Source organism: Helianthus annuus, chromosome 10 (assembly GCF_002127325.2).
Source record: "Helianthus annuus cultivar XRQ/B chromosome 10, HanXRQr2.0-SUNRISE, whole genome shotgun sequence".
Lineage (NCBI taxonomy): Eukaryota > Viridiplantae > Streptophyta > Magnoliopsida > Asterales > Asteraceae > Helianthus > Helianthus annuus.
In genome coordinates, this window is record NC_035442.2 from 180,558,718 (window position 1) to 180,629,917 (window position 71,200).

Here is a 71,200-nt window from a genome sequence, read left to right on the forward strand (position 1 = left end):
GGTACTTCCTATATATAAGTGCTTGTATGATATTACATATCGTAGCGTTATTTGAATCATTTCAATTTAGACATAAAATATTTTTCACAAATAACATATTTTTTCACAAGACTTTGTTTTACAAAACAATTTTATACAACTCATTTTACTTGGTTATTTTATTAACCATACACATTTCTTTTATATAATCTGATTTCTTATCACATTTTCATATGATTTATAAAAGAAAACACTTAACAAGATTCATGACAAATTTTCATTAAAACTTTTCTTTAAACCTAAGTCATGAATCCTATTTTCATAAAACATATGTATCTCACAGCATTTTTATGCTGACGTATCTATTTTCACATGTGTTTTCAGGAGCTGTTGCATAGGATGTTCGTGACACACTAGGGCGGACCTGTGCCTTAGTGACTTAAAAATGAAGATAGAACTAGTTTAATTTTGTTATGTACTCTTGTTTCTTTTCGTTTAAGACAATGTAACTCTCATGTTTGATAAATAAAACGTAACTTTGAATGCCATGGTTGTAAAACAATAATTCTGTTACAACACTCCCCGACGTTTCCGCCACGATTTGATGTTTTACGTGGTCGGGGTGTGACACTTGATCCGGAACATGTCTATCAGGATCTTTTTAACCGTTGATTAGTATCATGATCGTAGTGCTCACGTTTTATCGTATAAGTTGAACCTTTAGCAGCTAATACCCTAAAACCTAATACCGCTTCTCTTTCCCTCAACACCAGCATTTCACCCATTCTTCCCCCCAAAAACATGATCGACGCTCCACCTTGCACGGTCCAAGGGGGAAAATGATTATTTGTTTAAAATTTGAGGGTTTCAATACTTTAACTTAATCAAACAAAATATTTATATTGTAGTTTTATGTTTAAAACTCCATGTTTTATGTTTGAGGTATTGTTTGATTGTGGAAAACTAAAAAATAGCAGGTTATTTTATTTGGTAAAGTTAGAAATAGGAGGTTTTTTTCTTCCAGTTTTGGACTTTTAGCAGCGTCATGTGTGATATACGGGCCTTTAGTGATGACATGATCGGTAAAACTTTAAAAAGTCGCTACTAAAAGTGGACCGCTTTTAGCCGCGATTATAGCCCTTTAGTAACGGAGCAATAGCGGCGACAAAGCAGTACCAAGGACAAAACAGTGTGATTTTTTTAGTTGGGTAAATTACATTTTTCGTCCTTTATGTTTGTAGCGGGTTGCAATGGATGACCTTTAACTCTAATAATTACAGTCACAGTCTTTTATTTGCAAAATTTGTTACACCTTAGGTCCTTTGACCCTAACCTAGTTAAAACTTTCAGTTAAGTAAGGTCATGTGCAACACATGTGAGGGCAAAATAGTCATTTAATAAAAAAATATCAAGATTTAAAAACTAAACCTAAACCATCTTCATCTGCTTCTCCCTGTACTCTCTTCCCTGTAGTCTCTCTCTCTACATAACCCTTCTACAACCATCATCATCATCAGGCCACCACCAACACCGCCCACCAACATCGTCGACCACCTACACAACTGCCTCCATCCAACGGTCCTGCTAACTATTCGCGCACAATCGTAAATCAAGCGCCTCTTTCATATGTATTATTGGAGGAGCCCTATCCCACATCGAAAGAATAAGACCTTCCGGTTGTATTAATAAGATCTTGGGTTACTCCCTCTATCACCAATTGGTTTTAGAGTGGAACCCCATAGACTTCAATATGGTATCAGAGCCACGACTCTATGTCAGCTCCGGTTAAGGCCACGTGTACACCTCTTGATAGACTGGGTTACACGTGCGGGAGGGTATTGGAGGAGCCCTATCCCACATCGAAAGAATAAGACCTTCCGGTTGTATTAATAAGATCTTGGGTTACTCCCTCTATCACCAATTGGTTTTAGAGTGGAACCCCATAGACTTCAATATGTATATTTATGAACCCTAGATCCCAAATCACCTGAACCCTGTTGTTTGATTTATGAGCGATTTCTTTAGAGAAAACAAGAATTGCAGGTTAGGGTTTCTCAATCAAATCAAATTGCGGCGGTTTACTCGATGTCATCAATGGCTGCTTCGATGATGATGATGAACATAAGACTGCTGATGTCATCAATGGCTGCTCATCGGAAGTAGGAAAGAGTTTTTCATTGTCCATGTTCTTCACTTAATTTGTTATCTACCCCCCTACAATTTATAAATGCATAGGTAAACAAACAAACAAACTCAAAGATGTATATCAAGAGGTTACTGTTTTGTATGCAATTCAAATTCTAACTAACAGAATATAAAATAAAAACAATTAGGAATGATGGAAAACGTTTTGATCATATATGATGTTATTGAAATAAGACAACAAGCAGAAATTCTAAATTTACCAAATCACGAAATTAAGGCACTAAGGAAGTAAATAAAAGAAATTTAGAAAGTGATTTCAGCATTTTCCTTTGTTTTGAACTTGACTTCTAAACTTATTTTATTTTGTAGTTTTGTGAAAGGGTTGTTTTATTTAATTGATCATGACTGTGTGGTGGTGTGTGTGGTGGATTTGGACAGTTCTAAACTGTTGCAGACAGTTTATACGGTGGTAGTGGTGGTGCTGTTTGTTTAGAGAGAGAGAGAGTATGTGAAAGAGAAAAGGGTTTTTATATTTGATTTTATTTTCTTTAATTTATATTATAAATAATTAAGTAGAAAGATTAAACTGCCCTTAAGTGGATAAATTTAACTGAAAATTTTAACCTTGTTAGTGCTAAAGGACGAAAGATGTACTGAGTTTTTCAAATACAGGATTGTGACTGTAATTATTAAAGTTAAAGGCTATCCATTGCAATGTGATACAAATATAAATGACGAAAAGTATAATTTTTCCTTTTTAGTTTTATTTTTATGATGGATAGACAAAGCAGGTGATGTACAGATCACGCTGATATGTTATGACCAATGAGAGTCCCTCAATTTGAATTAAAATATGTAATCTTTGGAATGCATGGCTAGGCTAGATATGGATAATGGGCCATGCTTTAACTTGCCATATCTGGAAAGTTACTATTGTGTCCCGTTTTGGTTTAAAGCATTATTATTGAGTAGTATTTAGGACCCATACATGATCATCATGCAACAAACCAACTTATGATTACGGACATATGCAACAGCTAACCAATCAATACAGGGTGGGGTCATACATATAATCTATCTATTAAAACCTTATTTAGGGATAATTTTAAGGGAAAAAAAACTTATTGAATATTTTAGCTTAATTTGTATATTTCTAACTTAAAAAATTAATGATAAAGGATCCTACTTTGGTGAGTTTTATGTGCATTTAAAGAAAGTACTCAAATTTCAAGTTAAACTACTACCCGAAACTTAACTTGAAAATGTTTAATAATATTAAAAAAATGCAAGTTATCACAAACTCTCATGAACTATGTTACAATGTCTATGAAAAGAAGTTTGATCTATGACTACATTGTACAATATTCACATGTATCGAAAAACATTTACTATTTTTGGAAAGTAAACGAACGGAGTGTGGATTCCCGACACCAGATGTGGACCAAGATTAAGGAGAAATGGCATATGATTTATCGAATTATTCTGTATCTTCATTTGAAGCTTTGTGTTTGGATTTCTTGAACTTTCAAGTACTTTTGCTTTTTTTGTATTCTAATTCTTCTAGAGTTTTTTTTTTTTGTGATTTTATGAATTGAGTTCTTTATTTAGTACTCTTGAACATCAAGGATAATCATTTTACAAGTTTGGTTATGTTAGAGAAAATGGTTTTATAAACTTGTTTAGTAAGCATAAGGATTCAACGCCTAGTTACTACAATTTGTAGCAAATAAAAATAGAGGTTTCAATCTTATTTACTTATGAGTGGGTCAATTTGAACTCTCATCACAAACCTTGTTACTAAATACTAGTTTTCCATCATAATGAATATAATCAACTAATTATTTTTTATATAAAGGAGAGACGAAGCGTTTGTGGGTGAAGTTGGTATTGTAGACGCGTACCATTTTAACCTGATGCATAATCCGGCTATCTTACCACCTCTTATCTTATTTAGTTTCATGGTAAGTGAGACTCGAGCTATGTCAACTATGACCTGGATGCTGACTTTTGGGTCTAAACAATCTAGTGCAATGCTGAATCCATGGTTTTTTTTTATACAAAGGGTACGTACTACCATAAGTCTTAAGTATTATTGGTATCGAACTTGCCATTTGCATATACAAAGCACAAAGCCTCAACCCAAAGAAATCAAGTTGAAAAGCCCAAGTAAGGCTCAAGAGAATCTAGGCCCAAGAGAATCTAGCCCCAATAAAACTTTAAAAGCACAACGCTGTTAGTCCATTTCGTTTTTAATAAATATTTACCAAATTTATATAGAAAAAACTGCACGTTTATATTGTTGAAAAGATTTTGGGTTACTTTTAATCGGACATCGGTTATTGATTCAACTTATTTTTTTCTTTTTTCAAACTAAGTTTTTATATACCATTAGTAATGACCGTTAAGTTACTGTTGATAGCAGTTGTTGATCATAACTACTATTGAACGGAGTTGACGTTGATCAAAGTTCCAATTGATGGACCAATTTATATTCATAATTAGTTTTGGTTGATTATCGGTTCTTACTAATGATAAGGTACTAAGCAATTATGTGAACCAAGTAACCAACCAAAATCAATAGCAATTTCCAAAGGCATTCAAACATAGAAATAGAATTTTCGCTCGCCTTAGGCCCTGCCGCTTGAACCTCCGAAATTCATGGTACCGGAAATCAACATGTCTTGAATGAGCGTGCACTATACACCTAATTTGTATCAATATATATTATTGTTTTTACTAGTTCTTAGAGGGGAGGTCACAGATTCAAACATGTGTAAGAGGTGTTACAAATAAACGGTGTAAAATAGTGTAGGAGCATGCTTCTCCGTTAAAAAAAAAAAGTAAACCTAACTAAACTAAAATGATTTGATGACGCAAAAACCAACAACAATAAACCTGTGCGTTTACTGAAAACAGAAATGATTTGATGACGCAAAAACCAACAACAATAAACCTGTGCGTTTACTGAAAACATAAAAGTTTGTTTCAACATTCACGTGTTCTAGCCGCACCACTGCTGCTGGAAGATTAGTGGCTCACCACAACATTCACGAGGTACAAGTCCATAAGTCATTCGTACTTGTACTTTAACACTTCAGTATTCATACATTTATCATTCGTTTTTCAGGCTATTCAAACATGTATCTGTTGCTTTTATAAGTGAACTAATTTGTGTTTCCGAACATTACACAGATTTTGACTTCCAACTCCCCTCGAATGTTTGTGTTATTTAATTTCAATTTAACAAGCAAGCAGTTCAAAATTCATCATCAATCAATATCATTTTATTTCAGTTTAACATGTAAACCTATATAACATAAGGAAAACAGTTACTAAGGTATTATATTACTACTTGCAAAATTGCCTTTAAAACTATATTTTATTATTTTCTTTCAGAGTTTATTTGCTATTCACCTTTTGATTCATGACATCATGATAGTAGAGTAATACACACATGGGTTGACCAAGGATGCTAAAGAAGCACCAGAAGATTATATTTCCAACCTAAAGTAAAACAAAACAAAAAAAAATCAGTTATTTTAACAGGCTAAACTACAGATTCAAGGAGAACGATTAAAACGGGTTCTAGATAGAAATAATGAGATACCATTGAGTTTTGGAACTTGTTCTGCAAGTAATTCGTGAGTAAGACCAAGGGCACCTGATCCACATAAATGATTGCAACTCTGGTTATTTAGGTAGATGATGAATATACTTCAATTTTAACTCGCTTACGTGTGAATGTGTCAATCGGGTCAAATAAAATAATTTAGTTAAAAGAAAAAAAGAAGATTACCTGAAACATGATCCCAATAAAAGCCCAAAATTTGAAAATGTGGCAGGGAACAGCAATACAAAGCTTAACAAAATATAACGTCACAATCAAATATTCAGTAAAAATAAACCGGTTCAGGGTAGATGCTTTTTAACTATATAAAAAAAAACAAAGACGAATATATACCTCATGGAACACAGCAGACATGAAAAACGCAACCAAGATGGCAGCACCCTGAAGCCAAGGGCCACAAACCAATTATTCACAAAAAAAAAAAAAAAAAAAAAAAATTGTGTCCTTTATCTTTAAACGTACTCGATGTTTGCAAACCCTTGCATATTATGTCCTTTAGCACTAACTCAGTTAATTTTTGTGGTTAAATCTAAACAAATGGACCCCACAGACGGTATTTTTGTGGTTAACTCTGACTAAATAGACCTCACATGAGAGTAAAATGACCAAAATACCCTCATGTGGGGTCCATTTGGTCATATTTAACCACAAAAAATTAACTGAGTTAGTGCTAAAGGACATAACTTGCAAGAGTTTGCAAACATCGAATACGCTTTCTGTAATTATTGAAGATAAAGGACACAGTTTGCAATAAGTGACATACATAAAGGACGATTTTTGTAATTTACTCTATTTTCAATAACTCTTTACCTTAGGTATCCCATTACGCAAGCATGGGAAGTAGAGATGCCGTACAATCCATTTATGAACAGGCTGCAAGAAATGAAACAAGTATATATTATATATACATACAGATATGTGTCTGTTACATAAAGGAAAAATATATAGCTATGTAGCACGGGGACTCCATTTATGTGGCCGTACCCGTCTCGGGTACTTGTCGGGGACGGAAACACCATGGGTACTCGTCGGGGACGTTTCCTAAACGTTTCCAATGTCGGGGACGTATCTGGTAGAAGTATCCAGCCCGTTTCCATTTATTTTTAGGGTTTTTACCCTTTAAAATTCCACAACCGGCCATTAAATAAATAGACCTATCATATTCGGCTTCTCTAATCTCTAAACTCTCAAGTCTCATCATCTCTAATTCTCTATCGATTGCCGATCTCTCACTAGATGAACCGGAATTGAAAATGATTTGATTATTGACAATTAATTACCTTTGGAAGATGTAGTATTTTTGGAATTTGTTTAATGTATTTTTATTTTTTTATAGTTTTTATTGCCGTACCCGTATCTTGGAATTTTGAGTTTTGCCGTTCCTCGTTCCCATATCGTCCCCGTACCCCTATCCCGTACCCGTTCCAGTGCTACTTAGATATATAGTATGTAATGAAGAAAAGTAGTATTAATACTGAACTTACCATATTCCATAGTCTCCAATACTAGAGCATCAACCATGGAGAAATCAAGCAAAGATAGCTGTATCAGCACGTAATTGTAGCGATACGAAGGAAGCATTATTTGAGTTATAATTATAATAATAGTAACAGATAACTACCTCTTCAATAGTTTGTGCATTCCACCAATCTTTATAAAACTCACGATCCCCAAAACGAAGAAGCTCAGCAAGTATATTCAACCTACATTACAGTAATGCATGAAACAAAGCTATAACTAGAATGACTAAAACAGCAAAGACTTACCAAAGGTGAAAAAAACAGTAGAACATACAGAGCCAAACGTATAAATTTGGAACTGAAAGCTTTAAAACACGTTCAATTGCGTATAAAATGTCGCCGTTCAATGGATGCTGAGAGTTTTGTACAATCGGATTGATATACTGTGGATAAGACGTACCATCTTAGTTTGAAATTATTATTATTATAGGGAAGCAAGGTTAAATAAAGGTGATATCCTTAAAAAAGGGCATACTCACTTGTTCAATGATGAATCCCATTAACCCTGTAAATATTATTAGCTTGATCAGTTGCCGTAACACCCAACCCTTTCGAATAAATGCAGTGCGGGGATAGCGTAACTACAATTAAAAAATGACTCATCATAATAACAACAGTAATAATAACACTAAGAATAATACAGGAATTCCCAATGCAGCGGAACTAAAATATGAACCATTGATTAATAAATTAAAGATTTAGATTTATTATGCATGTTCTCAGGTAACTTTAGTGTTTTGTGCGCGTGCGTGCGTGTGTGTGTGTGTCAAGACAAGAAGTATTAACCAATAGTAGAGTAGTGAAGGCTCGAGTGTTTTATACCTGGTAACACAAAGTAGGAGCAAGCAAGAAATAAACCAAGCTTTTGAAGTCAGCATCATAAAATAACTCTATATCTAAAGACTCGGACTCTGTCTCTCCCTAACAATAACACAATATGAAAGTAGATTAAAAAACTAACATATGATATAATTTCAGATTTATAAGGCAAAACAAGGTTGCTTTGTGATGAGAAAAAACCACCTATCATGTACCTTAAACAGTTTATTTTCAGAATTTCTAAAACTAAAAAAATTACCTTATCGGTTGAATTCACAAGGGACCGCATGTCATAACTAGTATGCACAAAAGATGTCAATTTTAACCAATTGATGCAAGCACACAGCATCAATGAAACACCTGATAGAACAACTGAATCAACCCTGCACAATTTAAAATAACCACATGAGAATGGTCCATGCCCATGGGAACAGATCAAGTTGGTTTTTATTTTGATGCTAACGGGTCAAACTCATAAAAGTCAGCAAAATATTAAAAAAAATGAGTTGAAAGGGTTAAAGACTTAAAGTAACCAGAAACATAGAACATTCTATTGTTTCAATCTTGGATAATAGTTTTTATAAATATTAGTTATCTATAAGGATGTAATATAAGGAAAAAAAAAGGAATGCACAAGCAATTGAGGGTGTATAAATAAACTCACCTCAGAATCATGAAAACCGGATATAAAATCGCAGTTGTAGTTACTATAACATGGAGAGTGATTACAACCTACAAGAGTAGAACAGATTATAATAATTTCAGTCAATTTAATATAGTTCCTCATAGCAATTTACTTACAGGGTCTGATATACGTTTTTTCCATGCCAATTTCTCAACAATGTAAGCAGCAAGAGGGAAGAACAGAAGAGAGACGCTGCGTAAAAAATCAGAAATCAGCTCTCCGTGTCAACTATTTCTTTTTTACTAAATGGAGTAATTATTTTGTTTACGTTTCTAGCAATGAAGACTAAAGAAAGAGTATTACCAGCACATCAGAAGGGGCCAATCTCTTAATGATCTTGAACTGAACCAAAAATTGGAATTGATCAATAATCCGTACTGTAAATATAATTTGGATAATGTTAGCAACAATATTGATGATTCATCTAAACATATAAGCTGATACCAAAATACAATCGTTAAAACAGCATAAGGCTTACCTTCATCAGATTCTCAATAATGAGCCTACCATTTACAGCAACAAGCACCACTATGCAAAGGTTAAAAAGGCCTGCATGACTCTGCCAATGGTTTCTAATTAGCCTTTCTTTACATGTCTTGAATAATTAGTAGTAAAAATACAATAATGAAATTGAATGAAAATGATAGGAATCGATATATGATAATTGCGATAAACTGAACTGAAATACAAATCGAAGATAAGCAATCACCGAAGTGATCCCAGGGCTACGCCCTCTCTCACTGCACAAACGCAGGAGCCCTAATCGATCTAACAAACTCAATCCTATCTCTAACATGCCTTATTCTCTATTACTTATACTACCCCCCATATTACACTTTAGCCCCTTAAGAATACCCTCATAGCTGATTCCCATCATTACTCCCCCCTTCAAAACAGTCTTGTCCTCAAGACTGGGATTGGCTGCGACGTCTGGCGGTCGAGGCTGCCCATGCACGACCCATAAATTCCATGTAGCCGAAAACGTCAATCGCGTTCCAATGAGAGGTCGGTGAGACAATGAATTCTTTCCCCTGTCAAATGGAGCTTTTCCTCTCTCACACAAGTCCAAATCGGAGAAAATCAGGCCCACAACCATTGTTTGCTCCACACTTTGGCCCAAATCTGGATAATCCAAATCCACAACTGTTTTCAGCTCCACATCGTGGCCCACCAGTGGTTCTGAGCCCAACATCCCTTGTAGGTTGTCCAATAGGAGTCCATTAACTCTATGCGACATCAAAAGGCCATCGCCAAGTGAGTTTTCTCCAGATTTGGACATGATATTCTTCAATTGAATGCATAAGGACGGAGAAGAAGGAAGAGACGGAGATCTGAACAAAGGATCTGCAGAACCGCCTGAAAAACTTGAATCCGAATGAATATTCCTCAGCAAATGGCCACGGTCGGCTGAAGCTTCTTCAAATCGGTCAGGAACAAACGTGTTTTCAGCAGTTGATAAGGCCCAATTAATACTCTCTGGCCTAGATTTGGAGCCACATCCAGTATGCAGTAACGATTTCCCCAAGCGTGCTTCAGATCTGGCGATGAACGCCTCCAATTGTGCTGAGAAAGAAGGTGGAGAAACTGTTACGTGTCAAAATAACTAGGGGCCTCAATGTAATTGTTCTATAGTGTAGGGGGTTATTGGTTAGTTAGTGGCTATATAGTTGGGTGTGTTGTAACAAATGGATCTATCGATGAATTGATAAGGGTTTTCCCTCTTCTTCTGTGTTTCCTTCCTTTCTTTTATCGATCTATCCTGATTACCAGTTTGATACATAACAATGGTATCAGAGCAATCATCCTCTTGACTTGTGGGTGGGTTAGGCAGCAATAATATCATTACAATCGTGAGTAATCCCTAGAATTAGGGATACAAAATCAGCATTCGTGATTTTGGTTTCTAGAATTGGGCAGCAACATCAAATTTCTTTGCATAAGAGATTTAGTGGAATCAAGGGTTCGATTCGACAAACAACAAATCCAATTTCAAATCAATTTCTTCAAGAACTGCACCATTTGAAGTATAAATCAGTTCTGGGTTTAAGTTCAGTAGCAAATCAACATGGAATTCGCATTGGAGAAGATTATGGCAACTAGCCAAGAAGGTACTGTTGAAGAATATTGCAATTCGTTTCAAATCTTATTCGATCAGGTTAAAAATCTGGAAGAAATGTCTGAATTCTACGCTATATACATATTCATCTGTGGTTTAGAACCTGGAATTAGGAAAATATTTGCTAAATGGCATCAATATAGTTGCACTAAGGTGAAAGATGTGATTTCATTGGCTTTAAAAATTGATTCTAATGGTCTGCAAGATTCTTTCTCTCCATTTGATTCTACTTCTTCTTTTTATAAAAAAGATTTGGAGTTTGATATTAAAATTACTCTTGATGAGTTGATGAAGGATAATGAGTTTTTTAGGAATGGAAAGATTCAAGAAATGATTGTAGATGATGTAACTGATGATAAAAATTTAGATATAAAAAATGAACAGGTGGTTGATGTTAAAGATTCAGTAGGTGTAAAGGATGTTAAAGATTCACTAGATGCCAAGGATGATGTTATTAGTGAATCAACCATGAAAGAATTTAAATACGGTGGGATAATTCGTCAAATTGATGAATATGAGAAGGAAGACTATAGGTTTGGGCGACTAATTCTTTGTGATCTTATATTAGAGCATTCAATTCTTTTTCGATTCTATGATATCGTCTTGTTTAGCAAATTGAGTGATGTTTTTCTGGATGGTTCCAGTAGCACTTTGAAGATATTCACAAATAAGATTCAAGTAAGAAAAAAAATGTACCGGTTGGTAGTGTTAAATAGGATAGATACCGGTTGGTTTTGTAAAATAGAAGCTAGGACTGGTGAGACTATTGGGTCCAAACTGGCTGTTGAACATATAGATAGAAACAAGGTCTGGGAGGTTGGTGATTATAATGAATGGAAGCCTAGGAAAAGTTTTAATTCAAGCTTAGAGATGTTGAGCATGTTTCCTTGGCATATAGATGCCCATTACTTGTATAAGGATCAAACCGGTTCTGTTGAATATGTTGCGTCTATACTTGGTATTCCAAAGAAACAGATGTTTTGCGTAGTCAAAGAAGTAGTTTCACTAACTGATAGTGGTGAATCAATTAGGACCAGCTGGATTACTTATATCTCAACTGACAACAGATATTACTCGTATAATGTTGGCCTGAACCATCAATTTTTGCTGCTACTGTGGGAAGATAGTATGGTTTTAATTGCATGTTGGATGTTGGGATACAACTACAACTTTGATATGAGATTAACAAATATAAAGTTCAATATGGGTCAATGGGTATTTGTGGGAAAAAGTTATATTGGAATAAACTACATGTTGAGAGATAGGCTGATCATGGGAACTTGTGTGTGTATGAAATGTTGTTGTCACTATATACATGTATGGACCCACTTAGAGAAGTTGCTGAATTGGCAATATGAGTTTCTTAAAAATAGAGTTTGGAAGCACACAAAGAATCATCTTGGTAACATTAAGGACTTTGCTTTATATTGCACAACTGGGATATTGATGACTAAGAATTCTTTTCTTGGTACAATGCTGGAACAAATATGCTACTGGTCATACTTGGGATTTGCACTTGGTTTTATGAAGGAATATCATGATGTTCCACAAGACTTGTCATATTTGGGATTTGATAGTTTTATGCCTAACTATGAAAAAGAACAAATTAGGCATGTTATGGAGTCAAATTATGGCTACTGTGGAACAAGGTTTAGTCAGGATGGTGACAATTCAACAAAAGATTTTTATCTTTTTCCAACAAAACATGAAGTTGAGCAAGAGTTTGGTGGTCAAACATTCTCTTTTGTTTTTGACACTTTTGATTAATGGGTTGGGTTGTTATTTTGTACTTTTGAGGTCAAAAGTCTTATAGGAGGGAAGTATTGTTACGTGTCAAAATAACTAGGGGCCTCAATGTAATTGTTCTATAGTGTAGGGGGTTATTGGTTAGTTAGTGGCTATATAGTTGGGTGTGTTGTAACAAATGGATCTATCGATGAATTGATAAGGGTTTTCCCTCTTCTTCTGTGTTTCCTTCCTTTCTTTTATCGATCTATCCTGATTACCAGTTTGATACATAACAGAAACAGAACCTGAAGACGAGTCTGGAAATTGTGAAATCGATCTGGAATTAGATCTCGAATCCTGATGGTGCATCCAATTGAGAACCACCTTTCGAAACTCCCTGGATTCAACAAGTTCTTCTTCTAACAATTTCAAAGAGGTTTTGATTTTAGCAACATCACCTTGAAGTTGTTTGATCTGCTGTTCCTGAGCATCCAATCGATAGGTTTGAACTAGGGTTTCCATGATAGAATGAAACGGCAGGACACAGATCCAAAAATTGGATCAGAGGTGAAATTGTGACCGGAATTTGATGGAATTGAAGCAGCGAAGAGAGGCAGGCAAGCAGATTGAAACACAGAGCCGAAAATGGAAGATAGATCGGAAATTGAAGATGAAGGAGAGCAGAGTAGGCAGGTCGGACCAATGATAGGAATCGATATATGATAATTGCGATAAACTGAACTGAAATACAAATCGAAGATAAGCAATCACCGAAGTGATCCCAGGGCTACGCCCTCTCTCACTGCACAAACGCAGGAGCCCTAATCGATCTAACAAACTCAATCCTATCTCTAACATGCCTTATTCTCTATTACTTATACTACCCCCCATATTACACTTTAGCCCCTTAAGAATACCCTCATAGCTGACTCTGCCAATGGTTTCTAATTAGCCTTTCTTTACATGTCTTGAATAATTAGTAGTAAAAATACAATAATGAAATTGAATGAAAACAAGGAGAAACAAAAAATGAATTGGATTCTAAAAGTTTCATGGGTAGGTACGCAGCCGCCAGGGTCCATGACCCCTCTCTTAAAGTTCCATTTTGAATCCACCAGAAGACATCAAGTGAGCTTCGTTTCAACTACATTATAGGCGTCTTTCACGTAATACAAATGGTGCTTCACACTAAAAGACCAATAATAACATATGCTAGGTTAAATTTCAACTTATCATGTTTACTTCCTCTTTTAACCTTCTGATCTGATAAGCCGAATCATCCAACTTTGTGCATTGATCGCCTTACACGGGTAGTCATACTACGGACCTAATATGGTCAATACTATCACCCACACACAGACTTTTGTCCAAACTATCTGTCTTTCATCATGTGTGAACCTCACAAGTTTGTATCATCTAACCAAATCAACTTTTGTTATTATACCCCCATTGACTTTCTCAAATTCCACTAGCAAAACTCTGTAGTTACTGCAAATTGTACTCATGGAGCCTAGGCCTAGCCATTGCTAATCAAACTAGTGACATATCATTGCACAAGCATATCTACTATAGAAATATTTTTTTACTGATTAATTAAAAAAGATATCTAAATGATTTTGTATTGCTACTCTTCCATATAATCTATGAGCTATGAGCCAAGCATTCTTCCATTCCTTTCAGTTCTAAGTCAAAAACAAATAGTTACTCTCAAACAAACTATATGCATTTTGTAGTTGTTAAAACAACTTAACTGAATCAGGTTTACCGAATACCACTCGAGTTATATCTAATTATTCTAAAACATATCTAGAATTGACCACTGAACAGCAAAACAAACTACCAGAAACAGAGTTAGAGAATAATAATTGGCAACTAAACAATAAACAAACAAATACTTAATAATATTAAAGAAGCAAAGCACAACCTGCTTGAAGATAGCATCGGAGCTAAGCGGAGACTCTTTAATTCTACGATGCGCTGGAGAAGAAGCACGATACGCATATTGCAACAGACTCGTTTTATCTCTTCTCTGATCTGTCTTCTGTTTATTTTCCTGTGTTGTTTGAGTTTCATCACCAGCTCGGATCCGTTCATTTTCATCGAAACCGTTAGTCAAACTCTCACCTTCTTCTTCAGACGAGTTCGTTCGAGAAGACGATGAAGAATCATACAAACCGTCTCCGATTCCGAATCCGGCATCAGGCTTCACGCTCCTCCGCCGTCTTATCTCGCCGCGTATGGCGGTGGAGTCTCCGATATCTGACGTATCTAGTAACGCCATTATTATTAACAAGAAGAAGTTGCTTCTTCAAATGAAGAGTATAAAAACAGCGATATGAATTGAATAGAATCAATTTGATGTTGGACTGCGGGAGAGATTAGGCGGCTTATTGGATTATTTGGAAATCGTATCTCTATGTATGTATGTATGTATACAACGGTGAGGTATCCGGAGTGCGCGTTTTTATAAATAATTTTCTTTTTGAAGATTATTATTATTAACTGATAAAAAATAATGATTGGTTTTGTACCGACTACCGAATATACTTCTCAACTACGGATTAGAGAAGACGGCACTTTGATTTTATTTGTGGTTATCTTAAACATGTTTGACTTTTTTTTTAAACTAGTATCATTACAAGCATATTATGTAGGTTAATACCTTGAATTGAGAATTTCATAAACAGGAAGTTTACCCGAGGTTTCGATTAATTTCTATTTTGATTGAGTATAGCAGCCGAGAGAAGATGGTTGTTGAAAATCTTCTTTAGAATATACCTTATAGGGTATATGTGAAGATCCCACCAGATCTTTGTCTTTGGAATGGGTCCAAGAGTGCAGGAATCTTGCTGCATTTATAGAAAATGACAGCACGCTGGACACGGCCCCGTGTCGGCTGGTCACGGTCCTGTGTTATTCTGACACTTTTTGTCCGTATTCTGACCTAAAGTCAGACAGGAATATTCAGGCAGACACGGGGGCGTGCTGACCTGGACACGGCCCCGTGGCTAGAGGTTTTTATGAAGTTATGTCTTATTTTAAGGAATTTATCCAGATCGGGTGGTTCCTTACTGGACGGAACAACACCGAAGTGCCTGAGATACTTAAGTTGCCCTAGTTTTAGACAAGAACGCAAGAGTTTATCGGAAAGGGTGATTCCTAAGCTAAATACCGGTGGGCAAGACCAACCTTTATTTCCCTTATCCAGACTCTCGTTAAAGAAGGTATATGTCGTTAAAGAAGGTATATGTCGAATCACAAACGGAAACGTAGAAGTGACGCTATCTTTAATATAAACTTTATGAATGTTATGGTAACATATAAATATTCTGTTGACAAGTAAAATTTAATAGCTTTAGTGTATTTCAAATGATTACTCCACGTCGCTTAACTTGTAATGTAAGTTAGTTCAAATTCCAAATCTTTAATTTGTAAATTCTATTGTACTAAAATAGTGGATAATATTAAAAACTCCAACAAATTTCACATGGATCTTAAATAATTTAAAGAACTTTCATGTATAAAAATGATAGAAAGTACTTGAATTATGTTATTAGTCATTACTAAAATAATTAATGACTATAGTCAAAATGTTGAATTGAATGAAAAGTAGAGTAACTTGAAAGTGTATTTAGTGTTCATTACTTCACTAAAAGCTGCAACCGGTATTTTATAAACATGTTATGTAATATAATATTATAGTTTATTTATATCACTTACATTATTAAATTAAAATAAGGAACAAAAGCTAGAAGCATAATGAAGTTGAATTTTTGCTGCCGTTCAAATAAAAACTAATGAAGTTGAATTTTGGTTCCATTCAAAAGGGGGTGGCGGCGCAACTTGTTGCCCGACTACCTGTCATTGTTTTGTAATTGCCTTTTTCATGTGAAATGAAATTCATCAATTATAAAAAAAAAAAAAAAAGTTCCATTCCGGGGGTGTGGTGTGGGATATAGAAATATAATGACGTTTAATACCACGAGTGTCCAAAACCGTGTCGGTTACGGATAAATTCAACGAATGTGTGTAGGTGTAGCATTTGTTAAACATTTTCCTTTTATTGTGATTTAAGATATGTTTTCTTAAAGTATGCAACTGTTAGAGATGTTTTTTTCTGAACGCCGAAGAATCTTTCAAATGGGTTATTGGCGAAATTCCTAACATCAGGATACACACGTCTTCGAACCAGGGACGCCTCTGCGTTTTATAATGTAAATATTGCATTATCAAGTAGCTAAAAATTGCAACATAAAGACTCAGCTATTAGACTTATGTTAATATCTCAAAATTGGATTCTCCTCAAAAACAAAAACAAAACAATACCTCACTCAATTGATCTTGTCACAAAAACATAAAACAACCAAACAACAAACCTTAACCTTAACCTTAAAGCAAATCAGCAACATTTGATGGCAGCTCTTCAACAGCAACATTATAAAACTTCTGTATATCATAAAGCATTCTCTGATCATCACCGGTCACAAAATTAATAGCAACACCTTTTCTTCCAAACCGGCCACTACGTCCAATCCGGTGGAGATAATTCTCCGGCTGCGTCGGAAGATCGTAATTAATCACTAGAGAAACTTGCTGCACATCGATCCCACGTGCCAAAAGATCAGTAGTGATCAAAACACGTGATGACCCAGAGCGAAACTCTCGCATGATGATGTCACGCGTGTTCTGGTCCATGTCTCCATGGGTGGCGGAGACAGTGTGGTCACGGCTGCGCATTTTGTCGGTCAACCAGTCAACTTTTCTGCGTGTGTTGACGAATATGACGCTTTGAGTGATTGCTAAGGTTTCGTAGAGGTCACACAATGTTTCGAGTTTCCATTCTTCTTTTTCGACGTTGACGTAGAATTGTTTGATGCCTTCTAAAGTGAGTTCGTCGCGTTTAACGAGGATTCGGACTGGTTTGTTCATGAATTTTCTTGTTATTTCCAGGGCCTCTGGAGGCATGGTTGCTGAGAACACTCCCACTTGAACCTTTGTGGGGAGGAGCTGGAATATGTCATAGATCTGAATGCAAACAAATATATAATAATATAAGTGGGCCCATACAAAGATTTGCATGACCAAAAGTGTATAAAGATGATTCGGGCTATGTTTTATCTCTAACGGGTTGGTTCATCCGATAAACAAAAAAGTAAATTACATTTTTGGCCCCTGTGGTTATATCACTTTTACTATATTAGCCCAAAATAAGAATTTTTAACATATTTGCCCCCATGGTCTCTATAACTAACCATTTTGGCCCCTAAGTCTAGAGATCATGGGGCCAAAATGGTTAGTTAATGAGACCATGGGGGCTAAAATGGTTAGACTTAGGGGCCAAAATGGTTAGTTATAGAGACCATGGGGGCAGATATGTTAAAAATTCTTATTTTGGGCTAATATAGTAAAAGCGATATAACCAAAGGGGCTAAAAACGTAATTTACTCTAAACAAAAAAAAATAAACTCAAAACAAAAATAAAAAAATCTAAAAAAAAAAAAAAAAACAAAACAAAAACAAACTTGTCTAATGGGCTGGAAGTGTAAATGGCTGTAGTTGTATTAGAACACTAGCTAATTAAGTAAAGCAAAAAGCATAACGATTAGAAAAAAGTGATCCGAGTCAACCCAACCCGTATAAAATTCATGTGACCTGGCCCATTTCCCAGCTCGCTAGATCAGCCCATTTGCAGCATAGATCTAAGTATAAGCAACGACACGAAAAAAAATGATGAAATATGAACGTACCTGGTCTTTGAAACCGCGTGACAGCATTTCATCAGCCTCATCGAGCACAAACATATTAATGTAGTCTGGTCGAAGTGATTGCCTCCTTAGCATATCAAAAACACGGCCAGGCGTGCCAACAACGACATGAACTCCAGCAGAAAGGATCCTTTGGTCCTCGCGAACACTGGTCCCACCAACACAAGCATGAACCTTGACTCCGAGGTAGTCACCAAGGGCCCGCATGACTTTCTCGATTTGTTGTGCAAGTTCACGAGTCGGTGCTAAAACCAAAGCCTGGCATTCGATTATGTTATAATCGAGTTGTTGAAGGATACCAGAGCAAAATGTTGCAGTCTTTCCTGTGCCTGATTGAGCTTGTTGGATCACATCAAGACCCTTGGTGAAGGGAACAATTCCCCTTTGCTGAATTGCTGATGGTTTCTCAAATCCTACAACATTTCAATGATTAAATACCATCGATCAGCTGATTAAAATAAGGGTGTGCATATTCACACACCAAGTGGGACCCCCTTATATACGTCACGTACAGGTTTGTACATGGCATATAACCTTTTTCATTTTCCAAGATAATCTCTGATTGTGTCGTATCATGGTCCTATACGCAGCCCAAACCAGGGGTAAAATGGTCATTTTTACCCTTTGTATACACTACGTATAGGCCCTATATATAAAGTTTTTTTATACAATATATATGGATTTAGCAAGGAAGGAAAATGGGTTGGTATACCGTATGCATAAATACCCCTCAAGAGGTTTTCTTGCAAATCCATGGCATCAAAACTATCATAAACCTCATCATATGAAGTAAAAAAATCTTGGCCATCTGCTGAAAGTCTGTATAATAAAAATATATTATTAGATCACTTTCACTTGTACAGTTTCCATTTGCAAATATTGTATGTAACAACTTACAAATCATTCATTTTTGAATCATAGTGACGGGCGTCAAACTGAGAAACATCTGATAACACACCAGCCATGACTACTGTAACACCAAATAATATATATCAGTTTTCCATGTTTAGAGTTATATGTAATTACGATTTTGATCTGCTGATTATTATTATTACTATTATTTTAGCGTATATAACAGCTTAATTAGATCCACAAAAAGATTGTTACAATTTTCATAGATCATAAGTGAGATCCATCGATCGATCATGTAAATTTTATTAATTTTTTAATTCATAAAAGATATCTGAAATGCAACATTTAGATGATCAATAACATAAAATACTCCCAGGGTTGAGCATGAACATAATAATCATATTTCCACAAAATCGATCAGCCGAAAATCAACAGTCACATAGATTGAATATCATTCATGAATGTAGATCGAAATCGAAAACGAAATATAATCATAAAGACATGAAAAAACCTGGAGATATGATGATGAAGAGAGAGTGGTTTTTTTTTTCTTCCAAACTCCTCGGATCTACTACACCGTGGAGTTGAGAAAAACAAACTAGAAATGGAGGTTTTATACTGTTTGATTGATTCAAGGGACTTCACTTCCCATGGAGGAGAAGAAGTTACTTTTTTACCCTTATTTTCTATATTACATTCCAGTTTTTCACTATTAAAAAAACAAGCATCAAAAAAAAAAAAAAAAAAACCGTCAATCCGTAGATAATTTTATTCTAATTCCCTAAGTAAAATCATTTTTTTAAAATTATTTTTCCATGATTTTGAGTAATCCAATGCTAACCATATTCACTGTTTTTTGTAGTTTTTGTTTCATATATTTGTAATTCAAACATTCCATTATATGTTATAAAGCTATTTCGATATTGTTTGAGGAGCTGCCGTTCACTGAAATAGTAATTTTCAATGTACACATAGTTGGATGTTGTAAATTTCACGTAAATAATAGTTTTAATAGTTTAAATGTAGTAAATTTCACGTAAATGAATGCACACATAGTTTGAATGTTGGTAAATTTCAAGAACCTGTCCCAACAAACGGGTACAACACAAGTTAAATCCGTTCAAGTCTGTCGTTTAAACGAGCTTCGTTTGGAAACTTGTTTGGGCACAACAAAATACAAACTATTTTCAAACACACATGAAAAAGTAGACCAAAAAACTAACCACAAATACATTATAATAATTATACCAAAAGATGAAATAATAAACAAATCCGCATCCGGGGTACACAAATATAATAAGTTCCAAATATCTTAGAACACCATGTCATACATTAAACTTAAAACAACCAAAACCGATAGATTTCAAAAAACAGGTTCTAACCTTTGACCTTTCTTACTTAAACAAGCCAGCCCAACATCCCAAGATCATTTTCTAAATCAGATCAGCAACATTGGACGGCAACTCCTCAACCACCACATTATAAAACTTCTGAATATCAGCAAGCATCCGTTCATCATCCAACGTCACAAAATTAATCGCAACACCCTTTCTCCCAAATCGCCCACTTCGTCCGATACGGTGAAGATAATTTTCCGGTTGTGTAGGAAGATCATAATTGATCACAAGTGACACTTGTTGGACATCAATACCACGCGCCAAAAGATCAGTGGTGATCAACACACGTGATGAACCAGATCGGAACTCACGCATGATGATGTCACGGGTGTTTTGGTCCATGTCACCGTGTGTGGCGGAGACTGTGTGGTCTCGGCTACGCATCTTGTCGGTCAACCAGTCAACTTTTCGTCGGGTGTTGACGAAAATGACACTTTGTGTGATTGCTAAGGTTTCGTAAAGATCACATAGGGTTTCAAGTTTCCATTCTTCCTTTTCGACATTGACGTAAAACTGTTTGATACCTTCTAGGGTGAGTTCATCACGTTTCACAAGGATTCTTACGGGTTTGTTCATAAACTTTCTTGTGATTTCGAGGGCTTCAGGTGGCATGGTTGCAGAGAACACTCCAACCTGAACCTTTGATGGCAACAGCTGAAAGATATCATAGATCTGAAAAAAAATCATGTCAAAATCATAATGCGGGACAATTTAATAACAAAATAAGATACGAAAACAAGACCTGATCCTTGAATCCTCTTGAAAGCATTTCATCAGCTTCATCCAACACAAACATCTTGATGTAATCAGCACGTAGTGACTGCCTCCTAAGCATGTCGAAAACACGTCCAGGTGTACCAACAACAACATGGACCCCAGCTGAGAGGATGCGCTGGTCCTCACGAACACTGGTTCCACCCACACAAGCATGAACCTTCACACCAAGGTAGTCACCAAGGGCCCGCATAACTTTCTCAATTTGCTGTGCAAGCTCACGGGTTGGAGCCAGAACCAAAGCCTGACACTCCACTACATTGTAGTCAAGTTGCTGAAGAATACCGGAGCAAAAGGTTGCTGTCTTTCCGGTTCCTGATTGAGCTTGTTGAATTACGTCAAGACCCTTGGTGAATGGGACAATTCCCCTTTGTTGAATTGCTGATGGCTTTTCAAAACCTACAAAAACAAATTTCAACAACTGAACAACTAGTTTTAAAACCGACTCATAGAATAAATGCAAAAAATGTGTACTGACCGTATGCATAGATGCCTCTTAATAAGTTTTCTTGCAAACCCATAGCATCAAAGCTATCATAAACCTCGTCATATGATGTAAAAAAGTCCTGTCCATCAGTAGAAAGCCTGTAGCACCAACAAAGGTATGCCATCAGCATGTGGAAGACATGTTTTAAACCACTTTTTCATTGCTTTTTGATAAATAGAACTGTCAACATCTGAGGTAGCTAATATGTACACACACAAACACACACATTGTGACAAACTTACAACTCGTTCATTTTTGAATCAAAGTGACGAGTGTCAAACTGAGAACCTTCTGGTGCTGCGCCTGCCATGACTGCAAATAGCAAAAGTGCAAAACCAACAATTAATAACAACACTTTTTCATAAAAGTGTAACAAACTTTAAAAAAAATAGAACTAAACACACATATAAAAGCATATGTATGCATAAAAATACACTCGTCTATATCCAGTTTATCCTTCCACAAACTTTAGAAGCTTTCATAGCAACAGCTAGTACGAATTTTTCGAACACAGCACACACCATTACTACAACTTTTTAAATTACAAAACGAAAACATTGAATGGACGCATACGATTGCATACACTGATTTCCATCTAATAAAAACTTTTTCGAACCAAAACCGTAATCCTCAGGCCGTCAAGACTAAAGCATGAATATCTTTTAAAATTATTACAAATAAACTAAACATATATCAGAATATTTTTAACAAGATTTGCACATTCCTTAAGTTTACATGCGTTTTTAATGATCAGGACGTCCACCAGTCCTAACAGATAAATCAAAACTAAAACTCTCTTAACCACCTTAACTCAACAAGTTAATTCATCAACTATAAAACATCTAATCTTCAGATTATAAACCAGAAACTTTAGAGTTAATATATCTTAACTGATCTACTACATCAATCAACGATTTAACTGTCAACATAAAGTAAGATTACAGCAGAACATAAAGAAACAAAGCTATATAATACATGATGAACAACGATCTACATATACAGAAAACTCAGATCGGAAAACATATGTATATGAACAAACAAATAAACACAAAATCAGATTAACTGAAAGTAAACAGAGAGAAATTAGGGATCTGAATCACCTGATTCGAAGATTGATGAAAAGATTTAGAAGAGAAAGCGAAGAGATTTTAGTGGAGGCTTTTTAGGGTTTTCTCAAAACTCCTCGGAGTGGCCGTGGAGTTGTTGAGAGAGTGAAAGATGTTTGAGATGTGTATTGAAAGACAAATCTTACCCTACTTTTGCTCTTTTATTTTTACTCTTTTCCCCCTCTTTTTCCTTTTAGTTGATACTTTTGCCCCTCGTGTGTTTTTTGTTGACGATTTTGCCACTTGCTTTATTAGGTTTCGTTTAGAAAATTATTGTGTGCGTAGACGTGGATGCTACGCAGAGGGCACTAATTGTTTGTTTTTTTATGGGTATTATTCTTTTTTGGTAAGGAAAAGACACCCGTTGATTTTGTTTGGGTCGGTTATGTCACCGTCATCCTACCCTATTGCTTCTTTTCTTCTTGAATGTGCTTTCGAAAATCCATGTTAATAACAAGGGTAAATTACACTTTTCGTCCTTTATGTTTGTATTATATTGCAATAGATAATAATTACAGTTACAGTCCTTTTTTTAAAACTCGTTACACCCTACGTCCTTTAGCACTAACCAGACTAAGGGGCTGTTTGGTAGCCTCTTAATGATCATTCAGATGCTACCTCTTAATGGTTTAAAACCTCTAAATGAATAAGAGGTAACCTCAAGTCTGAATGGTTAAGAAGTAACCTCTGAATGGTAAATCATTACATGTCACATTCTTCTACATTCTCATTGGTAAAATTCTTAATAGTTCCATTAAGAGGTAGCCTCTTAATGGCATTCAGAGGCTACCAAACAGCCCCTAAGATTTTAAGTTAAATATTGCATGTGCCCTACAATTATTGAAGTTAAATGGCAATCTGATACAAACATAAAGGACGAAAAATGAAAAATGTAATTTACCCTAATAATAATAATTTTTGTATTAAATAAAGAGAATAAGACTAATAAAATGTCAATAAATATCATATTCAATTAGAGATTAAGAAATAATTAAAAATACGTAGGGACAATTTTGTGAATAGCGTAAACAATAAATAGGCTCATAAAGACACGAAAGGGCATTTTAGTCAATTGCATAAGGCACACAATACAAAATCAATCTCTAGACGCTAAGATTTTGCAAAAGTTCTATATCAAAAAACAAAAAAAGCTAGCATTTCTAAAAAAGTAAGCCTCATCCTTCAAAAAAGATTGGTAATGTTCTTCAACATGTTGACAAAATAAACATCATCCGTTACAAATTGATCTATTAATGCTTCTCATAGGGATGGTAGTTTTGACAAAAACATGTTAAAACGACATAAAGCGACTCGTGTCATAAACAGGTTGACACGTAATAATATGTTGAGGGCCCAATAGCGTATGCATTGTGACCCTAACAATTTACAAACCAAACTTCTCCAACCCACCACCATCGTTCACTCGAGCCTCAAGTTACAATTTGGGCTTAACAGGTTCATCTCTTCACCACCAACCCACCACCGTCGGCAAAACTCGAAACTCCACTCAAGCCAACCTTGATTACATAGTCCCCTGAGCGCCAGTCCCATCACTCTGGCCTCTGATTACTGATTGTTTACATTTGGGAAAACCGTATCTTCAAAAGGTGTACATCTAGTTTGTAAAATGTTCTACTGGAGTACCAGATGATAGAGATATACACTCAAATGTTTGCTCACAGTATTGCACATGCTTTGAGCTGTATATACCAAGTATAATCACGCATGTACAATAACCATATTTCTATCGCATACATAGTCACAAAACACAAACATAACATAAAAACCACATTGATGGTTAACTCGTAAATGTACAATGGTGCACAATACTATTATCGGTTCACTACGTAATTGTTCATAACAAGAAGCCAGGCTTGATGGTCAACTACTCAATGTCGAGTAAAGTCAGATACCTGAATCCTAAAAACCAAATACACTGGTAGATCAAAATCTACCAACAGTTTTAGCTTCTTGTTGCAGATGATGCAATACTCGTTTACTGACTGCTTTGAAACTTGCATTCGAAAAAAAAAAACTTCATTTATAACGGAATGAACATAAATGGCTTCCAAATTGAGAGATAACATCTACTACACCACCATAACCAGCAACACAGATAACCTGCAAAAACAGACAAAAAGGTGAAAATTTTGACTTTTGAGGCCAAACCCATGACTTTCTATTTTGAAGTTGACATTTCTGGTATTTATAACCCCCCCCCCCTTTCCGTCCTCCAAGAATTGACGGTTACAACTAATTCTCCCATTTTAAGCTTTAATGACTGCTTTCGTCAAAATATGAAAGTTTTAAAACTAATTGAGATTTTAAAATTCATTAAAAATTTATTGTGAAATTGGCAAAGTAGCAGAAATCGACATTGTCCAAACTAACAAGAAGATTTAGAAATGAGGAACGTACACCCGATGAATGTAAGGAAACAGAAAATGTTGACTGAGGTACACATTGTATCTGGGACAGCACAACACCATTTACGTCATATCTACTCAGAACTGGTTCTGCTCCCACAGCTAATATCTGGAAATAATTGACAAACTTCAATTAGAAAAAAAAAAAAAAAAAACAACCTTCACATAACCCACAAATTAAAATAAATTAAATCACTAACTTGATTATCATCAAAGCATATATCTTGGATACAAGCACGTGTCGTGATCCCTGAAATTCTTTCAGAAGCAGAAAGATTCCACACAGATAAATTTCGCCCAGAGCCGCAAGCCTATAATAAATATATGTTCAATGTTACTTAAAAAACAAAAATTGAAACACATGTGAAGGTATGCTTTCACATCAATTTAGTATACATAAAAAAGTTTATTTCCTTACCAACCACTTTTCATTAGCATCAAGAGCAATGCAACTGACGTATGAAAAGAACTCTTTCGATTTCTTATCTTTTCCTGGCTCAATTACATTAGTACACTTTCCACTTCTGCAATCTGCAATAAACCCATTTGACTCGTTTCCTTTTCAACTTTATTTTTAAATTAACTTGTTTGACCCATATAGAGATAAGAAGAAGTACTTACCCCAAATTCTGGCTGTTCCATCCTCTGAGCCAGTTATAATCTACAAACAGAGCAGTGCAAAACAAGATTAACAACTAACAGAATACATTAAATGAAAACATAATCTTCCTATACTAATAAACAAAAATCTTTTTTGGACACGTGTCACTCTCTGGTGCCTCCTCCCTTTTAATAATAGTATTACATATTAATTGTATACACAAAAAATATAATATAATATTAATTAATATAGTTAGAGATAAACGTCTACATTCAAATTTAATTAACAATTATCTATAACAAATATAAATGTATCAAATAATATAATAAGTATAATATTATTTAATATAGTTAGAGATAAACGTCTAAATTCAAATTTCATTAATAATTGTCTATAACAAATATAAATGTATCAAATAATATAATAAGTATAATATTATTTAATATAGTTAGAGATCAAACGTATAATTTCAAATTTAATTAATAGTAAATTACTTTTTGAGACCCTATGTTTTAGTGGTTTTAACCACTTCAATCCAAAATCAACAGGTTTAACACCTTGAGTCCCTAACCGCTCATTTACACCCTCTGTAAAAAATTCAAAAAAACCTTTTGTAAGGTTGAGTTCTCTAAGTTCTCACAACTCGTAGAAGTTTTCATTTTACCCTGACCATATATATTTGTTAAGATAAAATATATTATTTGGATATAAACAATAATTACTAATAAAGTATCAAATCACATGTACAAGTAACGGAAATTTAACTGTTCTTTTGTTTTACTAGTTTATCTAAATAAGTCATTTCATTAATAAGGATTATATACAAATTTATAATTTACATTTTTTGTCATTCAACCCGTGTAATACACGGGGTTGTAAGCTAGTTAAGTAGAATAGAAAAAAAGAAAGGATTAGCATAATACCTGATTACAAGAATTCCGAGCAACAACAGAATGTAGATAACCAGCATGCCCTTTAAAAGTCATTTTGATTTTAGATTTCTCCTGAAAACGCAATATAGAACTCCATTTAACTTGACAGAGAAAAGAAGAAAAAAATTCTATGTACTTGAAGATTTAATCACCTTCAGAAAATACATACCACATCCCAACAATAGGCACAAGAATCACCAGCAGCTGCATATATGGAACCTCCCTATGGTACATGAAAACTGAACTCATATCTTACATACAAGTTTATGTAGTTCGAAATACTGATAAATGTTTTTAAGAAACCTGAGTATCAACAGCAATAGCATTAGTTTCAGGGATAGGAGAAAGAGCACCCCAAGGACCTCTGCGGAGAAGAAGAAAAAAACATAAGTTAGAACGAATACATAAGTAAATTATCATAGTTTTAAGTTTATGTGACTAGCTTATGTTGAGGATTTGCTAAGTCAAGTTGCGGCTTCAAAAGATCACCTGCAAAAATAACATGTGGTTCATATAGTAGATATTTGTAACTTAATATCTCATACATTCACAAAGAATAAATTACCATGCGATAAACTATCCTGCTTTTCTTCCAAAATATCCATCCACTTCCATCCTCGAATCCGACCGTCATCACCACAACTAAACAAAAAAACACAAGTTCACAATATTTAACATCTTTCATTAAAAGTTTAAAACTAACACTTGAAGACAGAGTTATAGCGTTGATCCTCCAACATAAATCGTTACATAAAGAACATGAATGCAAAACTAATTCAAAGAAATTATACAGCATTCATCGTTTTTATCTTCTCCAAACAAGGGAACGTAAATCAATCTGCAACTATGGTCCCCTTTACTAAATCTGCAATGTTACTGCTGTATATAGTATGTATCAGAGTTGTCAAAAGCGAGCGCTTTTGGCGCCTAGGCGTTTTTTCTGGGCGATTCGCATTAAATGCGCTTCTGGTTCCTAGGTAATTATAGCGCAGACAGCTTCATCCCATGCGTATTTATTATTTCCTGCTTTTTATTTTTTTTAATTGGTAATTTCCACTATTTCAGCAGTATTTATAGGGTTGCAAGTTTAACTTCGTATATCACATTATCACCAAGATTATTCAGCCCTTAATATCAGGACTGTTCAGTTCTTGTTATCAATATTCAGGTTTGTAATATTCCAGTTTATCTCAGTTTCTTGTCTTACGATTATGTGTTTCTTACTAACAAGATATATGAATATTGTTGTAACAAAATATAGAAAATGGCTGATGCTGGACCCTCAGAATACAGGAAGACTGACCCTGGTTGGAAGTATAATTTTGTGGTAAATTCCAACGACAAGAATGCCATCACATGTAAATTCTGCCAAAAAGTGACAAACTTCATCAAATCGGAGGTAATAGAAACGTGAAAGATTGTTCTAAGTGCCCTCAGGAAGTTAAAGAGGAGTTAAAGGCTTATATTATAAGCCAAAAAGCAAAGAAAACCAATGAGGGCTTGCGTGACATGGAAGACGAGCCAGAAGATGATGGGGTAATGGAGATGCCTAACCTCCAAAACAAGAGGATGAAGACTAATGTAAAGGGGCCATTGGATATGTATACCACACAAGGTAATGAATTTCTGATGTTTATCTCTTTTTTTTCTGTTTTGTTGTGAGGTGTTTGTATGATTGTAATTTACTGTTATTGCTTATAGGTAAAGGCAAAACTGTTCAAAAAAACATAAAAGATGCATTTGATAAAGAGATTAGAGGCAGAACCATACAAACCATTGCTGCATTTTTCTACCAGGCAGGAATAGCTTTCAATGTTGCTAAAATGGACAGCTTCAAGGACATGATCGCTGCTGTTGGAAACTACGGGCCGCATCTAAAGCCTCCTAGTTACCATGAACTACGTGTTCCTCTCCTAATGAATGAGGTACAGAAGGTGGAAGAGTGGGTTGAAGGACATCAATCTGAGTGGTCCAAGTTTGGCTGTTCTATCATGTCGGATGGATGGACGGATAGAAAACAAAGAACATTGATTAATTTTCTGGTGAATGGTGCTAAGGGAACAGTCTTTATGGAGTCGGTTGATGCTTCTTCCTATATGAAGACGGGCGAAAAAGTGTTCGAGCTTTTAGATAAATTTGTGGAAAGAATTGGTGAAAAGAATGTGGTTCAGATTATAACAGACAATGGAAGTAACTTCAAGTCAGCAGGTTAGTTTAAATGTTCATGTTTTCTATAATTTTTAGCATAGTATAATCATAATTTATTTTTCATCACATTCCTTAGGCAAAATGTTAATGGCGAAGAGGAAAAATCTTTTTTGGACACCTTGTTCTGCCCACTGTCTGGATTTAATGCTTGAAGATATTGGTAAGATTGAGAAGATAAAAAAAACAATTGAAAAGGGTATTTTTCTGGTTGGTTATATATATAACCATAGTATTGTTCTAAACATGATGAGAGAACATACAAAAAACGCTGAGTTAGCAAGATGTGGAGTAACTAGGTTTGCAACAACGTTTCTCACCTTACAAAGCTTGCAAAAGCAAAAACCGGCGTTGAGAAACATGTTCGCAAGTGAACAATGGACCAGCGGAAAATGGGCTAATGAACGAAAAGGACAAAGAGCTAATGACATAGTTTTTACTCCAACATTCTGGAACAATGTCCTTTTAACTCTCAAAATCATGGGTCCTCTTGTGAAAGTGCTTCGGCTTGTGGACAATGAGAAGAAACCCGCGATGGGATATGTGTATGAAGCCATGGAAAGGGCCAAACTTGCAATTGCAGCAGCTTTGGGCAAAGATAGCAATGAATACATTCTTGTATCCGAGATAATTGACAAAAGGTGGAACTGTACACTTCACCATCCCTTACACGCAGCGGGTTACTACTTGAACCCGGAGTTTTATTGCTACAATGAGACGATTGAGAGTGACAAGGAAGTAACAGTTGGACTGCACGATTGCATTAACAGACTTGTCCCTGAGAAGGCCAAGCAAGATTTGATCATGGCTGAATTGATTCAGTGGATTAACCAGGAATTTAAAATATAATATACGTAATGAATTTCATTATATGTTACAGCTGAGTGGTGGAAATTGTATGGCAAAGGAACCCCCAATTTGCAGCAGTTAGCTATCAGGGTGCTCAGCCTAACATGTAGTGCATCCGGCTGTGAACGGAACTGGAGCACCTTTGAGCATGTAAAAGATCAAACCTTTAAAATATATTTACGAAGTTTCAGTGTTATCATCTAATATTTTTCATTCTTATCAGATTCATTCAAAGAAAAGGAATCGGCTAGAACACAAAAAACTGCATGATCTTGTGTATGTTAAGTACAACAACATGCTTAAGAATCGACGTGATTCGAATGCAGCCTATGATCCGATATCCTTGGAAGAAATTGATGATAGTAATGAATGGTTAACCGGGCAGATGGCTGACGAACGGGTTTTTGATGATGATGGAAACCTGACTTGGAATGTTGTAGCAGAGGCAAGTGGTGCTGGAGAGGTTAGGCGAACAAGATCTTCGCAGCCTTCATCTTCAAAACCAGCATCTTCAAAGCGTACTTTAATTGATGAAGATAGTGAAGAAGACCAAGTGGAGGAAGCTGAACCGTATGTAATTGAAGTTGATGACACATCTGATGGTTTTGATGATTGATGAAGATGATACTTTTGATGATTGATGAAGATCTTTTGGATTTCAAGTAACTTTTTGTTTTAAGAGTTTGAACATTTCTGTTTTACGTGTTTTGTTATCTCAGAATTTTGAAGTGCTAGTATTAATGTTATGGTTTTCGTTTTGAGTACTTTATTCCCTTAATGAACTTTCATTTTTATATTTAAGTGCGCTTTTTTTTTCTCGGGCCCACGCTTTTTTTGCGCCTATCGCCTAGGCCCTAATCGGTGCCTATGCGCCTAGAGTGCGCTTCGCGCCTTTGACAACTATGGTATGTATTGTTTTCAAAGTAAAATAAATATGATTTTTCTAACAAATCACACTTGATTGTTGAACGGAGAGAGTATTTTGAAAACTACACATGTCTAAACAAACAAAAATAAAATTATCTATACGTTAGCAAGCTTACCTCAACAACAAGGAATCTTCAGCATCACCATAGAACTTGACATCATAAGCAGGCCCATCATGCCCATGAAGTAAACAATGTGGTTCAGCTACAAATAAACTAAAGAAAGCCACAATAAGCACACTGTTAAGGGGCGATTATTATGTGTAATGAATCATAAAGAAAATAGTGTTTGGTTTGGGTGTGCTTCTGCAGTATGAGGTTGTAATATACAATAATAATCACATTTAATCAGTTCCACCTAAATGCATTTTCAGATCTTAAAAAAAAGGCTTTGTTTGTCTAACCACTACTTCCAATTCATAAAAGAAGAATTAAAAATAACTTACTTTTGAGCCCTAGAATTCCCAAAACCTGGTGACTGCAAAACCAAATAAAAACACTCTTAACATATAGATACACAAATATTGAGAGAGAGAGAGAGAGAAAGAAAAGTATGTTGTGACATACGAGGGAGGAGATTAGAGAGGACAAGGAGTAGGTTGCGATGGAACCATCGCTAGAGGCAGCCACGATGAAATTAGGGTTAGTAGGAGAGGGGGAGAAGACGGTACGGAAGATGGTGAGGGATGTGGATTCCCTGTCTGCTAAGATGCTGTCTCTGTAGGCGTCTTCATCCCACTGCCTGCAGTCTCCACCCTCTACCACCGCCATTTTTATTGATCACTGCTGGTGGTGGTGTTGCACCAAAGGTTTTTTAGCTGCTTCCAACACTGCACTATTAGACCATCCACAGCCTAAAAATGTGCTGCTAGACACCTAGCACATCACAAAAATACTCATACTTTAAAAACACTCCATTATTGTTTGACCAATCAGAAGCTTCCAAGTATTGTTTGACCAATCAGAAGCTTCTAAGTATTATTTTTTGTTTTACTTTTTTAAAAGATAATAATTTGGTAATCATTGATGGGCATTATACTACTACACCCATATATGAAAAACGTCCCATAATGACCCTTTGCTAACTGGGCTGTCAGATGACGCAAAACGCCCAAAATTGAAACATTATCATTACACATGGTCTTATACCCAAAAACATTAGCACATCATAACCATCTTTAAAAAAAATCCATCTCTATCTATGTTATATATACCTAAAAGGACAAGGTGGCCCACAATTTGGTTGTTTTTAGTGTTTTTATAAGAAAAACATATAGGCACAAAAACTAGGTCCACAATAAGTAAAAATGGATAATATGGAAAAATGAGTAAAAGTAATACCCAAAAAATATTATTGTGAATGCTCTTTAATGTTATCATAGTAAATAAAATTACTAAATCTTCCATTAAGGTTTTTCTTTTAACTAACAATTTTTTACTTCTAAATACCGTTTAATTTTATCGTTACCTGAATTTAAACCTACGTCATTTTTGCAACACCATTTACTTCTAAATACCGTTTAACTTTGTCGTTGCCTGAATTCAATCCCAATGACAAACATCATATCACTAAAGCGCTAGGTCATTAGCATTAGTTGTGAGATCAAATATGACATACGTACTCAAGTATAGTTAATTACCTAATGGAATATAATGTGTCAGTTACTTAGCCACAACTTTTTTTTTTTTGTTACCAATAGATTTCTAATGCTGTATCTTCATTTGGATTGTTTGCATGTGGTTTGGTTTTGAGTTTAGAGTCTTATTGAAGCCCGCCTCTCTATCTATACAGATAGAAATAAAGTTTGTTAATTAATACGTACATAGGTATAAAAACTACCGTTGCATCTAGTAACCACTCGTTTGGTTGTAAAAAACATAATACTTCTATAAAGATATTTGAACTGTTTTGGTCATTTGATGGTTTGTTTATTTTGTAAAATGCGACAACTCTTACGATTATGATTATTAGGTACCAAAGCTGTAGGGGAAGATGTGGATTTACCACCACTATGTCCAGGTGCTTATTATGACATTGACGAAGGTAACACTCTATTGTTTTGAGTTACGAAACTAATTAAGATCTTGCTTAAGCTTGAGTTTCATATTCTTGGAAAGCAATCTGATATTACTAATTATATGTGTATTTTTTTTTTGTCAAAAGTAAGAAAAAGGTACCCAGGTATTGGAATCCACCTACTTGATATTGTGCTACTATTGGGCGAAGATCGTCGCCTAGTTGAAAAAGTTGCCGGAGAGTCTATTGAAGCTGCTTTGCGTCGGATGCGTCGTGTTAAAGCTAATGATGAAGGCTTGAAAGAGGTATGCATAGGTAGTTGGTATTTGATCTTTTATTTTGTAAAATCAATGATATGATTATAATAAGTAACTAACTACATATTTTTGGAACAATTTATAGGCTGCAAAGCTGAAGTGATTCGATGATCCTGCTCTCGACTGTTTGATTGGGTTGTTGGTAAAACTTATAAGTTATAACATATTTCAAATGTTTTGTACTTATACTTGACAAGAAGTAGAATTACAATCGACGGAGTTGAAAGGATTTTAAGACTTCGATGTATTCAGCTATGTGTCTTGTGGCTTCCTAATCCTACTTCTTAATATATAACGTTTTCTGAAGTATGGTCCCAAATTGTTTGTTATTATACTTGTAAAACATATCATCCAAGACGATATCAACTAGTTTTTTGCCCACACGCGTCTTGTGTCAGGCTTTCAACCTGAATGCGGTTTGATCCAATATCCAACCCGCTCAACATGTCCATCTTGCCACCTCTAAATCATACAGCGTTAGAGCCGATAGAAATACGACCCAGCCGGTTTTTTTTTTTTTTTAAATATCATTATGTTATCCTCAGTTTTTTTTATTTATATGTATTTAGCAGACTATTTAGATTTTGATTTTCAGGGCCGTTCCTAGGTTTTTGGAGACCCTAAGCGAACTTTGAAGTGGAGGCTTTTTTTTGCAAAATTACCCTTTCAACATATTTAGTAACAAAACTCTCATCCTTTACCCGGGCTTGGGACCGGCAATTATAAACTAAAAAGTTTATAGTTGGCGAAGTTAAAAAAAATTGGTTGAAAGTTGTATGTTTTGTATAAATTAAGTATACGTTTAAATAAAATTGAATTTTCTAGCTTTAACCAAGGTAAATTGTTTAATGAAAGAATCGTAATCAAGTTCTTCTAAAAAATCTCTTTCAATTAACCCTAAACAACAAATTAAAAATATACAAACAACCAAGCCTAGTGTCTAAATAACAAGACCAGTAATAAGCATTAATTCCCTATACAACAACTTGATTCAGAAAAATAGTAACTTATGAAAGAAGAATGAGGATATCAGATATCTAACCTGCTGAATAAGCCCTAATTCCCGAATCAATCAACGTCTACCACAAATTAATCAACGCCTGCCACTGCCACAAATCGAAGAACTGAATCGAACTTCGAAGAACTGATTCACTGAATCGATTATCAAAGAACTGATGATTTAATCGAACAACATATATTTTCGTAATCGAAGAACTGATTCACTGAAGAACATATATTTTCGAACAACGTCTGATTTAATCAGTAATCACACGGTTTGGTTTGTTTGAAATCGAAGAAGTGTTTGTAATCAAATGGAAGAACTGAAGAAGATATAGATGTAAAAAAGCAAAAAGAGCCGTTACCGACCTTTGTTCTTCAATTTCATCTGGACATCATCTGCAGCCGCGGTTTGGTTTGGTTTGTTTGAAATCGAAGATCTGTTCGGATTCTGCAGCCGCGACCTTTCCGTTCTTCAATTCATCATCTGCGCGTGTGTTTACGCCTTGCCTTTTGTGTTTGGATAGTTTGGACGGGCTTTCATGTTTGGGCTGTTTGCTTTAAAAATTAAAACTCAAAATGGGCCTAGTATAGGAAAAACCCACAACAAGGCCTTTCAAATTGGGTGGCCTAGACCTGTGCCTAGGGTCGGAAGCCCATTGGGCCGGCCCTAATTTTGAATAGAAATGTTCAAATCAAATTGATCTTCAGCACTTTATTGTTATGATGCCTTTGCATTTGTACTTCCCTCATCAGTTAGGAGCTTTCAAGAACCCATGGTACACACAATGGAGAAAACTTTTGCTAGGCCCTTACTAATTAGACCCTTTTCACATATTATGCTGCTAATAAAAAATATCACGTGTATTCCAAATAACCAACTTTAAGGTGATTAGGAACACACGCCAAAATGAAACACCCTTGATCGGCGGTCGTGGCTGTGTTGCACAAAAGTTTTTGGTGCTTCAGCACTCCATTGTTATTGTTGTTATCTGACAATAATTTTTATATCTAAATACCCCGTTTAATCTTATAGTTACACTATTTTTGTAGAGGGAAACATTATACCACTAGAATACTAATCTTTTATTAAGTTGTGCACACTAAAACGACATAAGAGCAAAGTATCCACAATGTAATACTACCCAAACCTCTATCTTAGCGTCACATTATATTTTAAAACTTTCCTCTGAAAATTGTAACCTTTTCTACGACGACAAATCTTGGTTACAAACTCCACCCACAATGTTCATCCAGACTTCTCCAAACCATCCACATTGTAGATGCTCTAACAATTAAACTATTTTTTAACTTTAATAATTATATTATAGCATTTAACGTGTAACAACTCTAGATCACCTTGTTTTGGCCGAGAATGTTTAGCCTGAAATAGTTAATTGTTTACATTCGATTTGTGATTATATCATATTATCTTAGGGTACCTAGTTTTATTATTGTTACAATTGTGATGTTTACGGTATTGGCTAGCTTTGGTCAACGTTTCTTACAAGTAGGTCAACCCAAAATATAATCGATTCTCAGGCCATGTCACAAATTGCCACTCTTGATACGTCTTTGTAGATTTTTTGTGGGTTTTTGTTAAAACCTCAATAAGTTAAACCCGAAAACAATAACTACAAAGACATTCACATTCACTATTTGTACGGAAGGTGTTTTAAAGTTTTAGCAGCAAGAGAGCAAACTTAGACTTAATATAAAACTACCACCTTCATAATATGTAACAAGCTAACTAACGACACAAAAACGCCTTCACCAAAGTTTTTAATCACATAATAATACTTCACTGTGCTATGCCACCATCACCACTTCACCACGAGAACCTGCCAGAAATAGTATGTTAGAGACTTAGAGGCGTTCATCAAGACAAAGACAAGAAAACTAACAAGTAACTGTAAACCAGACCAATATAAACCGATTTGAACATACCAGATTGTAAACAAACAAATTTAGGATATTTTTTAGTTTAAAAGATGAAAATAATGTTGTTTCAAGTTTGCTTTTCAAAATACTGGTCAATGGTCAATGACCCTTTTTTAAAAAAAAAAAAAAAAAATCCTGAACCAAAAACTGAATTGAGAATCGTTTATCGACACGAAACCCGATAACCACACTCAAACCAAGCCAAATGAAAACGCTGGTTCCGATTTGGTCTTGGGTTTTGTCAGATCAGAGCATTTTAAGGACAGAGAATGTGGAATATTACATTTTTCATAAATCTCTTTGGCCAACTGTAAGAAGGCTTCGGCTTCTTCAGCCATTTTGGAGACCCGTTCGGCTTCTTTCACAGCTTCTGCTGCCACAAACGACTTATTTTCTGCTTCAGCAACTTTATACGCGGCAGCAACAGCTGCTTCTTCTAACGTTTCACCAAGATGACTGTTGATTGGACCAGATAGTCTGGGTCGAATCTCTTTGGGCTTTGGAATCGGGCCCTTGGTTCCATTCACTACCTCCCTTCGAAGTCGGTAGCCGTTCTGGACCTAATCACTCGCATAAACTGTTCCTTGTCAAAAACTAATTTTAACAAATACTATATCAAATACTTTGGCAAGATGGATCAAAAACACCACTTACATACAATTCATATTTAAGAACTAAAAAAATCCACTTTCATGTCGAACAATAAAACTTATCCCCAATCCCAATTAAAAAAATGAAACACTTTTATAAAGTTTGACACGAACATAAGACAAATTCACCTTTTCAAGCTTCTCTTGAGAAACAAGCCTTCTTAACCTTGCACTTAACTGTCTCCTAAAATTTGGGTGCACTTCATGTCTTTTCTACATATCACAATTCAGAAATACAACCGGTTACAAATATTCTTAGCCATTAATAACATCATGTATCAGCATAATGTTCAAAAAATCATATTTTGGACAGATTAGTGATTACGTACCTCAATGAAGCTAACCATAGCACTGATATCAGATCCATTTGGATCCCTTAAGGTTGACAGTGCTTCATATATCATAGCATCATAGCTGAATAACGAAACAAAAAAGTTAAATACCTTCCAAATATTTGAAACACACGGATTACAATCAGATAATTATAATGCAAATGTAAATGCAATGTAGGATTGGAAAGCAGCAGAAAGCATGTAAATACCTTGAAGCGGTCTTGCCATCTAGTAAGCATTTGGAAGCATCATCCATATGCACATCTGTAGATACTGGATCAACTACAGCCAGAGCTGAGGGGCCAGGAGCCTGTGACATAGGTGATGGAGTAGCAGGAGAATCTGTGTTACTTTTCGGTTTCGGTGTTCTTGATTTTTCCCTTGGACCTTGGCCGTTTGCACTCACACTCATATTCCGCCATTTATCCTAGAAAGAGATAACAGCAGTTTATACGAATAGTCATATGGCAAAGTTAAGTTGTGATGGCGTATTGAAACGTGGACATCAATGTTTTCAGCGAAAACCTATGACCTAGATTAAAAATACAAATAATGGCCCCAAAAAACTTCAGTGTGGTGGTAGCAATGAATAATGATTCAAGATTAACACCAACATATAACTACTAAAAGTAGGGCTGCAAACAAACCCAACGTTCGGCGGGAAGTTCGTTTGTTTATTAAACAAACGAACACGAACAAGAAATTCCGTTCGCTTAGTTAAATGAACAAACATGAACAGAGTCCGTGTTCGTTCATTTATGTTCATGAACGTTTGGTAACATGTTCGTTTGAGTTCGATAGTGCAGTAGTGATTTTAGTTTTTATTTAGAGTAAATTGCCAAAATTGTCCCTGAGGTTTGGTTATGTTTGCCAGTTTCATCCAAAACAACTTTTTTGTACCATATTGCCATTCACTTTTAGAATTTTTTGCCATTTTCATCCCAAACGTCTAACTTTTTTGCTAAAATCGTCCTTAAGGTTTGTGATTTTTTGCCATTTTCATCCAAATATATGACAGAAAAAATAACCTAAATTAGACATTTGGATGAAAATGGCAAAAAATCTTAAAAGTGAAAGACAATATGGTGCAAAAAAATTGTTTTGGATGAAACTGACAAACATGCCCAAACCTCAGGGACGATTTTTGCAATTTACTCTTTTATTTAAATGCTTCAAAATTCCGACAAATAAAATATTTAATAAGTGTCATTGTATCATATATTATGTTCATTAACGCTTGTTTGTGTTCGTTTGTTTCCATTTGTGTTCATGAACATGAGTTTGTGCTCACGAACAGTTTGTGAACACATATATTTCTTGTTTGGTAAGTATTCATGAACAGTTTGTGAACACATATTTCTTGTTGAGTAAGTGTTCATGAACAGTTTGTGAACACATATATTTCTTAACAAACGAATTGCAGCCCTAATTAAAAGAACAAAGTCTCCTCAAAATTTTATAAATGAATGTTCAATATCAAAGTCCAAAATGCATCTGACATCAGGATTCACAAACAGTAAGTCTAAAACCTAATGGCACGTAGAATGTTTCAGTTCCATAGATCAAACAACTTCTATCCTAAATCCGCAATGTAAGTAGTCTTTTTGTTACAAGTTTAACACGTAATTCATATACTTATCCCAAAACTTATGTAAATTTCGAAACTCATAATTAGCACGTCTAACACCATGTTTATCGTATAATGCGACATGAATAAATCATCCACATATAATCTATAGAAATTAAATCAGAGATAAATACATATATAGAGAGAACCTTGAGATCGATGTTGGAGCGAGAATAGAGGAAGGGATTGAACTCCGGATCCCTTTGGATGTTCTTCCATTTACCGGTGCCATGTTTGGCGACGCCGGCGCGTAGAGCTTCTTCCTCCTCCGCCGTCCACTTCTGCTTTGGATTCCCCATCGCCGGTCGCCGCTCGAATTATTTTTCGCGCTTTTAAACCCTAATTAGAGATGATGTTTATCAGAGAACCTCGCAGGAGAGAACTTTTCCATTAAGGGCAAAACCGATATTTACCCGGTCAATTTTTCAGTTTTCCTTTTTTTTTTCTTCCTTATCAAGTTTAAGTAAAGTACAATTTAAATCCTAATGTTTTATTTACGAGTAAACTACTATTTTGGTACCTAAAGTTTGGTTATTTTTATCACTTTAATCTAAAACTCAAATCTTCTGAATCTGGGTCCCTGTGGTTTCAGTTTTATTGTCATTTTGGTCAAAAAAATAAATCAGACCATATTTGTCTAATAAAATCAAGTTATTTTGTCTTTTTCCTCATTATAATTAAATAATCCCTTTGACCACATAAAAGTACAGACTTATCATCTTCCCCAAACACCCTCCTACGTCGATCCAGCCGCCAAACACCGCCCCGCCTCCTCCTTCTTCTCATCGTCGTCGCCATAGATGGTGGGTGTGCAAGGCTAACACCGGCCCGCCGCTGTGAGAACAAAACTGTTCATCATCATCATCGTCGGAATCGTCTATTTGCTGGAGAAAACAGCTGGATGCGAACCTTAAGAGGCTTCAATCTCTTCTATTCGGGGCAGATATCGCTATCCAGAATGGAGATTACAGTTAGGCTCAACTACTATCTCTCAGTCTCATCGGTTTTATTGATTCTCCGTCTCATGGAGCAGATAATTGCCGGAAGGACCGGTTCGTGTGTTAACACTTGTTGTTTACTGGAGTTGTTTTTGTAATTGATTTGTGTGCACTGGATTTGTTGTTGTTGATATAGTGCAAGTTCTAGGTATTATAATGACCATTTTGCTCCTGAGAAAAATGACAAAATACTAGAATTTTATTAGACAAATATGACCTGATTCTCCGTCTCATGGAGCAGATAATTGCCGGAAGGACCGGTTCGTGTGTTAACACTTGTTGTTTACTGGAGTTGTTTTTGTAATTGATTTGTGTGCACTGGATTTGTTGTTGTTGATATAGTGCAAGTTCTAGGTATTATAATGACCATTTTGCTCCTGAGAAGAATGACAAAATACCAGAATTTTATTAGACAAATATGACCTGATTTTACTTTTGGACCAAAATGGCAATAAAACTAAAACCACAGGGATCCAGATTCAAAAGGTTTGAGTTTTGAACTAAAGTGGCAAAAGTGACAAAACCTCAAGGACCAAAATGGCAATTTACTCTTTATTTACGAAGATCATTCTGAGTCTTCACTTTAGAAAAAACTTGTCTTTTTAACAATACTTACAGAATCATCCCCTTAATTTTACTCAACTTTTGCTTAGTTAAACAATATTTACACTTTTCTACATTATTTTAAACCAACTATCACCACGATTTTAGACGACAATATACTCCTACTGCTTCTTGGTTGTATAAGCATGGGCTTTGGCAAACCTTTTTGTTGGCGTCAACAAGTTTCCAACGCAAAGACGAGTTCTCTTGGGCCTGTTTGTCTAAAGTTTCTTGGTAAATCCGTTTATCCTTCGCAAATTCAACCCAATCAGCCCTTAGTACTTGCCACTCACGCACAATCTCCATTCTTGAGGAAAAGAAGTTAAAAACCATGGTAATGTAATTGTTGTATAGATCGAGGCACAGACACTATCTCTGTAAAAAATGTGTTCCACCGGGGGGCTGTGGAGTCAAAGGTGTGACAGGTTTCGACCTTATCAAAACGAGTCCCTTGGGTCAAGTTCCAACGAGGCCGGCGGGGCAAATTATCCTCGAGGGGATTATATTGTCCGTAATACTACTCCGCCCTGCCATCATCCACAAACGCTTCATGCTGATGCTCACCACCACCACCTTAACAGTTACGCGACAAGTGCCCGATGCTTGTTTCCGGGACGGAATTATAGGATACTTCTTCAAATTCTTCTTCAGTCTTAAGAGCTTCTCTCTCAACACTCTTAAGAATCGGACCCTCTTTCTCTACTGTGGGGGTTGAAGTAATTATCTTCTCAGCAACAAGACCCCCCTGCTCAATGTTTTCCCCTTATCAGAGGATTCAGCGATGTTAGGGGGACATTAGACGTCCTTAGCTATCGGCGGTGTGAATTTGACAGTAATCTTCGGGTTCACATTCCCACCAAACCGAGATCCCATGTCGTCGTTTTTTCTTTAACCTTGATATGTATTACACAAGTAATATGATCTCAGAAAAGGAAAACACTTAAATAAGGTAGTTATAGAGGAACGCAAACATAACTTGGTATCAGCAAGCATGTCTGACAACTTAACCCTCTTGTGTGAAGGCTTCAAAGCAGCAAGGTCTATCATTCCCTCGGAATCCTGAGGCTCCTCCGCCCGCCCAAGCACCTACCTTTTCTTGACATCCAATTTTTCCTTGGCCTCATTCATTTGTATCTGTTGGGTCCGGATATGCGCGGGCATGGAGGTGTAGCCAATGCGGGGGGGGGGGGTGGTGACAGAAACTCACTGGATGAAGCAATAGACTTCTCACTCTAGAGGATCAAGATTGCATCACCCCGTAGGTGTCACTACGGTAAAGGGTTTCGCAACTGTTAAGACATGGAGCGCAAATGAGATCGCGGTAGGCTGGCTCACAGGATCCTCTAGCCGTAGGAATAAAAATTGATCACTCGTCTGATCCAATCAAGGCTTCTCGCCCGGATGTAGATCACGTGAATCCAATTTCCCCCTCGCGGGCTTTATGAGTGTCCCAAACACGCTTGAAGTTACAAAACACAGTTCTTCAGCAACATGAAAACATAAACACAAGGAAGAAAAGGCATAAGAAAAAAGAATCTTGCGATGGCCATGAACGTCATAATAGGGCACCTTGTTCGCCTTGTTCTAGTTTCGACTCAAATCGATGACCACCAATGCAAGCTCCTTAATCAATTTCATTGGTGTAGGCTGACGTGTCAACGTCTCATACCATGGGGCCTCTTTAAACTTAATCACCCGAAAGTTCCTAATCTTCAGTTTTGGATCGCTGAAGGACATATAGGTAGGGATGACTCCTTTCGCAGATATAGAAAAACTTGTCTCCATTCATGGAGACTCCGCAACGGGTCTAACCCTATCGCCTTCACTCTAGCACGTTGAGCAAACGAGAACCAACTGGAAGCACGACCAGTTCGTAGAAGACGTTAAACATCTCGCACATCGGTGTAATCCTATAAGCTTTACAGAAGAACATGGCGTTAGGTTAAGAAATATGCATGTCGTATTTCACGAGCAAACTAGAAAAGAACTTCGGGACCAGTGGACGGAAGTTCCAATCATGAAAAACTCTGAATATAAAGGCAATCTACCCTGGCAGGGGCTCCGCCACCGTCATATTATCGATCGGAAACTCAACCTCCCACTCCAAATTGAAAGTCGGCTCATTCACGATAGCTTCGATGTCCTAGTTACTCCATTTAATTGGGATCTCAGCAGCAATAGGGGTCAGCCCTTTACACCCCTTTCTTCGCTTCCATTTCGAGTTCAGGATCGACTTGTATACATGATTTCAGAAAAAAAATATGGAAATGATCAAGAAAAGTTTGATGGTCTTCAGTAATTTTCAGGAGAAAAATATGGAAAGAAATTTAAATGGTGGAGAAATCTGATAAACCATCCCCTATTTATACCCATTGCATTAATGTGATAGGGAAACGTGTAGACCCACGTGCATAGAAGGGCCAACCAGCAGATTTCCCATCATGCGGGAAAACGGAACGACATCGCAAATGAGCGCGTAGCCGCCACACGCTTGTAAAAAGCAAAAAAAAACACCTTTGACATGACATGCATCATACACCATAACAATGTCAGACATCACATCATCCTCACCAACCCTTGTCTGGAAAGAATCTTTTCAAATTTTGAATGCCCACCGGCCACCCGCAAGAAAACATCTGCACCAAGAGATGGAAAAATACACGCATCCCTCAGAGGCGGGTCACTACCCGCTTAAAGACTGACCCTTAGTCAAAGGACGATAAAACACAACTGTGTACCACAAGCAGGTCACCACCCGCAAAGCATCATCTACAGAAAAAAAAAACCCAAAGTCAAATTCCACCCGCTAACTCACAGGCACAGGAGACACACTGTTCTGATGGGGGTGGTGTAACACCCATCTTTTATTTGATGTAAATGTACGATATATGTAAATTCTACGATCATTTTATACCATAAGATCCAAAAGTAGAGTATTAAAGTACCAAACATTAGTTTTCTACTAACTAATTTAAACATTTCAAAAGTTGTTTAGCAACAATTACAACATAAACATTGTTTAAACCGAGTCAATTTATGCGGAAGCTTCAAAAGTATGTGTTCGGTTCTTCAAAAGTTTGCTTGATCGTCATCCGTAATCCTTGAGTACCTAAAACTGAAATGTTTACATAAACATTTGTATTAGAATGCTTAGAAATAATACTTGATCAAAATTACGGTCGAAGTGAATTTGAATATTTACAATTATACAAACTTTACAATAATTCAGGCTCTACCGTAACTTACGGTTCCACCGTAAGTTACGGTGGTCAATTTACTACAATGGTCCACCGTAAACCAGTAGACTCCCACCGTAAGCCTTCTAATCTCTACCGTAAGTTACGGTGACACCGTAACTTACGGTAGATCCTTCACATATGAGTTTTGGCTTTTTGTTTGTTTTGTCTACACTCTTTTCTCGAATTCTTATCTTAACAAACCAACATAGTAATTTATCGTGTTCTAATATTTCAGTATTTAATCGATAACAATAAACAGATCAATCGTATTACGAAGCAAAATCCATGCTTTATTTGATTATTCGACCCGTTTGGCTCGTCTAAGGAATCCTCCCATATGACGACTACCAAGAGTCCCAACCAAATTTTTGACCAATTATTCAATATAGCGACATCACCGCTTTAATTCAAAACAACCCTTATTCTAAAATTCAACTACACATATTATAATCATCAACATTTACTTAATGTAACGGGTCAAGTTACATACCTTCAAAGCAACCCCTTCAAACGTGCGTCCACACCGGTTTGCCCGCTAGATGCCCCGGCCTCCTTTCCTATAGAGTTCAATCACCTTATGTTTAGAACTCTTGGTTTCACATATATAACGCGCATTTTGTCATACATCATAATTATGCGTTTTTAACTTAATAATTCAGTTTCAAGCCTTCTTTGAGGCATTTCAACAAACACTATAGAGGCAGAATTTTTATATCTTTTGTATTCAAGTTCATAGCTTGCTAATTAGCTAACTTAACATCTATAAAGCCCCCATATAGCATTTAAACATCATACTTTTCTGAAATCACTTTCTATAATCAAATTACACTAGGATAATCATTCTAAACCCTAATGTTCATCATTATCTTGTAAAACCCACAACCCACCTTCAAGGTGTTCATGGAATTTCTGAATTTGAACATGATTTCACATGTAGTTGTCTAGGTTTCACTTCTAGACACTATATTATCCCTAAGCTAACCAAATAACACACATGCGACATCTAATTTCAGATTTTTCCAAAATCATGAGAATTTCAAGTTGAGAAATTTCATCAGATTTTACATACCTTATAAGCCTCTTGCGACGAGGATCACGATTCTAAGCTCGGATTTCGTTTTGGACCAGATTTACACCTTCAATTTGAGAGTTTTAATGAATTTTAGGGATTGGAGCTTGGGGGTCGACCTGGTCTTTCTTCTGATCGACCAAACACCTCTTTTGGGGGTGTTTGGTTTATTTTTATTTGTTTTAACAAATTAAGTTTCAATTTTGACAACTTAGGCCCCTCCACTTTGTTCAACATATAGTTTGGTAGCTTTTAACCCTATTATAAGTTATTTCTAGACAATTAACTAACTAGGTTAAAATTCCTTAGTTAGTAAATTCTCATTTATTTATACTTTATAATTCTAATATAAAGTTTTTATATTTTCGGGGTGTTACAGGTGGACTTGATAAGATATGGTCGTGGACCCCCCCTCCCGCGGGCCCAGGACTACGCTCATATCTAATCCAAAAAACAGCTCACTGGTCATGACAAGCCATCGCAAGCTACTCCTGGGGGTGCGACACTATGCCAAGACGGAGGAACACGCACTACAAGGTGAATGTGACGCGCAACCAATCACCGCTTGCCAGGCACTGTACCAGAAGATCTCCATGATGCGCCATCATGCAGGGGACAAAAAGTTCAACTAAGAGCGACGTGTGGTCAATCACAAGACGCCAGTCCACCTATCTTTGACCTCCACTAGTGGCTCACAACAGACGAGACAAGAGTTACATCTTGAAAGTGACATGTGGTAAATCAGCGTCCATACATACTCCCACCTCTGCAGACACTAGGTGTCTTGACATAGGGAACCAAATGGATATTCCTTGACAACGACACCTCGTCCAATCATTCTCCAATCTTCTCCAACCTCTCAGCTAGAAGTATCACACTTCTACAAAGGTTTAAGCATCCTATTCTGCTTGCTCTCAATATTTTCACCCTTAACTTGCTCTCTTTTTAGAAAGGACAATTACTTATTTTCACAGTGGAGAGTGGTTACGAAGAAGAAGCCCCCACCTCTCCTTCTCGTAACGAGCTCATGGTTCTATTAGTTTTGCAGGAATCATCTTAGAATCAGGGATCGTGAAGATCAGATAACCCTCCCCCCGGTTGAGCATTTGGATAACCCGTGCGGATTAGACTTGTGTTTCTTCAAGTACATTGTTCTAATGTTCTATATATACCCTCATTATTCATTTAAGATATCTGAAGAGTTTGTTACTTGTGTGTATATATAAAAACAACTAATGTATCTCGAAATATCAGGATCATTAGCAAGTTATTAATTTCATTTCTCAAAGGGTTAAAGGGCCTCAATGTTAGAATTCGCTTTGGTTCTGAAACTTACCTAAAACATGTCGATCAAGTCAAACTTTCATGTTGGTTCAGTTCTGTTTATACATGAAGGAAAACATGAAAAACATACCTTTGATTGCATCAGTACAGGCCAGAAGAGAATCCAGATGTAGATGCAGCAATAGTGTTTGACATAGTTGTCAGTTTTGGTCTGGTTCCTCCTTAGGGTGCAATCTAATGATGGTGGCTAAGAAAACCGAAAAGGGTATCGGTTGTAGGAGAGGAGGTCGAGCATTATGATGTTATGGCTAATGGGATGTCTGATTGTGTAACTGTGTAACCCCTTAACCTCCACATAAGTCTCCTTATATAAGCACCCAGGAGGAAACCCTAATTAGTTAATAAGGGTAATATGGTCCATCAACAATTACCAACTAATTATTTAATAGGTTCTAATATATTTTGATCTCTATAATGTAAATGATTATGATGGCTATAGATTAAATACCAATACGTAATATATTTAATCTTACATTCTCCCACTTAGCCGAGTAATCATTTACTATGAGTGTTAGATAAGCCTGATCAGGAGTTAACACTCATTTTAGCTTTAAACAAGTACTATAGCAGAAAAATACAGCCGTTGAATCATTATGCGACTCAGGACCCCCATTAATCATACTATAGCCTTAATTTAAAACCTAATCGTTATGATCAAAATACGCGTAAGCCCTTTGTTTGATTTGTAACTATATTTGTCTATATGCCATTATGCTAGCTTGACATATTCTTAGAGACATACAAAATCAAACCGATGAGGAAAATTAACTAATACTTAGTCATTCATAGTACGATATGCAATTGCGCACGACTATTAATTAATACCCGTCTATGAGCTCTCTTAATAAGACTTATGGGTAATAGCCCTTCAGTTATAGGATCCTTAAGCATATCATGAATGTATTCGATACAAAACTTAGTTTCCTCAACTTGTTCATAAACGAATAATTAATTGCGTATCGAAACTTAATGCAGCACCTCTTGAACTGTTACTGTTCAAGGAGTCATGGTAGCTGACTTTATCACACTAATTCTTCAAAACATTAATTATATGGAGTTAATAAACTTATGAGTCCACTGATAAATTTCCAACAACATTTAGTGACTATATTATGTCGTTATAACTTAGGTTGTTTATATCAGTGCATTATGACTCCTCCATGAAATAGGTTTTGTCTGCTGACATAAAGATATACCCAAAATTACATTTTATCATCTTTGAATATCTCAAAGTTAGAGTAATAAATCGGTTTTAATTCTCACTTCTTCTTTAAATTGTAGTCTCTCGTTTCTTTTAAGGATATTGTAATACTCCATTAGATGCTACACATTAATCTAGACATATCTAGTGTGTTGCAATGTGAGTAATATCTAAACAAGTATAGACTTAAATTTACATAAGGCTTCCAATTAATGAAGCGTAAGGAAATAATCTCATTTAGCCTATTATCCTCTAAAGGAGAGCAGTATTTTGTTGCATATGTAAGGACCCATTTAACGTTAAACTTATAGAACGAAACTATTGTCCCATTGGGTCTATCTCGGTACGTTATGATATCTATTACATAAGAGACATCTCTGAGATCTATTATATCAAAGTTTGTGTTAACAATGCTTTGACTTATGTAACATATACTTGTCAAAAGAATGTCATCTATATAGACAAGTTTATTTTAGTTGCTCCCACTCATTTTGAGGTAGGTACATTAATCCACTTGATTCTTGATGAAAATAATTACGTTAGCTTTTCATCACATTATGATGTTTGCATTAACCCATACATGGATTTTATTGGCTTACAAATAAAGTGTTCTTTAACCTTCAGTTTGAAACTTTAGGTTGTTATCTAATGAACATGTAAGTGTGTCAGCCATTTGTTAGGGAAAATCGTTTTAATGTTCATCTAATGTAGCTTAAAACTATTATAAGCTACTAGAACAATGATGATCCTCAAAGAAATCTTTTGTTAGATATGTAATAAAGATTCTTTAATAATTTATCTCTTCCTGAGTATAACCTTTGACAACCAATCATGCCCCTTTGTGTCTTAACGCTTATATTAGGATTTGATTTAGTTATGAACACTCTTAGATAATTCAATCAAATCCCAAACGTTATAAGAATACAAAAAATCAGTTTTACTAGAAAACAGTTTTATTTCATTCAGAGGATTGATTGACACTAATGGCTTAATTTGAAGAGATAGGATTAGTAAACTTTTCCAAAATCCATTTCAACTTCAATTAGGGAGGTTATGTAATCATCAAAGTTAGTAGGCTTTTAAACCTAGATGACCTCCTGAGTTGATTATTGGGTTTATTAGAAGTTTCAGTTTTATGGATTAGCTCTTGGTTAGGTTGCTATCATTTTCATTCTAAGTTGTAAGGGTTGGTGCAGTATGGTATACAAGAGGTGTAATCGGAGTTAAATTCGGAGTGAAATTTAATGACACTCTTCCCCCCGCCTCTTGTATTCCTTGCAAGTCATGATAAGGACTTTGACTGCTCCTACTGACCTTAGAAATCTTTAGGAACTCAGCATGCGTAGAGTCAATATGTAACGACCAACAAATTCTAATAGAGAAACAAGTTAATGACGTTAGTTGTTGTAGTTTCTCTTGTTGAGGATTATGTTAGTTTAGGTAAGAAATCTAAGTGTGCCCACAATTAAGCAACAATGAAACTTTTGTAAGAGTAGCATTAGATTTAAGGAGATAAGGTTTGATAGAACAGTGTCGTGATGGAGCGATGTCTTGTACAAGAGGTGTAAATTTAAAATTTTCACTCCCCCACCTCTTGCAACTATTGCAGGTTATTATTAAGACACTTAATGCTCCCACTGATCTTTAATATCTCTAGAATGCTACAAGAGAAGTTTCAATGAGCTACGTGACGTGGGAACCTATCACATATACGTTAGACTTTATTTGATTTCTTTAACGTCCAGATGTCATAAGAAACTTAGGGACATATTTAATAGAAATATTATAAAGTATATGTATGAATAAATTTCTTCTAAGACCGTGGGCCATATGTGACAAAATTTAGATACAAGTTGATAGTCTGTTAAATGATAAATGAATTATGTCTGAATATTCCATTTGGAATAAGTTCCACGAATGTCAATGAATGACTTATGATGGACCTATGCTTATTCCTCAAGCCAAGTCATATTTTAGGGCTTTAACGTCATGATTTAAAATCACTTAAAATGAGATTAGATGAATAATCATCCTCATTAACCATGTCATGATTTCTCATGAATTTTGGTTCTAATGGATGAAATTTGTAAGTCTCATTTTCCTTTTGTCAAATTCTCATTTGCATGATGACAAAAGTTGTGAAAAAGTAAGGTATCATCTAGTTTCATCTTAGTAATGTTTCTATCCAGATATTTAGAACAAATAAGAGGAGAGTTTAAGATAAGTGTGACTTTATGTTGACTATGCAAACCTCACAACCTTCATAACATTGCTTAATTATGATACTATATTCTGATTAATCTTCAGAATATATAAGGTATCGAAAAGCGTTGTTGGAAGACTGTTCATTATGGTTCTTATAGTCTTAACATTTTAATTTTGTCACTAACTCTCATGTTAGTTATTTGTCGAGTTCTGGTAAGGAAACGTATGGAACTAGAATCAACTAATCATGTGTTAATTGGAATATTAAAATTATCAGACTTAAATATCATTAGGAAGTTACTATCTAATTAATTTATCCAACTGTTCTTTAGAATAATGGATAGTCTCGTTGCTTATGCCTAGTCTAATGACATAATTATGCAATGAGATTTTCCCTTGAAGAACCTTAACGTTGGGATTAGCACTTGTAATTTGTCTATGGACCTTAGAACAATCCTCTCTTAAGGTTTTAGTGGTTGTAAGGTGAATAACATCTTATTTTCCAGTTTCAAACATTTATTTCTATGTACATATGTTGCTTATCAACACACTCGTTATACTTTGGTACTTTTGAGTGTTATAGCTGATTTATAATGCATCAAATTGTACAAATGAAAACTTAGTATGTAATGTACTGGAAAATGTACTTATTTCCATGCGTAAGCCCTTAACTTTATGGGTCATGGTATTGTACATTATAATATATTCACATATACCACTTAACCTTATAATTTATAATTTTAAACGAAGACATGCACCTTAGGAGTTCTTGTGATTATTCCAGAATTATAGATTAGTCTTAGGAAAACTTAATCTGGAATAACTTTAGTGATAGCAATTATGTAAGAGAGTTCTTGATTATCATAAGAGACATCATGTTCGATTTATCCTAATCATCACGCTCTACTTTTCTTCTGTAGTGCCTTATCAGAAGAGAGCAATAGGGTTATCGTGTCTTAAGAGATAATCAAGTATTTAATTTAAGAGCTAATTCTTATAGAAACTTTAAATAAAGCAAACATTTTAGGTTTAGGAATTAGAGTGGATGAGATTTTTAGAAGAAAATTATAGTGAGTAAAATTATGGGTACTAAGAATAAGGCAGACAAAATGATCACAAAAAATTAATTGAGGATCATTAATATAAGGATCATTATGTGAAGAGATTGTGATACGTCTATTACTAACATCAAAATAATAGACTACTTAAAGTTCTACTTAAACGAAGACAAAACAGCTTTGGCCAGAAGTGTAATCATTTAAGCATGTGTGCAAAGTGGTTGTAACAAATCAGCTTTGGCCAGAAATTGAGACAATCACTTTAGTTACGCACTTGTTAAGTATGCCATCTATGAAGGAATTAAATCAGCTTTGGCCAGATATTAAAACATTCATGCTTATGATGCACACTTAACATAGCTTTCGTAATACTTGAACGATAAGTAGATGTATCAAGTCAGCTTTGGCCAGAAATGATATATCAAAAACTCATTCAAGTAAAGCCATTTTTGGTTTTGTAAAACATTATTTGATCCTCATTAATTAACTAAATAATTACAAAAACCAATCATTTAATAGCAAACCACCCGTTAGATATGTAATAAAGATTCTTTAGTTCACATTTAAACAGCTTAAAATAATGAGATTTCGAGTCGTAACCACGATTTCGAGTAATGATGTTATGGTTGCGAGTCGCAACTACGGTCTCGACTAATGACGTTATGGTTGCGAGTCGCAACTACGGTCTCGACTAATGACGTTATGGTTGCGAGTAGCAACCTCATGGTCTCGAGTAGCAACCTCATGGTCTCGAGTAGCAACCTCATGGTCTCGAGTAGCAACCTCATGGTTGCGAGTAGCAACCTCGTCAACAGCTGTTAATTGTGATATCATAACCGAAAATTCGAAATCTAAGGGATTTTATGATAGTGTTTCCTGTTTTAATAAAGATTTAATTTTATCAAATATTTCAAAATCATAATCTGTTTATCTAATAACAGTTTTTCGAAATCTTTAGAGGACAAAACAGATCAAAACAGGAAAAACACTTAATAATCCGAATCATATTCCAAAACATAATAGAATTTTCGAATTTTCTAAGAACAAATGATGAACCCTAAAAAAAGTAAAACATAAAATTCTGGAACCCGAAACCTGAAAATTAATAATTTTCTAAACAGATTTCGGCTAAAACATAAACCAGTTAATTTCGAATAAACATATGATTAAGCTTTTATCCGAAAACAATGATCTCGAGTGGACAAGGCCGACTCGAAACCGGCTGTTATGATTCATAAGGTTTCAAAATTCCGTTTTCCAAGTTTCAATCCCAGAATTATGGATACGAAAACAGAACTGACTAATCAACATATGCTCTGATACCACATGTTGGTTCAGTTCTGTTTATACATGAAGGAAAACATGAAAAACATACCTTTGATTGCATCAGTACAGGCCAGAAGAGAATCCAGATGTAGATGCAGCAATAGTGTTTGACATAGTTGTCAGTTTTGGTCTGGTTCCTCCTTAGGGTGCAATCTAATGATGGTGGCTAAGAAAACCGAAAAGGGTATCGGTTGTAGGAGAGGAGGTCGAGCATTATGATGTTATGGCTAATGGGATGTCTGATTGTGTAACTGTGTAACCCCTTAACCTCCACATAAGTCTCCTTATATAAGCACCCAGGAGGAAACCCTAATTAGTTAATAAAGGTAATATGGTCCATCAACAATTACCAACTAATTATTTAATAGGTTCTAATATATTTTGATCTCTATAATGTAAATGATTATGATGACTATAGATTAAATACCAATACGTAATATATTTAATCTTACATTTCATGCTTATCTATTTGGTATGGGTCTCAAAGAACCCTCCAGTAAACACTTTCTTCGTCTAGTTTTTTATTGTTTTTGAGTTATTAATGTGCAAAATGGTTGAGCATGGATTATATTCGTCTTTGAGTTAATATCGTCAATGTATATGCTTGATTAAAACTTGGAAAAAGCATGCTTGCCATATCTTTTGTTAAACATAGGAAATAAATCACATTCCACAATCATTTTAAGTGTTGTATATCTACGTTTACTGTTAGAACATATGTGCCATAATAGTCAATATATGTGGTGGCTGAAAAGTTGAAAATGGCATTTTTATGTGCTTTGAATGTCACTAAGCACTTCATGTTTTAATGTCTGTTTTACACTTCTTGTTTTAGTAACAATCAAACATTTTGAAAATCATCAATAAAGTCAAATGTTTAATTCAATTATTGTTTTGTTACCAAATCTCTCAAGTGTAACTAAAATGGTTAATACTTGTACCATGAGCCTTAGAAGTTGTACACTGCTCCATGTTTGACCATCCCTGCCAGGAAGATAATTACATTGATGACACAAGTTTTATAAGTATTTTAAGCTTGTGTGTATTGAGAGTGAAAAGACGCAATTAAAAAGGATTGTGGGGTTGGTATAAGTCATTTTCTTAGCTTATCTTTTTCTTCATGCTACATGTCTTTCTCCAAATCAGAAGTGTTTTCAGAGATTTTGACTTCCAAGTTTCCATGCACATTCATTGTTGAATTTTCCGGATCTTCATGCTTTTGTTTCAAAACACTTTGGAAAATGTTATATTCACCATTGTATGAGATTAATATGTGTTTAGTTTGAAGTCAAGTACCTGATATAATTATCAACAAATGCATTGTAGTTGGGGAAAGACTTAGTGTTCCTTCTAGCCCACCCAGATTCGACTCCGACTCTCCCCCATTATTTTCTGCGGCATCCAGATGAAGGGCGAATACGGGTGGCGCCGGTTCGTCTTGGATGGGAGGCGGGGTTTTACCGATTATTCCACTGCCGTGCCTTCGAGCGGGTGGAGGTCAGGTTTCCGCGCATCTAGGAGAGCCAATGGACTAGCGGCGTTCGAGTAATTGACCTTGACCACAATGCCGGGTGTCACGGTTGGCACGTCGTTCCTTGCCGTTCAAAAAAATAATTATCATCAAATATATTAATGAAATCATTATTATTTTTCAGACATAAATAGTGTGATAATGAGATAATAGATATATAACACATACAAAGGAACTATGTTGTTGTTGTTGTGATTTATCACCCGTCGCGATGCGGCGGGGATTGGTCATATATGTATCACAATGGATGAAAGCCCGATGCTTGTGACATTACATTCTTGTATATACATTGCCTACCCGGGGATCGATTATATATATCATAGTGGCTGATAGCCTAAAGCTCATGACACTACGTTCTTGTATTCACATTGCCTATAGTGTATACAAAATATTGTTGCATCAATTGGTAAACAACGTATCTTACTAACACCAGTTGCATTAGGAAGATAAGTGGTAGAAAAGAGGTTTCCTAATTGTACATTTCTGTACACGGCGGCGATAGGCGTTCCGAATTTTGTTAGTTTCGGCTGCATAATGTTCCTAGGTTGTAGCCCTCCGAAAAGCGGTTCCCTGTGTCATCATTCTTCACGTGTCCTCTTTGAGGCACGACTTGATTCTGCAACTTCAAAGTAAAAAAGAAACATTAACATTAAGCGAACGTCGATGTCTTAGGAACGCAGTTGTCAACGACCGTAGTTGAAAGCACGAACCTGGTCTTCACAGTTCATACACGAACCTGCACAACTCATTGGCGCCTTCCTCGTCGAGTACACGTTTACATCTTATCCCTTCCCTTAACTTATATTCTAACCCACATCGCTGAGGAGTCTGGTCTGCTGCCAGCGGTGGCAGCCTGTTTCAAAAAATCCCTATCTTGAGAGGATCGAATTTGTTATGAGCCCAACAGACCAACCCAACAGACCAGCCCAACAAACAATGGATCCGGCCTAAATCAGAAGAAGTGAAAGAAACCAAAGGAAGCCAGAGAAATACAACGATTTCGTCATGAATGCCACGTCAGCACAAGTTTAACATATTTGGTTATTCAGACTATTTAACATAATTATTGTGTGATCATGAGGTAGGCAATTTGTTAGATCTCAGATCGTATTCCCTTTCTCATCTCCTTTCTGTAATTCTATTCTTCCCATCCCCCATTCTTCAGTTATCAATAGAAATCATCTATCAATTTCCCTGTTTCATATTTAGTCATTACAATTGGTGCTTTCATTGAGAGTCGAACTCAATTGTTATGAGCCCAACAGACCAGCCCAACAAACCAGCCCAACAAACAATGGATCCGGCCCAAATCAGAAGAAGTGAAAGAAACCAAAGGAAGCCAGAGAAATACAACGATTTCGTCATGAATGCCACATCAGCACAAGTTTAAAAGATTTGGTTATCCAGGCTATTTAACATAATTATTGTGTGATCATGAGGTAGGCAATTTGTTAGATCTCAGATCATATTCCCTTTCTCATCTCCTTTCTGTAATTCTATTCTTCCCATCCCCCATTCTTCAGTTATCAATAGAAATCATCTATCAATTTCCCTGTTTCATATTTAGTCATTACAATTGGTGCTTTCCATTGAGCCTCTGATCAGATGGCATAGGGGACTCGTTCAAAGGTGCTGGAAGAAACAGTCCGTAATGTGCAAAGTGACCAGCAAGCTATGAGACAAGAATTAGATGGTGTGGTTACCGCAATTGCTTCTCTGCAACAGTCTATTAATGAATTGATCAAGCGTTCTGATACCGGCACCAGTCATTCGAAGAAACCGTCGTTTTATAAGGCTTCCACTGATCCAGATGGTGACGGATCGAGTATTATGGGCAAACACAAACCGGCTCCGGTGTATTTAGCGAGATTTAACGACGAGAATCCGGAACGATGGCTTGCTCAGGCGAGCCGTTATTTCGAGTTTTACGAGATTCCGGAGCTCGACCGACTGACCCTCTCTTCGTTTTACCTTGATGATGATGCTGCCGATTGGTATGATTGGTTACGTCGACATCACCGGGTCACGAATTGGGAAGGTTTCACGGCGGCTCTCTTGAAGCGATTCAGATCGGCTGAGTTCGAAGAACCTGAAGGTTTGCTTGCTAAACTGTATCAAAACTCCACTGTTGCTGATTATCGTTCCAAATTTGAGGCGATTTCCGACCGCACTATGCCTCTTCCGGAGGAATTTCTGATTAGTTGTTGGATATCGGGTCTCCGGTCAGATATCAAACAATCCGTTATTTGTCATGGGCCGGTCACTCTTGAAGATGCAATGGATAAGGCCCAGTTGCATGAACGACGGATCCAATTTGAAAAGGGTTCGGGTCGGGTTTCTCTTGGATCTTCAAAACCCTTATTACCTACACCCAAATCAACCCCGATAGCTCTTCCGCCCCCTTCTCCAGTTTCACCTAAACCAGCCACTACGTCCACATCTAAGGTTGGATTTCGTCACTTATCATCGGCAGAAATGGATCAGAAACGCTCGCAGGGCTTGTGTTTTCTATGTGACGAGAAATACACTTGGGATCACAAGTGTAAATCCGCTCCACAACTCCTCTTTTTTGACGACGACCCACCCGATTTGGGCGATTCACCGACTTCGCCATCTTCCGAAGGTACTGATTTATTATTAGCTGAAAAATTGCAACTAGACGAAGTAAAAACTCAATCGGCTATTTCTTATAATGCTTTGTCGGGAGGTTGTTCATCTACTACGTTACGTTTTACCGGGTTGGTTCAGGGGAAAGAGGTGCAGGTATTGTTAGATGGAGGTAGTACCCACTGTTTTGTGCAAACGAGAATCGCTAACTTCCTTAATCTCACCATTGAATCAATCGAACCCTTCTCTGTGTTGGTTGGCAGTGGCGAACGCCTTCCGTGTTCCGGGTTGGCTAAGGCTGTGGAACTTGTTATACAGGGGCATTCAGTTGTGGCAGATTTTTATGTGTTACCCTTGCAAGGTTGGGATATTGTGTTGGGAGTTTCTTGGCTAGCGACCCTTGGACCGGTTATCACGATTATTCGAAGTCAATTTTCGAATTCACATTACAGGACCAACAGGTGAAATGGCAGGGTGATGTTCCTACAGCTCAAGAGATACAATTCCATGGGTTTCGAAAATTGGTTCACTCAAAGGGTATTGGTCAATTATACCACTTAAGTCTGCTACCTCCGGAGTCTAGCCCACCTACTTACCCTTCTGAATTACAAGACATTTTGACTAGCTTCTCCGCTGTTTTTAACCCACCCATGGGCTTACCACCGACCAGATCTCAAGATCGCCACATTGAATTATTACCAGCTAGTAAACCGGTGACTGTTCGACCTTACCGATATCCTCACTTTCAAAAACAAGAAATTGAACGGTTGGTTAAGGAGATGCTCCAACAGGGGATTATTCGTCCAAGTACGAGTGCGTTTTCTTCCCCGGTATTATTGGTCCGCAAGAAGGATGGTACTTGGCGATTTTGTGTTGACTATCGTGCGTGGAATTCCATCACGATACGGGATCGATTTCCTATACCATCGGTGGATGAGTTGTTTGATGAGTTACACGGGGCCCGTTATTTTTCTAAAGTAGATTTATTGGCGGGATATCACCAAATTCGTATTGCTAGCGGTGATGCTATGAAAATCGCTTTTCGCACCCATGACGGGCACTACGAGTTTTTGGTTATGCCCTTTGGGCTTACCAATGCCCCGTCCACATTTCAACGTCTTATGAACGACGTGTTTCGGCCCTTTCTTCGTCGGTTTATCTTAGTTTTCTTCGACGACATTTTGATCTATAGTAAATCTTGGTCAGACCACTTACATCACCTCACCGTTACCCTACAAATATTACTCGATAACCAATTGGTTGCTAAGCTATCCAAATGCGTCTTCGGTCAACCTCAAGTCGCTTATCTCGGTCATATAATCTCTTCTTCGGGTGTGGCTGTGGATCCCGACAAAATTATCACGTTACAACAATGGCCGATTCCTCAAAATGTACAAGTCCGCAGGTTTTTGGGCCTTACCGGCTACTACCGTTGTTTTATCAAAAACTATGCTTCCATTGTCGGGCCCTTAACCAATCTTCTCCGAAAAGACGCGTTTTGCTGGACCGACTCCACCTTACAAGCCTTCAATACATTAAAGAATCTCCTGAGTTCCACACCTATTTTACGACTCCCGGATTTCTCAAAACCCTTTACCGTGGAGAGTGATGCTTCGGGTACCGGTGTTGGGGCGTTATCACAAGACAAACACCCACTCGCTTATTTTAGTAAGAAGCTCTGCCCTCGTATGCAGCACGCTTCTACTTATCATAGAGAAATGTATGCGATTACGCAAGCCATATCCAAATGGAGACAATATTTATTGGGTCATCGTTTCACTATCATCACTGATCAACAGTCCCTTAAACAACTTCAAGGTCAGGTAATTTAGACACCTGAACAACAGAAATGGTTGGGTAAACTTCTGGGTTTTGACTTTGAGATTGTCTATCGCCCCGGTGCACAAAATGGGGCTGCCGATGCCCTGTCTCGTATACCTTCTGGCCAATTATTAGCTATCTCAGCTCCTGTTCCAACACTCTTACAGGAATTACATATGACAGCACAATCTGACCCGGCTTACTGCACTCTGATGCAGCGTTTTCAAACGGAACCCAATACCCTTTCTTACTACACTATTAAAGATGGTTTTTTGTTATTCAAGGGACGGTTTTTGGTTCCGAACAACCACTCCCTGCAGCGGCTGATTCTCTTGGAATTCCACTCGTCGACCTTGGGTGGCCATTCCGGTGTTACTCGCACATATCAGCGTTTGGCTGCCACTTTTTATTGGAAAAATATGAAGGCCACAGTCAGGGAGTTTATCGCTCAGTGCCAAGTTTGTCAACAAACTAAGCCTTCCTCCTTATCTCCGGGTGGATTGCTGCAACCGCTTCCTATTCCACAGGCTGTGTTTGAGGATATTGCTCTTGATTTCATTACGTGTTTACCTAATTCGCATGGGAAAACTGTTATAATGGTGGTTGTCGATCGGTTGTCCAAGTATGGACACTTCATTGCCTTACCATCTTCTTTCAATAGTTTTACAGTTGCCACCGCCTTCATTAATGATATTGTTCGCCTCCATGGTATTCCCTTAACTATCGCCTAAATGGTACTGCACTTAAGTTCAGCACCGCGTATCACCTTCAAACGGACGGGCAGTCCGAAGCTCTCAACCGATGTTTGGAAACGTATCTCCGCTGTTACGTAGCCGATCACCCTCAAAAGTGGTTGCAATTCTTACCGTGGGCTGAGTTTTGGTACAATACTTCATACCAAACCTCTTCTTAGATGACTCCGTTTGAAATTGTGTACGGTCGAAAACCTCCTTCTCTCACTCGATACTTACGGGGTCCACTTCTAATGTCACTTTGGAAGACCAGTTGCTGGAACGGGATAATGTGCTGACTCTCTTAAAGACGAACTTGTCGAAGGCTCAAGCTCGTATGAAGGTGGCTGCCGATAAACATCGTCGGGATGTCCAGTTTGAGGTGGATGATTGGGTGTTTGTGAAACTTCAACCGTACCGTCAAGGGTTAATCCGTTTGCAATGCCACCACAAATTGGGTCACCGCTATTTTGGTCCGTACCGGGTATTTGCTAAAATTGGTTCGGTCGCTTATAAATTGGACTTACCAGTCACCGCTAGAATCAGTGGCGGACCCAAGATTTTATTTCAATGGGGTCCATTTTCGGGTCGGTCCTCGTTCGGGTCGAGTTAAAGTGAGGTTTGAACTAGATTTAAAAAAAAAATAAGAAAAATGGGCTTATCAAGGATTGAACCCATGACCTCTTGGTGGAAAAGAGGGAGATTTACCACTACAACAGCTTTCTTTTTATTTCTATGGTGTCTACCTAATTGTATTTATGGGTCCATATACAATTTAATATACCGAATCTACTATTTTTTAAAAAAAGATTGGGGTCCGGGGACCCCGGTGGCACCAATGTGGGTCCGCCCCTGGCTAGAATCCACCCGGTTTTTCATGTGTCATTACTCCGCAAGTGCCTCGGAAAGCCATCACATCAGATTACACCTTTACATTTGGTTGATTCCACCTCCACCCTTATTCTCACACCACGAGCCATTCTCCAACGATGTACAATTTATAAGGGTACCCAAACTGTTCCGCAAAGTCTTATACAGTGGGAGGGCTTGTCCTTGGACAAGGCTACTTGGGAAGATGATGTTCACTTAGCCCACCAGTTTCCTGACTTCCACCTTGAGGACAAGGTGGGTTTTAAAGGGGATGGTATTGTTATGAGCCCAACAGACCAGCCCAATAGACCAGCCCAACAAACAATGGATCCGACCCAAATCAGAAGAAGTGAAAGAAACCAAAGGAAGCCAGAGAAATACAACGATTTCGTCATGAATGCCACATCAGCACAAGTTTAACAGATTTGGTTATTCAGGCTATTGATGTGTGTAAAATGCAACATATAAATCACATCAATTAAGGCATAAAACTAACCTTTTTAAGTACTAATGTTGGAAAAAGAGTGTTTTTGTCTTCCTTTTGTATTTTCAGGATGAAATGAGCTCAAATTCACAAAAGAAGCAAAAAGACAACTAATTCTAGCATAAATACAAGAAAAGGAATAAAAGTAGACTGCCCGGACCCTCAACAGCATCCTCCAAAGCAAAGAAGAGAAAACAGAAGACTGAACACGCCCCGTGCTCAGCCAGCACGGGGCCGTGCCCAAGAAGCAGCATAAAAGACAAACTTATAGAAGCTTCCATTGCCCACCACGGGGCCGTGTCCAGCGGGCACGGGGGCGTGGTGAAAGTACAGCAGGCGCATTAATTGTAATTGCGAATTACAATTAATGAGGAGAGAGAGTGTCAGACGGGCACGGGGGCGTGTCCAGCGGACACGGGGCCGTGCCCAGCCTTCTGTTCAGCCTATAAATAGGGGTGCTTGGTTTCATTCCATCTCATCCCTTGGCACACCACCTCTCTCACACTTCATCCACCACCCACCACCACCATAACACCATCATCCACCACCATCATCCATTGTCCATCGTAGAGTGTGTGAGTCGTCTCGGGATCCAAGATTGATCGTAAGAGTTCTTGACAACCAAGGCCATGTTTGCCTAAGTCTCTTACATCACTTGGTGAAGACAAGTGTTTAGTATAATACTTTTTATTTTCAATCTTTTGCACTTTTTATTTGGTTTTGTATTAATGACTTTAATAACTAGTTACTTATGTTGAAGGTGATCTTTCCTTATCGTTTGTCCGTGGTGTCTTGGCATTATTTTACTGTCTATATAAAATAAAAGATTTTCACCATTCATATCTCCACGGTCTATATGGAGGTATGTTGGCTACCTGGTCGGGGGTTAAGGGAACGGTTTGGTAAGGGTCTTGCCCTTGTTCAGCGTTTAGAGGTCCTGCTTGGGACCTGGGTCAAATTTAGTAGGATCTCCTTCAATGCCCATAGGTATTGGATGGCGGGGATCCAAACTCTTTGACCCCCTCATAAGTTAACTACTATTAATACTATAACCCGGCTATTTAGGACTGTATCCCTGCTGACTCAGACTACTTAGTCGAGGGTAACGTCACCGCCGAAAGCGGGGCCTACCACAATTTGCATTAATAACTTAATTCATTATCTTTCAATAATCCGACCCTTTAGGATTGTATCCTTGCTGACTCAAACTACTGGGTTGAGGGTAACGTCGCCTTCAAAAGAGGGGCCTACTACAATAACTAAGATAATCTCTTAAACAAGTGCAAAAGTGCGAAAATAATCAAAGGTTATACTAATACACGTGTCGGATCCAAGTGATTCATCTTGTCTATCTGTTTTTATTTTATTTTTCAGCATTTAGTTAGTTTTTATTTTCTTAGTTTAAAAAACATTTTTCTCACTTTTTGATTTGATTAGACGTTGAGGATAAACCGGTATTAAAAGCTCTTGTGTCATTGGACGACCTCGGTATCTTACCAACACTATACTACGTCCACGATGGGTGCACTTGCCCATATGTGTGTTTAGTGTTAGTGAATATCGTGTTTTATAAATTTAAAACTTGGCTAAAAGTGTAAAAAGGGCTTAAATATACATCAAAAATATATTACACTACACACGCATCAAGTTTTTGGCGCCGTTGCCGGGGACATAAGGATTTTAAGAAAGTTAGGAATCAACGGCCTAATCATATTTTTATTTTTCTATTTAATTTTTAGGATTTTTCTTAGTTTTTTAGCTTCTGCAGAGCTCAGCACGGGGCCGTGCCTGCTGACTACGCCCCCGTGCTCAATCATTGGAACTGGCAATCCTGTTTTAAGTCAGACAGTAAGCTGAACACGGGGCCGTGTCCACTCAACACGTCCCCGTGCCCAAGATTCTCTTACTGAAAACAGAACCGTTAGATCCCGGCGGTTGGTAATTTCTGACACAAACATGGGTGATAGTAATTCTTTTTACTTTCGGCACTCTTATGGTATGTGGTGTCGATTATGTGGAGGCGAACATGAAGAATTAAAATGTTATTTTCTAAATTATAGGCCCCACTATATAGACCCACCGATTCCTTATAACCTTAAGAGGGGCGAAAGTAAAAATAAGCACTATCTCTCCCTCGAATGCGCCCAGCCAGATATTCTAGGGGAAATGCTCCTTGACGAGTTATTTCAACTAGAAGAACTAATTCTAAATTGGTCAAAAGAACTTAGGAAGGATTTTATTGATCCGGCCCAAGATGATGACCATGAGGAAATGTTGGAACCGCATTCCGACAACCTCGTTGCTCCCAAAAATACCTTCATACCTAGAAAAGACTTGGACGATAGTCGTCCCTGTGCCGTGAAGGACTCCCCATCGACTTCGTTCGATGCATACATAGACCTGAGCGATTCGGCATACACCTTCTTTAACGAGAGCCCGGAAAAGGGTTGGACTTGTCCACCTAGAATGAAAATAGGAATTACCCTCACCGATAACCTCTTGCGTTCTCGCCTTAGTATAGGACAATTAAGGTATCTTAGGCACTTTGGGGTTGTTCCAACAAATCAAGAACCACCTGATATAAATAAGCTCCTTAGGAGCAACAAACTCCATAAAACAGCCTCCCGACACGGGGCCGTGTCCGGTCAACACGACCCCGTGCTCACTCAGAAGATTCTCTGCTGATTTTGTCAGAATACGGACAAAATGTGTCAGGATTTTCTCTGCACACGGGGCCGTGCCCAGCGGACACGGGGCTGTGTCCAGTGTGCTGTCGTTTTCTTTAAATGCAGTCTGATTCCTGCTCATTTTTGACCACTTCACTAAACAGAGATTCCTGGGATCTTCACATATACCATCCTAGGTAAGTGCTAAAAGAAGGTTCCCAAGGACCATCTTGTCTTTTCCACTTTTGTTCATTTCTCTTTCTTTCAAAATTTTTCAAACATCTCCTCCATGGAAGCTTGGAAACCCCATGATTCCAATCTTCTATGTGAAGTTTGTAAGATTATTGGCTGCGGATTCTTGTTTAAAGTTAGTTCCATAACTTTGTTTTAAATTATCTAAGCTTAAACTACAGTTAAAAGATGTTAAAATAATTTAAAACCCAAGAATCGTTAGACAAAAATCCTGCAGACGACTGAACACGGGGCCGTGCTCAGTGAGCATGGGGCCGTGTTCGAGGTACTGTTCTGCAAAAGTTTAGTTATCTTCGGTTTCTTTCACAGAAAATGGCCAGCAGGAATAGCGGATCATCTTCACGAAATAACCGAAATGGAAGAAGGTCGTCCACAGCAGAAGATTCCCTAGTAAACTACGTTTACGCCTTGAGGGAAGCCATAGACGAAATGACGGGAGTAGAAGAAGCATTAGTGGACCGTATTAATCATCTGACGGTAGGATTGGAGGGCTGTCTTCGAGAAGTAAACCTCCTGCACCAGAGGTTAAACCTTCTCGCTTCCCCGCCTTTGGTTCCCGTAATAACCCAAAGAGCGTGGAATGTAGTGCCCGAGGTCATCATTCCGGCCGAATGGCACGCCATGCACCAAGTGCCTCAACAAAGGGTGGTGCAAGGAGTCCCGGTGAATGTTCCTCCTCAAGCCACTGAAGAGAATGAAGCTGCTTTCTACCTCCCAAGGGAGATAGAAGAGTGGCTTTGAACAACAACCGAGGAGCCGTCGACTAAAGGGTGTTACTACAGCGGGAAGCTATTTCCGAAATTTTCCTAAATAAGTAGAACCTTTATGATAACCTCATGTATCCCCTAGTTATTTAGCTAACTATATGTAATTCTCTATGTTTGCAATGATATGATGGTTTCTAAGGTTTGATGGTTATTAATAAATAAAACACACTCATGGTGGTAATGGATGAAAAAGGGAACGAGAAAAATGGCCCCATGCACAAAGAACAGAGCAACCCGACACAAATCTCCATCACAGAAGGCTCAACACGGGCCGTGCCCAACCAACACGGCCCCGTGCTGAGCCACCTGCAGAAAAACGCCCAGTTCAGGTAACTGGACACGGGCCGTGTTCAGCGGACACGCCCCCGTGTCCAGGCTTCTGTCTTATTTCTTTAATTTATGTTACTGACACCTGACCACGGGGCCGTGCCCGGTCACCACGGGGCCGTGTCCAGGATGCCAGTAACATAAATCTTTGCTTTTTAACCCACTTTTACACATTCTAATCAACCGAAAATCTTATTTTTGGGACACATTGAGGACAATGTGTAATTTAAGTGTGGGGGGGATGCTAAAACCTTGAATTTTGCAAATCCTAATTACAAGCCTTACACAAAACTCTATTGGAACCGCTAAACACCCCAAATTTTTTTCAAAAACTTTTCGTTTTTTTTTACTTGTCTTGGTTTAATTTGGGAATAACAATGTAACACCCCAAAACTCGTATTATTAATACGTAAGTACGTTGCCATGTTAATTAAATGAAATACAATAACTAGGTTATTAAACTTAGTTAAAAGCCTAACAAAATAAGTAAAGGAATGAAACTTGTGGCAACTATGATGGTGTGACAAACTTGAGGGACTAGAATTGCCAAATGTGAAATTGAATTTAATTAAAACAAAAATCACACACACATAAGGAGTGTGTGTGCGTGAGATCGATCAGGAGAAGAGGAAGAAAGGGGTGAAACCCTAATTCAAGAAATCATCAAATTGAGAGGGAAATTCAGCTCGGATCTAATGCATGTACATGAATTCATGATCATCTAGCCCTATAAATCACTTGGTAAGTTGTAATTTATGATTTGGTAATTTCGTATGAAGTGGGTTATGATGGAGTCACGAATTAGTATGAATTGGGTCTGAATATATGTTATAAGCATCATATAGAACATGAATTATACAAGATTTTGATGTCATTTGATGCTTTGACATAAAACCCACTTGTAGTGGTGAGGATGGTGATATGAATGAATTATCCATGTTCAATTCTTGTGTAATTTTGATGTATGATGTGGTATATGATGAATTCTTGTTAGATGAATTGAGCATGATATGAGTTACTTGATGTTTAGTGGTGTTGATGAATGAAATCATGAAGTTGGAAGTGAGGCATGAAATACTTGTACATTATGCTTAGATAGTGGTATGCACACCAAGTGTTTGATGAAATGTCTAGGTGAGATTTCTAGATGAGATTGAATGCATGTAATGGATGAAAATGTATAATATTTGGATGTCATGTAATTGGTTATAATTGAACATGAGAAATATATTTTAGATGAAATACATGTATGATTTTTGGTTGGTTATATGATTTGGTAAAACGGTGTGCATTAGAAGGTTGTACTCTAGGCTGAAGTGGTATGATGTTCACCATATGTTTGAATAATTTCTTAATTGAAATCATGGAGTAAATGTACACTAAATGTGAAGCATATGAGATTTGTATAAAGGAGTAATATTGGAACGATATCGGTTTAGCTAATATGTGCTATAGTGTTAGTTGTAGAGACATGAGAATGCTAGTATGAATGAAATGTATTACATATATGTGTGTGTAAGTAATTATATGCGCGTACGTGTGTCCTAGAACATGAGTATGAAATGCATATAGTGTTATTAGTATGGTTAACTTTATCAACGTAACCGTATCGTTATAAGGATGAGAACTTGCACGTTTAATAGTTGACTTTCTAGAAAGTCAACGAATGTGAGAATAGTATGGTAGGCTTCCTAACACGAATATAAGACTTGAGAACTCATACGGAACATGTTATATCATTATGTGTTGTGTATGATGACATGTAGAATTATATGAGCTTAAAAAGATGTGATTGTTGATCTATGCCTTATGTTGTTAAAAATTTGATTAATGAAAGTCTAATGTAAGGTATGAATTAGAAATGATGGATGATATGTATGAGTTTGTATGTTAACAAAGAATATGGATGTGGTGACATGAAAGGATAGGAACTACATTAACACGTACTCAAGCATGGAAGGCTAACGGGTCAAGATGAGGCAAGGAAGCGGCTACGAACACGGATGCACGAATGCAAGTGATTTCCGGAATCACTTCTTAATTTGTTAAGTAAGGTTACGTTCTAGTTAATTAGTATAATGGTTGAGACAAATAATGGATGGGTGGTATGAAACCAACGATTTTGCTAAGTGGATGTAATGGGTCAAAAATGAGGTCTTGATGTTATAATGAAACGAAGAATAAGAAGTGTCTACAGAATGGTAACCGGGTGACGGGTAGGATTGCATAAGCACGTTAATGGGTGAGTGGAAGTGCGGATAATGTAAAGGTTTTTATAGCTATAATGTTCTTGTAAGTTCTGGGCTAAATCGAATGTGTTGTTGAAGAAAATATGAACGGGTCAAACAAGTCATAAATGAATAATAAGTCGATAGTTCACAAGTTAAGAATTTCCTTAATTCGGATATGGGATTTCAAGTCCACAAGGTAGAATGTGAATTTACAAGCATGTAGGAAGAAACGGGAGGTTAAACGGGTAAACGGTTCAAAAGATACGCACGTTTTAGTGCGTACGGACGACGAAACGAATCTGCAGAAAACTGCAGATTCTAGAGGGCGTCGCCGACGGGTGGGGGGCCGTCGCCGACGGGCAAGGGAAAAACCATTTTTGTGCTGACGGGTTAATTTCCTGTCTACGGGTTTTTGGGCTACGGGCAAATGCAAGGCCCGTCGCCGACGGCCCTAGGGGCGTCGGCGACGGCCTTCCCAAGTCCCAAAAGCTGAAACTTCGTTATTTAAGTTATTTGACGTACCGTGGGCTTCGGTTTGATATCCGTGGACTACGGAGGACTTTCCAAACATGATTCTGATGGTTCTTAAATGTTGATAGGCCAAAAAGCTAAGACTAAGACCCATATTAATAACATATGATTATGTAAGAGGTACGTGTGATCTAGTACATGATCGTTAAAGTATGTGCGTATGTATAAAGATATGTATAAGTATATGCATGTGTGTAAAGATCGTGGGGAGGTATGTTCATATGTAGATGTGTATGTATGCATGCAAGTAGAGACATGAATGTAGGTACGTATGTAGAAGTGTATAGATATGTACGAGAACATGCACGTATGTAACAATGTAGGAAGGGTATGTATTTGTGTAGATGTGTATATACGTATGTATAAAGGTATGTATAGAATATGCTTGTATGTTTAGATGTAGGAGAGATATGTTCGTATGTAGATGTGTATGTATGCATGTGTGTAGAGATGTACGAATGTAAGTGCGTATGTGGAAGTGTATTTATGTATATATGTGAAGACACGTACAATAGTATGTATATATGTGAAAGCATAGAAATGTGTGTGCGTATGCAAATGTGTATTAGTGTATGTATAGGAGTACGTGTGATCGTAGACATGAACGTAGGAACATATGAAAGTAGGTACATGTGTAGAAGTGTATCGGTGAATATATGAAGATACGAATGAATGTAGGCATGTATGTTTTGAGGTATGGGGGTATGCGCGGGTACATGTAAGTATGTATGTACGTATGATGTGTGTGTGAAGTATATGACCAAAAGTGCACATACGGATGTGCGTAGGTACGATGTAGTATTAATTGTACATGAGGGAATGGGGCTTGTATATATGTGTACATAGCCTTAATATGTTTGAGCACTAAGTTACTAATCATGTGCCTTGAGAATGAAATGAGATTTGCAGGTATGCTGTGGTAGTCCATCGTGAAGTTTTGAGGAATTGGAATGCAAGATTGTACTCGGAAGGATAATCGAAAAGTCTGGCACACATAGAAAGATTGCGGCGCGGTCAATTAATTACGTATGATAGATTATGAATGTAGACTATCAAATTTTAATGATGTGCATGTTTGTGGTGAATGTAGGTTACACGGTCTATCGTCGGTATAAAGTATTGGAGGATTGAAGATCGAGTCAAGGACAAGAATTGTACGGGAAGAGTAGTCACATAGCTCAAACGCGTATATGTAATTGATGTAAAAATTCAGAACGAACGATGTAAACCCTTAAATTAACTTTAAATATTTCTAGTAACGAACCCCAAGTATGATACATGACTAAGATAGAAAGAAATTTTAAAGGCCCAAATTTTCCGCTGCGTCATTTTAAGGTATTACGTTTTAGGGCGTTACAAACAAGTTCTAAAAACGTTATATTTTTACAAATTTACAACCGATAGCGTCGTGATAACAAAGAACCAACATAAGAAAATTACGAAACGGCATAACAAGTCTAGTTAAAAATTCGATTATATATACTTGATCGCATTAAAAACCCATTCCCACAAAAGTGAGTTTTGAGCCTTTATTGAGCATACAAATATACATCTTTAGACTAAATGCTCATTTTTCGTTTCTTGTGTGAATAGCCGCTTGGTTCTTACAACTCTAGAACTTGCCACGACGATACATTCCCGGTCCTTACCAACTTAAACCCAAGTAAGTAAGTGATGGAGGCATTAGGACTAACCATATTTTTCTTTCTACACCATTATTTTTCATTTTTTTTACCACCTACCCAAAATCCCACTAGTTAGCCCCTTTGAGCCTAAACCTTTCATTTCATTACCCTAAAAAACCTTTTTACCCACCAAAAACCCTTTTTTATTTTTTCACCCTTTATTTTTAGTAACAAGCTCGGTTTTTTCGTAAGCTCGCTATTTTATGTGACTTATCAAATATATATATATATATATATATATATATATATATATGATGAAGTCAAAAACAAACAAAAGCTATATAAAAGCTTGTTTGGAGAAATACTTCAAAATAAAGAGTCACTAAAAACAAGGTGTGTCACGAAAACCGACGCTTTTTACGATTTTCGCCCTTTTACTAACCACTAACCCAACCACCCACCTTTAACCCAAGCCTAACCCTTCACCCAAAAAGTCCTCTTGATATTTACAAAGGTAAAAAGTTAAAAAGGAGGAGGATTGATTGCTTGGCAAGCCTATGGAAGGCGTAAGTTCCATGCCGCTCTCGAGTGATTCACTAAAAATACACCTTCGGCCGAGTGTTGAGTGATTCCCCGTGAGTTATGTGAACTTGTATATAAATGGAATTTTAATAAGGCATGCTATGCCCGAATAAGTAATTCATCCTGTGAAACGTTCTAAATAAATCATAATGAATAGGATTGTAAATAAATAAAAATAAAACTTACAAAGATCTTGGATTCCCGACACTCTATGACAAGCCAAAAACTTTCTCTTCTACCTATTCCATTTGGGGAGTGTAAGCCACATTTAAAGAGTTTTGTTTGAGGACAAGCAAAAGTTCAAGTGTGGGGGTATTTGATGTGTGTAAAATGCAACATATAAATCACATCAATTAAGGCATAAAACTAACCTTTTTAAGTACTAATGTTGGAAAAAGAGTGTTTTTGTCTTCCTTTTGTATTTTCAGGATGAAATGAGCTCAAATTCACAAAAGAAGCAAAAAGACAACTAATTCTAGCATAAATACAAGAAAAGGAATAAAAGTAGACTGCCCGGACCCTCAACAGCATCCTCCAAAGCAAAGAAGAGAAAACAGAAGACTGAACACGCCCCGTGCTCAGCCAGCACGGGGCCGTGCCCAAGAAGCAGCATAAAAGACAAACTTATAGAAGCTTCCATTGCCCACCACGGGGCCGTGTCCAGCGGGCACGGGGGCGTGGTGAAAGTACAGCAGGCGCATTAATTGTAATTGCGAATTACAATTAATGAGGAGAGAGAGTGTCAGACGGGCACGGGGGCGTGTCCAGCGGACACGGGGCCGTGCCCAGCCTTCTGTTCAGCCTATAAATAGGGGTGCTTGGTTTCATTCCATCTCATCCCTTGGCACACCACCTCTCTCACACTTCATCCACCACCCACCACCACCATAACACCATCATCCACCACCATCATCCATTGTCCATCGTAGAGTGTGTGAGTCGTCTCGGGATCCAAGATTGATCGTAAGAGTTCTTGACAACCAAGGCCATGTTTGCCTAAGTCTCTTACATCACTTGGTGAAGACAAGTGTTTAGTATAATACTTTTTATTTTCAATTTTTTGCACTTTTTATTTGGTTTTGTATTAATGACTTTAATAACTAGTTACTTATGTTGAAGGTGATCTTTCCTTATCGTTTGTCCGTGGTGTCTTGGCATTATTTTACTGTCTATATAAAATAAAAGATTTTCACCATTCATATCTCCACGGTCTATATGGAGGTATGTTGGCTACCTGGTCGGGGGTTAAGGGAACGGTTTGGTAAGGGTCTTGCCCTTGTTCAGCGTTTAGAGGTCCTGCTTGGGACCTGGGTCAAATTTAGTAGGATCTCCTTCAATGCCCATAGGTATTGGATGGCGGGGATCCAAACTCTTTGACCCCCTCATAAGTTAACTACTATTAATACTATAACCCGGCTATTTAGGACTGTATCCCTGCTGACTCAGACTACTTAGTCGAGGGTAACGTCACCGCCGAAAGCGGGGCCTACCACAATTTGCATTAATAACTTAATTCATTATCTTTCAATAATCCGACCCTTTAGGATTGTATCCTTGCTGACTCAAACTACTGGGTTGAGGGTAACGTCGCCTTCAAAAGAGGGGCCTACTACAATAACTAAGATAATCTCTTAAACAAGTGCAAAAGTGCGAAAATAATCAAAGGTTATACTAATACACGTGTCGGATCCAAGTGATTCATCTTGTCTATCTGTTTTTATTTTATTTTTCAGCATTTAGTTAGTTTTTATTTTCTTAGTTTAAAAAACATTTTTCTCACTTTTTGATTTGATTAGACGTTGAGGATAAACCGGTATTAAAAGCTCTTGTGTCCTTGGACGACCTCAGTATCTTACCAACACTATACTACGTCCACGATGGGTGCACTTGCCCATATGTGTGTTTAGTGTTAGTGAATATCGTGTTTTATAAATTTAAAACTTGGCTAAAAGTGTAAAAAGGGCTTAAATATACATCAAAAATATATTACACTACACACGCATCAGCTATTTAACATAATTATTGTGTGATCATGAGGTAGGCAATTTGTTAGATCTCATATCATATTCCCTTTCTCATCTCCTTTCTGTAATTCTATTCTTCCCATCCCCCATTCTTCAGTTATCAATAGAATTCATCTATCAATTTCCCTGTTTCATATTTAGTCATTACAGAATTTTCTCAGAATTAGGCAACTGTCAGTCGAGTCGATTTGAGTATTATAGGTCAACGTCAACTTTTGGCTTTTAAAGCTCAAAACGACAGAGAAACTAAAAACAAAAATGGGATATATAAGCTTACCACATCTT

General features: G+C 36.9%; 6 protein-coding genes across 7 annotated transcripts; 1 reads left to right on the forward strand and 5 right to left on the reverse strand.

Annotated features, from left to right (window-relative positions):
- Positions 1-5,377: 5,377 nt before the first annotated feature.
- LOC110886978 (diacylglycerol O-acyltransferase 1A) lies at positions 5,378-15,058 on the reverse strand. Of its 2 annotated transcripts, none has more exons than XR_002563090.2 (16): positions 14,545-15,058; positions 9,255-9,335; positions 9,080-9,153; positions 8,893-8,968; positions 8,756-8,823; positions 8,351-8,474; positions 8,095-8,193; positions 7,752-7,853; positions 7,519-7,655; positions 7,374-7,455; positions 7,237-7,294; positions 6,563-6,625; positions 6,086-6,133; positions 5,921-5,983; positions 5,732-5,785; positions 5,378-5,628 (listed from the first exon to the last, which is right to left on the reverse strand). XR_002563090.2 is itself a non-coding variant. In XM_022134868.2 (16 exons), the coding sequence occupies exons 1-16, from the start codon at positions 14,899-14,901 to the stop codon at positions 5,524-5,526; spliced, it is 1,554 nt and encodes a 517-aa protein (XP_021990560.1). In that variant the 5' UTR covers positions 14,902-15,055; the 3' UTR covers positions 5,378-5,523. The 2 variants fall into 2 exon arrangements, 1 of the variants encoding a protein (XP_021990560.1); XM_022134868.2 differs by having other exon boundaries at positions 7,237-7,257; positions 14,545-15,055.
- Positions 9,418-13,542, reverse strand: LOC110886979. Its single transcript, XM_022134869.2, has 2 exons — positions 12,920-13,542; positions 9,418-10,360 (listed from the first exon to the last, which is right to left on the reverse strand). Exons 1-2 carry the CDS (start codon positions 13,140-13,142, stop codon positions 9,576-9,578), a joined length of 1,008 nt encoding a protein of 335 aa, XP_021990561.1. The 5' UTR covers positions 13,143-13,542; the 3' UTR covers positions 9,418-9,575.
- Positions 15,059-16,886: 1,828 nt separating the features above from the next.
- Positions 16,887-19,356, reverse strand: LOC110886980 (eukaryotic initiation factor 4A-8). The gene is made up of 4 exons (XM_022134870.2): positions 19,283-19,356; positions 19,098-19,204; positions 18,368-18,798; positions 16,887-17,645 (listed from the first exon to the last, which is right to left on the reverse strand). The coding sequence occupies exons 1-4, from the start codon at positions 19,348-19,350 to the stop codon at positions 17,010-17,012; spliced, it is 1,242 nt and encodes a 413-aa protein (XP_021990562.1). The 5' UTR covers positions 19,351-19,356; the 3' UTR covers positions 16,887-17,009.
- Positions 19,357-20,443: 1,087 nt separating this feature from the next.
- Positions 20,444-34,499, reverse strand: LOC110883614 (eukaryotic initiation factor 4A-15). Its single transcript, XM_035978443.1, has 19 exons — positions 34,317-34,499; positions 31,508-31,816; positions 31,387-31,418; positions 31,058-31,156; positions 27,526-27,602; positions 27,404-27,449; positions 27,264-27,324; positions 27,130-27,183; positions 26,952-27,032; positions 26,049-26,088; positions 25,846-25,958; positions 25,628-25,738; positions 25,420-25,536; positions 25,050-25,122; positions 22,758-22,814; positions 22,138-22,207; positions 21,887-21,993; positions 21,377-21,807; positions 20,444-21,306 (listed from the first exon to the last, which is right to left on the reverse strand). The coding sequence occupies exons 2-19, from the start codon at positions 31,709-31,711 to the stop codon at positions 20,671-20,673; spliced, it is 2,409 nt and encodes an 802-aa protein (XP_035834336.1). The 5' UTR covers positions 31,712-31,816; positions 34,317-34,499; the 3' UTR covers positions 20,444-20,670.
- Positions 34,500-35,891: 1,392 nt separating this feature from the next.
- On the reverse strand, positions 35,892-39,239 carry LOC110886981 (telomere repeat-binding factor 4). Its single transcript, XM_022134871.2, has 6 exons — positions 38,973-39,239; positions 37,406-37,623; positions 37,194-37,278; positions 36,994-37,077; positions 36,498-36,774; positions 35,892-36,114 (listed from the first exon to the last, which is right to left on the reverse strand). Exons 1-6 carry the CDS (start codon positions 39,120-39,122, stop codon positions 36,083-36,085), a joined length of 846 nt encoding a protein of 281 aa, XP_021990563.1. The 5' UTR covers positions 39,123-39,239; the 3' UTR covers positions 35,892-36,082.
- Positions 39,240-55,071: 15,832 nt separating this feature from the next.
- LOC110883615 lies at positions 55,072-58,556 on the forward strand. The gene is made up of 3 exons (XM_022131337.1): positions 55,072-56,412; positions 56,457-57,827; positions 58,110-58,556. Exons 1-3 carry the CDS (start codon positions 55,072-55,074, stop codon positions 58,554-58,556), a joined length of 3,159 nt encoding a protein of 1,052 aa, XP_021987029.1.
- Positions 58,557-71,200: the final 12,644 nt, after the last annotated feature.

What these genes read in the sequence shown, in the direction of transcription:
- LOC110886979 (XM_022134869.2), bottom strand. Translation starts at nt 13,142, where the DNA reads ATGGAAACCCTAGTTCAAACCTATCGATTGGATGCTCAGGAACAGCAG. An exon ending in AGACTCGTCTTCAGGTTCTG is followed by an intron (nt 10,361 to 12,919) that starts TTTCTGTTATGT and finishes GACACGTAACAG; the next exon opens with TTTCTCCACCTTCTTTCTCA.
- LOC110886978 (XM_022134868.2), bottom strand. Translation starts at nt 14,901, where the DNA reads ATGGCGTTACTAGATACGTCAGATATCGGAGACTCCACCGCCATACGC. An exon ending in TGGCCCCTTCTGATGTGCTG is followed by an intron (nt 8,969 to 9,079) that starts GTAATACTCTTT and finishes TTTTTTACGCAG; the next exon opens with CGTCTCTCTTCTGTTCTTCC. An exon ending in AAAAACGTATATCAGACCCT is followed by an intron (nt 8,824 to 8,892) that starts GTAAGTAAATTG and finishes CTACTCTTGTAG; the next exon opens with GTTGTAATCACTCTCCATGT.
- LOC110886980 (XM_022134870.2), bottom strand. Translation starts at nt 19,350, where the DNA reads ATGGCTGGTGTGTTATCAGATGTTTCTCAGTTTGACGCCCGTCACTAT. An exon ending in GATTCAAAAATGAATGATTT is followed by an intron (nt 19,205 to 19,282) that starts GTAAGTTGTTAC and finishes TTTATTATACAG; the next exon opens with ACTTTCAGCAGATGGCCAAG. An exon ending in CACGCGGTTTCAAAGACCAG is followed by an intron (nt 17,646 to 18,367) that starts GTACGTTCATAT and finishes GTTTGCATTCAG; the next exon opens with ATCTATGACATATTCCAGCT.
- LOC110883614 (XM_035978443.1), bottom strand. Translation starts at nt 31,711, where the DNA reads ATGGCGGTGGTAGAGGGTGGAGACTGCAGGCAGTGGGATGAAGACGCC. An exon ending in GCAGGATAGTTTATCGCATG is followed by an intron (nt 27,450 to 27,525) that starts GTAATTTATTCT and finishes TTATTTTTGCAG; the next exon opens with GTGATCTTTTGAAGCCGCAA. An exon ending in CTATTGCTGTTGATACTCAG is followed by an intron (nt 27,184 to 27,263) that starts GTTTCTTAAAAA and finishes CATGTACCATAG; the next exon opens with GGAGGTTCCATATATGCAGC.
- LOC110886981 (XM_022134871.2), bottom strand. Translation starts at nt 39,122, where the DNA reads ATGGGGAATCCAAAGCAGAAGTGGACGGCGGAGGAGGAAGAAGCTCTA. An exon ending in GCTCCAACATCGATCTCAAG is followed by an intron (nt 37,624 to 38,972) that starts GTTCTCTCTATA and finishes ATCTCTTTCTAG; the next exon opens with GATAAATGGCGGAATATGAG. An exon ending in CAAAGAGATTTATGAAAAAT is followed by an intron (nt 36,115 to 36,497) that starts GTAATATTCCAC and finishes TATTTCTGGCAG; the next exon opens with GTTCTCGTGGTGAAGTGGTG.
- LOC110883615 (XM_022131337.1), top strand. Translation starts at nt 55,072, where the DNA reads ATGAGACAAGAATTAGATGGTGTGGTTACCGCAATTGCTTCTCTGCAA. An exon ending in GGCTAGCGACCCTTGGACCG is followed by an intron (nt 56,413 to 56,456) that starts GTTATCACGATT and finishes TTCACATTACAG; the next exon opens with GACCAACAGGTGAAATGGCA. An exon ending in TTAAACAACTTCAAGGTCAG is followed by an intron (nt 57,828 to 58,109) that starts GTAATTTAGACA and finishes TTGTTATTCAAG; the next exon opens with GGACGGTTTTTGGTTCCGAA.